The sequence below is a fragment of the Lactuca serriola genome, chromosome 5 (genome assembly GCF_051521515.1).
Source record: "Lactuca serriola cultivar US96UC23 chromosome 5, Lser_US96UC23_V15, whole genome shotgun sequence".
Taxonomy (NCBI): domain Eukaryota; kingdom Viridiplantae; phylum Streptophyta; class Magnoliopsida; order Asterales; family Asteraceae; genus Lactuca; species Lactuca serriola.
The window spans coordinates 136,013,075-136,085,163 of NC_136412.1; the positions used below are offsets into that span (position 1 = coordinate 136,013,075).

General features: G+C 38.1%; 1 non-coding gene and 1 pseudogene across 1 annotated transcript; one reads left to right on the forward strand and one right to left on the reverse strand.

The window, feature by feature from the left end:
• Positions 1-25,635: 25,635 nt before the first annotated feature.
• Positions 25,636-26,760, reverse strand: LOC145049820 (putative aldo-keto reductase 4; annotated as a pseudogene).
• Positions 26,761-34,086: 7,326 nt separating this feature from the next.
• Positions 34,087-34,193, forward strand: LOC145056142 (small nucleolar RNA R71). The gene has a single exon (XR_013685677.1). It is a non-coding gene; the product is annotated as a small nucleolar RNA R71 (small nucleolar RNA).
• The last annotated feature ends 37,896 nt before the right edge of the window (positions 34,194-72,089 follow it).

A 72,089-nucleotide genomic window follows, 5' to 3' on the forward strand; every position in this document is an offset into this window, starting at 1 on the left:
TTGGTACGTGTTCAGACCCCAAGTGGGGGAGAGTTGGTGATGCACGATCAGGGTGCTGAGCATGGGCCGACTCTCTGCTTGGTAGCCAGGGCTAGATGTTATCTTCAGTAGGGTTGTTCTGGGTTTGTAGCTTATATGATGGATACCAGGGAGAATGGTGAGGTGACCATTGATGATGTACCGATTGTTCGAGAATACCCGAATGTGTTCCCGGTGGATTTGGCGGGAATACCTCCGGAGAGGCAGGTGGTGTTTCGGATTGACTTGGTTCCAACTGAGGATCCTATAGCCAAAGCACCTTATCGGTTAGCACCTCTATAAATGCATGAATTGCCTATGCAACTGCAGGAGCTGCTAGACAAGGGATTTATTCGGCCGAGTAGTTCACCATGGGGAGCACCTATCCTATTTGTGTAGAAAAAGGATGGGACGCATCGGATGTGTATTGACTACTGGGAGCTTAATAAGCTAACAGTGAATAACTGTTACCCACTCCCAAGGATTGACGATTTATTTGAGCAGCTTCAGGGCGCATCTTAGTTCTCCAAGATCAACTTGCATTCGGGTTATCACCAGATTAGGGTCAGGGAGGAGGATATGCAAAAGACAACGTTTCAGATTTGTTATGGTCACTACGAGTTTGTGGTGATGCCTTTCGGGCTCACCAATGCTCCATCCGCATTCATGGATCTCATGAATCGCATATGGAAACCTATGTTTGATCGGTAAGTGATTGTCTTTATTGATGACATCATAGTCTATTTTAAAACCCGGGAGCAGCATGAGGAGCACCTGAGGGAGGTATTGTAGACTCTGAGGAGGGAGATATTATACGCGAAGTTCTCCAGGTGTGAGTTCTAGTTACGCGAGGTGCAGTTTATGGGACACCTTGTTAAATAGAATGGTATTTTGGTTGATCCTGCAAAGATTGATGCGGTGATAAGGTGGGAAGTTCTGAGGTTTCCATCTTAGATTCAAATTTTCCTTGGATTGGTAGGTTAATATTGGAGATTCATTAAGTATTTCTCCAAGATAGCGGTTCCTTTGACTAGACTGACAAAGAAGAATGTCACATTTTGTTGGGAACCTAAGCAACAGACAATTTTTGAGACCTTGAGACAGAAATTGTGTGAGGAAGGGATTATGACTCTGTCGGAGGGCGTCGAAGACTTTGTGGTATATTGTGATGCTTCGATTAAGGGTTTAGGTGTAATATTGATGCAGTAGGGTCATGTGATTGCATATGAATCGAGGTAGATGAAGCCTCATGAGGCAAATTATCCTACGTACGACTTGGAGTTGGAGGCAGTGGTGTTTGCCCTCAAGATTTGGCGACATTACCTCTATCGGTTCTGCTGTACTGTCTACACGAATCATACGAGCCTGAGGTATTTGATGGATCATCCAAATTTGAATATGAGGTGCCGCAAATGGTTGGATGTGGTGAAGGATTATGATTATGAGATCCTTTATCACCCGGGAAAGGTCAACATGGTGGCCAATGCTCTCATCCGCAAGGCGGTCGCGGCTCCAATCAGGGATATATGCTTGAGGATGACAATAATTACCGCATTGTTAAATAATATTCGAGAGGCTTAGATTGAGGATATGAAGGAAGAGCACTGGAAGAGTGAGCACATTGTGGGACAGGTGGCTTCCTTTGATTCTGACAGCCGATGATTATTCAACCTTCATCAACGGGTGTGGGTCCCGTACTGGGGAGTTGTGCGGTAGATTTTGATGATAGAGGCACACAAGTTGAGATTTTGTATTCATCATGGATCGATAAAGATGTATAGAGATCTACGACATGATTATTGGTGGCTATGTATGAAAATGGATGTGGCATGGTATGTGGAGAGGTGCTTGTCTTGCAGGAAGTTCAAGGTCGAGCATCAGTGACCCCATGGAAAAATGGAGCTTGTGGATATCCCCGTTCAGAAATGGGAAGAGATTACAATGGATTTTATCACAAAATTGCCTCGGACGACGCACATAGTGGATTCGATATGGTCATCGTGGATCGAGTGACCTAGAGCGCGCATTTTGTCCCGATCTAGGAGAATATCTCTATGTAGAAGTTGGTAGACATCAACATTCAGGAGGTTGTGACACACCATGGAGTGCTGGTTTCTGTGGTCTTGGATAGGGATGTTCGGTTCATTTCTAGGTTATGGAAGAGATTTCATGAGGAGATGGGTACTCGTCTGCACTTCAGCACAACTTTTCACCCGCATACAGATGGCAAGAGTGAGCGGACCATCCCTACATTGAAGGATATGTTGCGGGCATGTGTTTTGGATTTTGGTGGTAGTTGGGATACATATCTTTCGTTAATGGAATATTCGTATAACAACAGTTATCATGGCAACATCGGTTGACCCCCTTTTGAGATGCTATATGGGAGGAAGTGTAGGACCCTGATATGTTGGGTGAGGTCGGTCAGCGGGTCATAGGAATTACCAAGGTGGTACTCAAGACGACCGAGTTGATTCAACAGGTTCATGATAGGCTTCAGGCAGTGCGTAGTCGGCAGAAGAGCTGCGCAGACATAAGCAAGTCATACTTGTAGTTCCAGGTTTGGGATATGGTACTTATGAAGGTGCCACCTTGGAAAGGTGTCATCTAGTTCTGGAAGCGGGGTATACTGGGCACTAGGTATATTGGTCCTTTCAGGGTTATAGCTCGGGTGGGTAGGGTAGCGTATAGTTCAGATCATCTGGACGTGCTTATCCAGATTCACAGTACTTTTCATGTCTCTCAACTGCGAAAGTGTTTGGGTTATGATTTTGCAATGTTTCCAATAGAGGACATTTAGGTGGATGACCACCTGAATTACATTGAGAGGCTGGTGGTGATCCTTGATCGAAAGACAAAAACCTTGCGGAACAAGGTTGTGGGCTTGCTAAAGGTGCAGTGGCAGAACTGGAAGGGTTCTTAGTGGACGTGAGAGCTTGAGGAAGAATTACCTACGTTTATGTGCAACAACAGACTTTGAGGATAAAGTCCGATTCAAGTGGGGGAGAACTGAAACTCCCGAATTTCCAGGTAAAAACTTTTGCACTTATTTTGATTATTTGTGGACCAGACCTAAGTACTTTGGGCATACATAAGGTACATATGACGTACTCCTATGCATGTGCAAAGTGGGGATGAACCATGCGTACACTGGGCGTACCCATGTGTATGCACGACGTATGCAAGCCAAGGACAAACCCTAATCTTTAGGGTTTGCACCCTATGTAAGCTTAATAATCCCCTAAGTCCTTCACCTTATCAACCCACGACTTCCTTTTTGAGCTAATCTCAAAATCCTAGCCATCTTGATAACATTATTGAGCTTACAAAGAGTTTTTGGGTGTTCTTTAGTGATCTTGAAGAAGAAGAAGGCTTGAGGAGAAGTGTTGGACAAAAAGGGGATTGTACATCTAGAGGTTGTTTATCATTTCTAGCTCATCGGAGGTATGAAGTCTGAAACTTGTTCATTCTATGTCTAGATCTAAGTTTAGGGAAGAACTTAGCATATTTTGGTCCCATAACTTTGTCTCATGGAGTATGGACTATTCCAGACCAATTGAGCTGCCCTTTTGGGCTTTTAGAATTGCATGAAGTCATTAAAAATGTATCTTGGATGTCAGAACTGAACCATGCATGAGTTGGTGACCACTTAAGGGAGATAGAAGAATAAATCCATGGTTTGAGTCCCATGAAGTCATGCAAAGGCATAAAGTTTGCAACTTTATGGATTAATGCATTTTAATGAACTTAAATATGAATGTTCAAGCTTAATGGTTTAAGACATTTGGAGTGGTTTGGCTGTCCGACCAGTACCCCAGGCGTACTTTTGAGTAAGCTGCATGACGTGAGCCTCATTTGGAGTGGTTTGGCCAGCGCGTCAATTCTGGATCAAGCAACGTACAACGGGCATACAAGCTAGGTATGTCGCGCGTATGTCCTTCTATGGGCCCTTAGATTCTTGGGCTTGGGATTGGTTGGGATTTTCTCCTTGATTGAGTTTAGGCCTTAAGCCTATTTTCGGTATAACGTCATTTGTTGGCTTTATGCCATAATGGAGCTATTGGGGCCCATTTAGGGCCTTAGGATCCTTTTTAGTTGGACTTGGAATGCCTTTTGGGCTAGTTTGGATTTGGTCCTTAGTGGGGTAGGCCCAATAAGGCAAGGATTAAGCAGCCTTTTTATGCTTAAAGTCAGGATTTTAGGGTTGGGCTCTCGGGTTGAATTATTGACCTAATTTCTAATTAGGATTTTATACTTGTGATTTAGTGAGAGGATTTTGCGAGTCAGCAACTCAAGTGAGATTTGCCACTTTCAGTTTGAATTGAGTTACCTTCACTATATCCGTAGGTTGAAGGCACCAATGCCGACCCACTAGATTATGTTGTAGTATGATTATTAATTGTCTTCGTGACAATTACCTGTAATACCTGTATCTGCTGGATGCCTATGTAACTCTTATTGTTATGATTATATGTGTTAGTGGTGGGGGTGATATAGACCTGATATCAGTTGAAATATACCGAAGGGGTTGAAATAGACCCAGTACCGGTTAAAACATACCGAATGGGTGAAATATACCCAATATCGGTTGAAAGATACCGAGGGGGGTGAAATAGACCTGTATGTTTTTGACTGTTATATATGTATGTTATGGGGTATTTTGGGGGAACTCAAAAATCTTTATGCTTATGGTTTTTAGTTTATGTTTCAGGTACTTCCAACTCGTAAGGGAAGGGCCCGACCTGATCACACTGCATCCAAGAATGTTTTTTTCGCATCATGTGATTTTGGGATTTTGTACTCTGATAATATTTTACTATGATATACTTTCGACTGATTGATGTGACTATCTTATGATTGGAATGAATTAAAAAAAATTTAATATGAATTTTTGGGATGTTACAAGTGGCGTTTTAGATGAGATATATGCAACCAAGTGAATTGTGTTGGTAAGTAATACTATTCCTTCATATGATTCTTTATTTCCTTGTTATTACAAATTCTTAAATCAAATAGTTGCATTTTAGGTGTTTGGTACATGTCTAGCCATTTTTCGTTGTTTTCTCGATACTATTTCAAACATTATATAGATATTTATTTGTTTGATGTAGTATGCTTTTTTGAAAAAAGGATTGTGTTGTTCTTTCTTGATCAAAACGGTAATCATTCTAGAAAATATGTTAAAAAGTTATTAATTATAAAAAAATCCTCCCATTTATAACCTTGTACTTTCAGTATATTTCTATTGACATACATTGCAATATGAAATTTCATCCACTTATAACATTGTTGATATGTGCATATTTAATCATATATTTTGTGCACTTTCTTATTACTTTTAGCTAAAACTATGCTCATTATGGGACAAAAGATCTTTAGTTTGTTTAAATTAGGTTTTGTAATAGTGAAGACATGATCAGGTTGAAAAGGAAGAAATTGTGGAGTTGGAAGCTCGAATTTGAGACCAAGTCAATCAGAGTAAAAGATAACAAGAAATTTGAAGACCACGACGTGGAGATCCCACTTCATGCCATGGCATGTAAGTTTTTTGCGATCTGACATTGTGTCACACCCCGAAACCGAAGGCGAAAACGTTTCCGGTGCGGATTCCACGTTGAGTATCAAATCCAATGTACATAGTACGCAAAGTAAACAAACATTACATTACATATAAAGATTTTACATTTGTTTGAGAGAAAAGTTTTACAATTGTTATACATAAGTATATACATGAAAAAAAGTAAGACGTGTCTTCAAAGTACTCCTCTTCTCCAAAAGGATTGTCGGGTACTGTGACAACCCGAAATTTCCATTTGTACGAACAATATCTATTCAATAGAAGCTAGTCCAATTTCAGGATTGCCGACATTTTGTGCTTCGAAAAAGCAGTTCGTCTTAACCTTCCTAACAACGAAACTTTAATTATCTATGGCGACAAACCTAGTACGAGCCTTCGTATCATATCGTGCATTCAAGCCCAGAAGTGCTTGCGGAAGGAGTACCATGCATTTCTCGCACACGTCGTCGATACCAGTCAAGAACTGAAAGACATTCAGAAAATCCCAGAAGTACGCGACTTTCCCGACATATTCCCAGAAGAACTTCCTGGTTTACCACCACAACGCCAAGTCGAGTTCAGAATCGACTTAGTGCCAGGGGCTACCCCCGTAGCCAAATCCCAGTATCGTCTGGCACCGGCTGAAATGCAGGAACTTTCCATTCAACTTAACGAACTTCTTAAGAAGGGATTCATTCGACCAAGCTTCTCGCCATGGGGAGCACCGGTCTTGTTCGTCAAGAAGAAAGATGGATCGTTTCGCATGTGCATCGACTATAGAGAACTCAACAAACTTACCATTAAAAATCGTTACCCCTTGCCCCGCATTGACGATTTGTTTGATCAACTTCAAGGAGCCAACTACTTCTCGAAGATAGATCTGCGATCCGGATACCACCAACTACGAGTGTTAGAGGAGGATGTTCCCAAGATAGCCTTCCGAACTCGTTATGGGCACTACGCGTTTGTAGTGATGCCATTCGGATTAACTAACGCACCCGCAGTATTCATGGATCTGATGAATAGGGTGTGTCGTCCTTACTTGGATCAGTTCGTCATCGTCTTCATTGATGACATACTCATCTACTCTCGAAGTAAGGAGGAGCATAGTCAACATCTCCGAAAAATCTTAGAAACATTGCGAGCGGAGAAGCTCTACGCGAAGTTCTTAAAGTGCGAATTTTGGATTCGACGAGTCGAATTCTTGGGCCATGTAGTTAGCAAAGAAGGTATACACGTGGACCCTTCCAAAATTAAGGCCATAGAGAACTGGTCAGCACCAAAGACACCTACTGAAATTCGTCAATTTCTAGGTCTAGCTGGCTACTATCGCAGGTTCATCCAGAACTTCTCCAGCATAGCGAAACCTCTTACGACCCTGACCCAGAAAGGCGTGGCCTTCGACTGGGAAGAGAAACAGGAAAGAGCGTTCCAAACGCTCAAACGAGCCTTGTGCACCGCCCCGGTACTATCCCTTCCTGAAGGAATAGAAGACTTCATTGTCTATTGCGATGCATCCAATCAAGGACTCGGATGTGTTCTGATGCAGCGAGGTAAAGTCATAGCCTATGCCTCGAGACAAATGAAGACACATGAGGTTAACTACACAACCCACGATCTTGAGCTAGGAGCAGTTGTGTTTGCTCTGAAGATCTGGCGACATTACCTATACGGTACAAAAAGCACGATCTTTACAGACCATAAGAGTCTACATTACATTTTCGACCAGAAAGAGCTCAACATAAGACAACGACGGTGGGTCGAGCTACTTAGTGATTACGAATGCGAAATTCGTTATTATCCGGGTAAAGCCAATGTAGTAGCCGATGCCCTAAGTCGGAAAGAATATACTGGTCGTAGAGTCAAGTCTTTGACTCTAACTATCCATTCACACTTGTCCACGCAAATAAAGGAGGCTCAGCTCGACGCTTTGAAACCTGAAAACGTGGCTGGTGAATCCCTTAGAGGGATGGATAAGAACTTGGAAGTCAAGGGTGGCGGAGCCTTATACCTCATGGATCGGATCTGGACACCGAAACACGGTGGCTTCAGAGACTTGGTCATGACCGAAGCTCACAACACTCGTTATTCCGTCCACCCGGGTTCAGATAAGATGTATCTAGATCTTAAAAAGCTATACTGGTGGCCTAACATGAAAGCAGATATTGCTACCTTCGTGAGTAAATGCCTTACTTGCGCAAAGGTCAAGGTCGAATACCAGAAACCCTCCGGTCTTCTACAACAACCGGAGATACCAGAATGGAAGTGGGAGCGGATCACTATGGACTTCATAACCAAGTTGCCCAAGACGACGGGTGGGCTTGATTCCATATGGGTCATCGTCGATAGACTGACCAAGTCTGCACACTTCCTACCGATCAAGGAAACAGACAAGATGGAGAAACTTACCAGAACTTACATTAGGGAGATTGTAAGACTGCACGGTGTTCCTTTATCTATCATCTCAGACCGAGATAGTAGATTCACTTCGAGGTTCTGGCAGTCATTACAAAGTTCCCTAGGAACTAGGCTGGACATGAGTACAGCCTACCATCCACAGACCGACGGGCAAAGTGAGAGAACTATCCAAACCTTAGAAGATATGTTGCGCGCCTGTGTGATTGACTTTGGAAAAGCTTGGGATACTCATTTACCCCTTGTTGAATTTTCCTACAACAACAGTTATCACATGAGCATAAAGGCAGCTCCATTCGAGGCCCTCTATGGCCGAAAGTGCAGATCCCCTCTGTGCTGGGCTGAAGTGGGTGATACCCAGTTAGCTAAGGGACGAGTTCCCGAAAGCACTCTCACGGGTCTGGAGATCATTCGGGAAATGACAGAGAAGATCGTTCAAATTCGTGAACGATTAAAAGCCTCTAGAGACCGACAGAAAAGCTATGCCGACAAGCGTAGGAAACCATTGGAGTTCCAGGTGGGCGACCGAGTCCTACTGAAGGTCTCACCCTGGAAGGGCTTGATACGTTTTGGAAAGCATGGGAAGCTAAATCCAAGATACATAGGACGTATAGGGCTTGGATAAAGTGATCACTCTTCAAGAGTAAACTCCTCATGGAGTTTTTAGCCCTAAGACCAACTCCATATGAGTTCACGGCCGTGAACTCATGGATGAGGGGTTTTATGGTGCTAAATGGTCAAATAACACTTGGGAAAGGTTGCTAGGATTTGATCTAAGGCATAGGAATGAGTTAAAGCACCAAAGGACCCATCAAAGGGAGTTTACGATTGTAAACTAGGAGTTTATGGCCGTAAGCTCCTATATGTCCATTCCTTTCATGATTTGGTGTCCCTAGATCAATCATATGTGATTCAAACTAATTTTACAAGCCTTAGAATGAATTTAGGGCTTCATTTGACTTGTTTTTATGAGTTTACGGCCCATGAACCCATCCTTGGGGGGGGGGGTTGACAGTCGTAAGCTCCTAAAGGGAAGGTTTTTGTCATGTTTAAGGCCCCTAAATCGATTGTGGTTGCTTCTAGAATTTAATCCATGGCTATTGGTGTGTTTAAGTGGCTTTTAAACACTTGAATTTGAGTTTACTCCCCATGAACATGAGTCTATGGCCCAAGCATGTTCTTGGGCAGTAAACTCATGTTTACTCCTCAAAAGTGAAGTTCAAGGTGTTCTAAGTCCGTTCCATTAAGCCATTAAGTCATATCTAAGCTCCAAAGGTGATTTGGAAGGGTTTTAAGGCACAAAAATCCCATCTATGTGTGTTTACGGCCCAAGAGTGTTCCAGGGCCGTAAACACATGTTTATGGTCCTAATTCTTAGTTTCAACTCGGATTTGGAAGCTGAAAAGGTTGAGCAACAAGTTAGGATGATTACCTTGACGTTTTGGAGCTTGAAATTAGATGATTTTGGACCTAAATTTTTGATTTGAGGATAGAGGTTAGATAGAGAGAGAGAGAGAGAGTAGTGAGAGAGTGCAAAAGCTTCAAATGGAAGCTTAATCCACTTTAAATATGTTCCAAGTTTCGGACACGGTGGAATTCTACCCGATACCGATGTTAGACGAGGCTTTTGGTCACACCCGATTAAGTTGTCGTAACCCGATATGGTCAAAACTAAAATTTTTCTAAATAATAACTTGGAATGTTTTCTTGGGTTTCTAACGTGTTTGAATACCAATTAAGTCATAACGTAAGTCTCAAAAATAATGACTTAACTTAAAAACTTAAACGGAAACAATTCGAAAAAGATGAATTTTACGGACGGAAACAGGTTACGGCGATGGAGCAAACTTCGGGTTGTCAAATTATCCCCCCGTTAGAGAGAATTTCGTCCCGAAATTCAAACTTTAGATGCGAATCAAGGATTTGTAAAGAGATACGAATACTTCTGTTTCATCGGATCTTCACGCTCCCAAGTGAACTCGGGTTCTCGCATGACATTCTAGCGAACCTTCACTATCGGGATACGGTTTTGTTTCGTACTTTTAATCCCTCGATCTATGTTTTCGATTGGTTTTCTCATGAAGTTCAGGTTTTCATTGATCTCGGTTTCATCAATGGGATCACTAGGGTTTCATCGGGTAGGCAGTTCTTAAGAATAGAGACATGGAATACAAGATGGATGTTGCTAAGTTCTGAAGGTAGTCGGAGTTTAAAAGCTATGGAATCAATCCTAACGAGGATCTCGAAGGGTCTAATGTACCACGAGTTAAGTTTTCCGCGCTTTCCAAGGCATACCATGTCGTACCATGTCTTTCCAGAGTAAGACCTCCAACAAGAGGGTACATCTTTTTGTGTCAGGATGTTTAGGGTTTTGGCGATTTAGGAAAAATTCTGGATGAACCTACAATAGTAGCCAGCGAGACCCAAGAATTGACGGGTTTCTGTGGGTATCTTCGGTGCCGACTAATTCTCTATTGCTTTGATCTTAGGAGGATTCCACACGTATGACTTCATCGTCTACTACATGACCCAGGGAAAAATGGTTTGACCGATGGGCATCACTACGAACTTATAGTGACCATATTGAGTCATGCATACTGTCTAAGAAACATCACTCTCATGGATTTGTAGCTGATGGTACCTTGACCTAAGGTTTATCTTTGAGAAGTAGCTGGCTCCCTGGAGTTGATCGAAGAGGTCATCTATTCGCGGAAGAGGATATCGATTTTTGACGGTCAACTTGTTCAGCTCACAGTAGTTGATACACATCCGGAAGGATCCATCTTTCTTCTTAACATACAATACCGGAGCTCCCCAGGGTGAGGAACTCGGTCTGATGAACCCATTACTGAGCAACTCATTGATTTGGCTGGATAATTCCTGCATTTCTACTGGAACTAAGCGATACGGAGATTTGGCTACTGGGGTAGTTCCAGGAATTAGGTCGATGCGAAATTCCACCTTACGTTCAGAAAGAATTCCCGGAAGCTATACAGGAAAGACATCAGGAAAGTCACATACTTCGGGGATGTTCTCGAGGTCTCTAACTTCCTTTTTCTTGCGGATCACATGGGCTGGGAATGCATGGCACTCCTTTCGGGGAAAACTCTTGAGTTGTGATGCACAAAATGATACAAAGGTTGGAATCGAATTTATCGCTGTAGATCATGAGGGTCTGACCAGAGAGGAGATTGGGACGGATGGATTTTTCAATACAAGGGTATCAGCACGATTGGGACTCAACCAGTCCATGCCACAGATAACATCAAAACTATTTTATAGAAACTGGCATAAGATCAATGGATGAAGAATAGTCGTTCAGAGTAAAGGTACAACCTATGGATGTATCGATAAAGTTCTCTTTCCCACCGTTAGTCGTCTCGATGGTGAATGTTTCATTTACTAGTGGAGGGCTAAGATTAAGAAGTTGTCTAAATGAATAGTTAACAGATTTTTCTTTCAGCACTAGAGTCGAAAAGGATTGCAGGCGTAAGAGTTGTTAAGGAGGAATATACCTGAGACAACGGTGGGATCGGCGCCTGCCTCCTCCCGTCCCATAGCTAGGACTCTTCCAATGTTACCGGTCGTTGCTGCCTTGGGGAAGTTCCTCTTAAAGTGCCCAACTTCAACACAATTATAGCAGGCCTGGCCAACGCCCGCTCCGGAAGATTGATTTGTTGATTGGGCTGGTTTTCTGCAGTTTCGAGCAGGGTGGCCCTTCTTGCCATAGTTGTTGCAGAGTCTTTCACGACATGGCCCGGGAGTACGGTGATGGTAGCTGTACTTACTGCACCAAGGAAGGGTACCAGTGTATCCACTGGTAGGAGTCTGAGTCGTGGATCCGACAGCAGAAACAGCAGCAGGGGAAGTAGCACCGTGGATTGCTACCATTTGTTGTTTCTTAGAGGATCCTGGTGATCCTTGGGCCTTCTGTTTGTTCCAGAATTTCTTTTTACTTCCACCACTACTTTTGACCGGCTCAGGAGTGGTAGCCTCCTCATCGGGGTTGTCTCCGTGATCAATCAGAGTTTGCACCAGACATTTAGCGCTGTCATATGTATCCAGTTTCGCAGCTAAGACGTTCCCTTTTGTCAGTTGGGTCAGCCCCCAGATGAATCTCTCAATCTTCTTACTCTCCGGGGTAACCATTCCCGGGCAAAGTAGTTCCAAGTCATCAAATCTAGAAGTGTATGCAGCAATATCGGAACCCTTCATCTTCAGGTTCCAAAGCTCGTGCTGTAATTTCTGCATTTCGCCTCGAGGGCAGTACTCCGCCAGCAGAAGTTCTTTCATGGCTTACCAACCCATAACATTGGCTACAGGTAGAGTTAGGGATTTGACTTGGCCCTTCCACCAAATCAGGGCTTTATCGATGAAGGTGCAGGCGGCAAACTTGACCTTGTCAGATTCCGAACATGCACAGATTTCAAAGATAGATTCGATTTTCTCGAACCATCGGGTAAGGGAAATGACACCTCTAGTGCCATCGAAGGACGTGGGTTTTGCGTTCATGAAATCTTTATAGGAACCCTCTTTTCGGTGTCCCTGGCTGCTTTCTTGGTTTTGGGTTTGGGTACCACCTCCCGAACCACCGGAACCACCGGAGTTCCTTTGAGACATAGCAGCTGCCACCACGGCAGTAACAGCTGCCTGGAATATCACAGGGTCAAATTCAGGAGGAGGTGGTGGCGGAGGGTTGTTGGTCTTTGAGCTGGGTCTCTTTCTTGGAGGCATCTTGATCTAATAAGATCAGGAAAGAGAGGATGGTAAGTCCTCTGAATTGAATCAAGAGATATGATATATATACATTCTGAATAAGCGATAAAGCAGGAAAGAGTTATCAAAGCAGATAAATTATCGCTAAAGGAATGATCAAGGGACAACGCGTGAATGAGGATTTCTACAAAGGATTGGCTCGAGAAATACTCCCATAGTATTTCATGATTCGTTACGACACTGGCTCGATGTTTGGGGTATTAGGGTAAGTTTTAGGCATGCCGCATACCACAGTCACTCCCAAGGACATGTTGGCCGTGTCTCGAATGAATATAGTTGGCCAGGCTATATTGATCCTAGACATGACCACATAACTGCCCAGGTTTAACCGCAGCGTACAACACCCATTTGTTTATGTTTTGTTCTACTTGTAGTTACGGATCTCGACGGTTAGGTATACTTGTATACTTTTGAAAATACTTATACTTTGAAGTATACTTTTAGTTCAGAGCACTTAGGCCCCTTAATGTTTATAGTCTTATACCATGTAAGGTTTGGTATACTTTATTCACTATAAACAAGGGCTCTGATACCAATCTGTCACACCCCAAAACCGAAGGCAGAAACGTTTCCGGGGCGGATTCCACATTGAGTATCAAATCCAATGTACATAGTACGCAAAGTAAACAACCATTACATTACATATAAAGATTTTACATTTGTTTGAGAGAAAAGTTTTACAAGTGTTATACATAAGTATATACATGAACAAAAGTAAGACGTGTCTTCAAAGTACTCCGTCTTCGCCAAAAGGATTGTCGGGTACCTGTCTAATGCCGACCTGAGAATACAAGCAGTTTGAAAATCAGCATAAAGCTGGTGAGTTCATAAGTGTTTTGTTTTCTGAAAATGAACATGTTTCCTTTAGTTTTCTGAAAAGTTGTTATCCAAGAAAATCCCATATTTTCTTATAAAGACAGTTTAGTTAAAGTTCTGAATTTTCGTTAAATACAATAGTGTATAGTTTAATACAAAAAACTATATATTGAAAACCACTGGGAATACCATCCAGTATAACAGTAGATATTTTTAATACATAAAAATATTGATTGAAAACCATGGGAATACCATCCCTTACTAGATATAAGATAGTTTTAATACACAAAAACTATAGATTGAAAGCCATGGGATTACCGTCCCGTACTAGATATAAAAACCATGGGAATACCATCCCACACTGGCTATAAGATAGTTTTAATACACAAAAACTATAAATTGAAAGCCATGGGACTACGGTCCCGTACTAGATATAAAACCATGGGAATACCATCCCACACTAGATATAAGATAGTTTTAATACAAAAAAACTATAGATTGAAAGCCATGGGATTATCGTCCCGTACTAGATATAAAACCATGGGAATACCATCCCGCACTAGATATAAGATAGTTTTAATACACAAAAACTATAGATTGAAAGCCATGGGATTACCATCCCGTACTAGATATAAATTCTATAGATCAATGATAGATATGAAAATAATCCGTGAATAAACTTATTTTAATACGTATTGTGAGTCGAGTAACCATGCTAATACGACAACGAGACCTCCTTGACGTTCTTCAGGCGTCGGGCGATATCCGAAATTTGTCACCCCAGGCATGCCTGCCTAACTGTAGCTAGCAGTTAAGGTGTGGGATTGTCAGTCCCGAATAGATCTATTCACAAATTCCACGCTCTCCCTCCAGGAGACTCTGGTTACACTTCCAGGGAGGATTTACTGATAACCCAAAGGGTTTGATGAAGATAGTCTCACAAGCTAGTATTAAATTGTTCACGGTATTCTCAGACGTTATCAAACATACTAATCGTTTCGAAATATACTACAGTAAAAACAGTTTAATACAATGAAATTATCTGGCATAATACTTTAAATTAAACAGAGATAAACTGAATCAGACATAGTTTATCTATTAACTTTACATAAATCTGTGCTCGTATAACAAGAACTGAAGATCCCAAATTATTCCCATAATAATTTGATTGTTTTGATTCTTTCCTTTACTGTAATTGAAATCCATGTATTTATATTCAATAAAACATCCCTTATGCTCCGCATAACACATAAGGGGTAAAGATATCTAAAAGTTAGCTAGATATTTATAGAAATACATCAGTTTTAGGTTTTGAAAACATTTATAATTTGCTTGTATTCCCCCCCTGAAAACATTGAGAAACACTGAAAAAGGATAGGGGTATGAACTCACCAGACGAGAGAACGTGACGATTTGGATGCTAAGTGTCGGTTCGGGGCTTGATAACGCGCGAGGTTCCTATGTAATATGAAATGATTTACAAATGTATCTAATTAGACTTTAAATAACTAATTAGATAGGATAATACACTCCAAGACGTGAAAACACTTCAAATCAAGTGTTTGGAGTGACCCGGGTGACATCTAAGGACGTATAGGGCTTGGATAAAGTGATCACTCTTCAAGAGTAAACTCCTCATGGATTTTTCAGCCCTAAGACCAACTCCATATGATTTCACAGCTGTGAACTCATGGATGAGGGGTTTTATGGTGCTAAATGGTCAAATAACACTTGGGAAAGGTTGCTAGGATTTGATCTAAGGCATAGGAATGAGTTAAACGACCAAAGGACCCATAAAAGGGAGTTTACAACTGTAAACTAGGAGTTTATGGCCGTAAGCTCCTATATGTCCATTCCTTTCAGGATTTGGTGTCCCTAGATCAATCATATGTGATTCAAACTAATTTTACAAGCCTTAGAATGAATTTAGGGCTTCATTTGACTTGTTTTTATGAGTTTACAGCCCATGAACCCATCCTTGGGGGGGGGGGGGTTTATGGCCGTAAGCTCCTAAAGGGAGGGTTTTTTTTTCATGTTTAAGGCCCCTAAATCGATTGTGGTTGCTTCTAGAATTTAATCCAAGGTTATTGGTGTGTTTAAGTGGCTTTTAAACACTTGAATTTGAGTTTACTCCCCATGAACATGAGTTTACGGACCAAGCATGTTCTTGGGCAGTAAACTCATGTTTACTCCTCAAAAGTGAAGTTCAAGGTGTTCTAAGTCCGTTCCATTAAGCCATTAAGTCATATCTAAGCTCCAAAGGTGATTTGGAAGGGTTTTAAGGCTCAAAAACCCCATCTATGTGTGTTTACGGCCCCAGAGTGTTCCAGGGCCGTAAAAACATGTTTATGGTCCTAATTCTTAGTTTGAACTCGGATTTGGAAGCTGAAAAGGTTGAACAACAAGTTAGGATGATTACCTTGATGTTTTGGAGCTTGAAATTGGATGATTTTGGACCTAAATCTTTGATTTGAGGAGAGAGGTTAGAGAGAGAGTAGTGAGAGAGTGCAAAAGCTTCAAATGGAAGCTTAATCCACTTTAAATATGTTCTAAGTTTGGGACACGGTGGAACTCTACGCGATACCGACGTTAGACGAGGCTTTTGGTCACACCCGATTAAGTTGTCGTAACCCGATATGGTTGAAACTAAAATTTTTCTAAATAATAACTTGAAATGTTTTCTTGGGTTTCTAATGTGTTTGAATACCAATTAAGTCATAACGGAAGTCTAAAAAATAATGACTTAATTTAAAAACTTAAACGAAAACTATTCGAAAAAGATGAATTTTACGGATGGAAACGGGTTACGGCGATGGAGCAAACTTCGAGTTGTCACACATTGCCTTGGTGACTACACGTTTTAAGCAGTTGCCACGCCATGGAGCCTATTTTCCACGACATGGGAGATGATTTTTGGCAACTATATGTTTATGGATTTGGTTCTCAACCCTAGCTTATGCTGGAAGTTTTTAACGTCTTTTGGAGACCAAAAACATCCTTTGGAGGTTTTAGTGTCCATAAATCGGTTTGAAACTTGACTTTGAAGAGTTCTAAAGACAGCATTACACTTAATTACTCTATTGCTTTGATTTGATCATGTTTGTCAAGATGATTTTCGTTTTTACCTTCTTTTTCTAGTAGTTATGGGCTAAACACCCTAACTTTCATTTAGAATAGATGATCTAGCATACTATGTGTTGATTGAGTGGATTTGGATTATATCTAATTGCTTATTTATTATGGTTGCTTGTTAAAAGTGTTGGGTTTTATGTACTATAACACTCCTATGGTGCACATACAACCATAAATGCTTTGGATATAATTTTTCTCTAGTTATACATGCAACAAAAATTATCCAAATCATGAAACCTATAACTAGCATACAACATAGATATTTGAAACATAAAAACTAGTTAGAAGAATACCTCTTAGTTGTAGCTTGTAGAATTTTGGCCTTTAAAGAGCTTAGCACCCCAAGTGTGATGCCTCAAACAAGTCACAAACACCAATAACAATTAGAGGAGTATGAGAGTGAGGTTATGAAGCATAAATCGGCTGGGGTTTAACCTTGAAGTCTTGTGACCGATTTTGCAAGCTTAGGGGGTTCAATATATAGTTTGGAATTCCTAGAGTTTCAACTTGTAAACCCTAAGTCACTTGGTTGGGCCTTTAATCCAATAATCCATATGATAAGCCCTTTGGACTAAATCTTCATGGATTCTACAAAGATTTAGTCCACATTATCAAAATTATTAGCCCAAACTATAAGTATCACTGATTTACTTAATCAGTCCCCGTTAATTTAATTAGTCTCTTTTGATCACTAAATTAATTTTAAATTAATTCTTGATCAATAGCAATTAAATAATATGATTCCTCAATTAATATATCATTCGTATAATATATTAATAAATCACAAAGAACCTCTTTCTCAAATATTTATCCTATCAGATTGTTCTGGTGAAGGCAACCAGAAATGTACCATGCTACTATTAGGTCAAGTACATACCAATTATAGTTATGGGCTTAGACACCTAATCCAGCAGTCTCCCACTTGGATAAGTCTAATAACTATAACTGCCAATGTAGCTTCATAATCCGATTAGCAATCGTAGCTCTCAAAAGTCGTTGTCGAACTATGATCAATAATGCGTCCATTAGATAAGGGATCATATATTCCTCCATTCTAGATATCGTATGGACATGAGACATTGATTAAAATCATTCTCTCTATCCATGTGTTGTTTCCCGGTTTCCGATTTATGATGACCGACTAATTGAACTAATCAAATTAGTCCTGGCTTGGCCAAGTGCTTAGGGTTGTCATCACTAAATCGTCGAGGGGCCCACATATATCACTTTTATCTCTCTTAGGGTAAAAGGAATGGATAAACTTCGACTCATATGCTTGCTCTATTTACTCATCAAATCACATCCAACAATATGTTTTATAACACCAAGTTACTAGTGTGTTTACATATCATCAATGTTCAACTGACTTGTAGACTGTAACTATATGTCTCTGTTTCAAGAATATAAGATATATCGTCTCACAATCACTCGTGATAAAATCCATGAAGTGATTAAATAAGCATGGGTTTAATCCAATACTCAAATCTTATTTCAAGAGCACTCATGAATTTTGTAGCAAACTTTTGCTATGTCTAACACCTTAGACAATCTTACAAAAACCCAATTAAGACAATCTACTTTCATAACCTACTTGCAAAATATGACCGACTCTGGATATTTTGAATAATCTTATTATGGAATTCAAAACATGCAAAGTGAAACACAAGAATAATTTAATCCAATATGGTCTCAAAACTTTTGAGTATAAATAAAATACTTATTATTTAATCACCATATTGATTATACATTATTCATTATATAATGTTTCGATTAATCAACTTAATACTTGAATTAAAACTATAGTTATCCCATGGTATAAGCATGCACACTATGTTTATCTATGGTCCTTACTTTGTGAAATAGATCAATTGAAAATATTTTTCAATGATGCTCATTTCACAGTTCTGAATCCTTAGTGTAAGAATACCTAATTCTTTTCACTATAAGAGCATGACTCCTAACATTCCCAGCCTATCAATGTGTGACTTCCTCTCCAAGACATGTGCACACACAAACCTTCTATCTTGGTGTTTTCTTGCCAATAGGGTTTGAGTGACCCTGAACTTTTCAAGTCGACAATCACGTGGGTCAGCGAGAACTATTGGTGGAGGTGGAGGAAGTGAAGCATGATTTCCATTTCCATGATCCAATTGTGGGACATCATCTTCACGAGGAAAACTTTTTCCAAAAGATTCGGGAAGACCATGGTTGTCAAAACTAGACATCTATAAGGAGAAAATTCAAGTTTAGTTGATATAAGTCCTTAATATAACAACCAAATGAAATATTAAGGCTAAGACCTAACACAATAATTTACAATTCGGAAGAGAGGTGTCGTAATCCAACTGTAAACTATTTGTCGGAAGGTAAATGATGATTTACCAGTTCCATCATGAAAATGAAAGTGTTAAACGAATTAAGTTTTAAATGAAACTCCTAGATCTTTTGAGATTCGTTGAACTTTTCAATGGCATGTTTAATCTCGATTATACGCTTCAAGTTTGTGACTGGGATACCAAGGATCACAAACAAGATGTGAATAACCATTCAAATTAGCTTGGTACTCTCGAAGTCATTTATCACCTAATCAATGTGCCAGTTAACCACATACGCTCCATTGATCTATGACAAACTACGAGCTACCCATTGCCATCCTTTATCAGTTCCATATTAGTGTGCTGGTGAACCACACACGCTCCATTAACGACCAATAAGGTGCAATGTGAAATTTCATGGATTAGCATCCAATTCACATTTTTCCTAAAGAACTAAGATTGGGAATTTATAAGGGTTTAGTTACTTTATAATTCATTATACTTTTAATGAGGGTTTAGTGTCCTATCCTACCCGTTCGGCTAACGACCCTCCACTAGTCAAGAGTGTGGTGGGTAAGAGTGGATACCCATTCAATCGCCATTTTATAGGCAATTTCCTTAAACACCCCTTATAGACTAGCTTCGTGAATGAGGCCTACTAACGGTAAGACTGACTTTTACTTATACATATATAATATATTAAACTTTTAATTTTATATAGTATAAGGGTATATTTTACACATTTAAAATACTTGGTGGTTTAATCTATTAATAAATTATACTCTTAATTTAATTAAACCTAAACCAAATAATTATGGATTTATTAATACTTCTTTTAATTAATCTTTTAATTAATCATCAAAAAAGCTATAATTTAACCTGTTAATTCTAGGTTGAAGTTATGAAGACAAAAGGTTTGGTATTTAATATTTCATAATTAAAACTTTTTAATAAATTCCAAAACTTGAGGGCAAGTATTGAAACTCTTCAAAGACTTTTGGATTCCAAAACTTGATGACAAGTTTTGTAACTCCTTAAAAAACTTTTGAGTTGCAAAACTTGATGGCAAGTTTTGTAACTCTCTTTAGTCATAAATGAGACTTTCCATGTTCCATAACTTGAAGGAATGTTATGAAACTCTTCAAAGCCATTTAGATCAAATGTTAAACTAATAAAATAATCATATCAATTTATCCTTTACTAATTTGACCTAATTTAACTCACATGACAAGATAATTTCAAATTCTACAAATAATTAGTTTTTCACAAATCAAGTAATTATCTTAAAACTTGACAATCATCATGTTACTGGATGGGGATAATCATTACCATATCAGTAAAATCGAATTTTATGAGCTAAAACAGTTTGTGTTAATGATCCTAATCCAAAACAGGCCAAAAACTCAAAAAATCTGCCATCTGATGATCCAACTCGTCGAGTCAGGCTATGGACTCATCGAGTTCATGGTCATATGAGTCAACTTGTCGAGTTCACTGAGGGGAACCATCGAGTCTAGCAGTCAAACAACAAAAATCATAATTTTTTAAACTTTTTAAAATTAACCAATGCATCAATATAATAGAGAACACCGATGGCTCTGGTACCACTGTTGGGTTTTATGTACTATAACACTCCTATGTTGCACATACAACCGTAAATGCTTTGGATCTAAGTTTTCTCTAGTTATACATGCAACAAAAATGATCCAAAGCATGAAACCTATAACTATCATGCAACATAGATATTTGAAACATAAAAACTAGTTAGAAGAATACCTCTTAGTTGTAGTTTGTATAATTTTGGCCTTTCAAGAGCTTAGCACCCCAAGTGCGATGCCTCAAACAAGTCATAAACAATAATAACAATTAAAGGAATATGAGAGTGAGGTTATGAAGCACAAATCAGCTAGCGTTTAAACCTGGAGTCTTGTGATCGCTTTTGCAAGCTTAGGGGTTCAATATATAGTTTGGAATTCCTAGAGTTTCAACTTGTAAACCCTAATTCAGTTGGTTGGGCCTTTAATCCAGTAATCCATATGATAAGCCATTTGGACTAAATCTTCATGGACTCCACAAAGATTCCACATTATCAACATGGATCATTAGCCCAAACTATAAGTATCACTGATTTACTAAATCAGTCCCCGTTAATTTAATTAGTCTCTTTTGATCACTAAATTAATTCGAAGTTAATTCTTGATCAATACAGATTAAATAATATGATTCCTCAATTAATATATCATTCTTATAATATATTAATAAATCGCAAATAACCTCTTTCTCAAATATTCATCCTATCAGATTGTTCTGGTGAAGGCAACCCGAAATGGGCCATGCTAATATCGGGTCAAGTACATACCAATTATAGTTATGAGTTTAGACACCTAATCAAATAAAAAGAACCTATTATGTTAATGATAACCACTTTTCTATTTATTGTTGAGTTTATTTGAGATTTGATGAACCATCTTTCATTGTTGTCTTGAATCTGATGATTTTGTGAGTAACAATTTTATAGGACAAGTTTTTTGACCAAAAACCTAGGCTTAAGTAGAAAAGTTGGTATATTGATATGAAAGTTAATATATGAAGAACAACTATATATTGTATTGACATTTTTAAACCATTTATATCAACCAAAATTACAAGTCTTCCGTAATTCGAACTTTACACTAGTTTTCTTATTAATTTGTTTACTTGATCACTGAATGAATGAATTTATTAAGATAAAGGATTAGTCTTTTGATCATAATTCTAATTAATCAAGGAATCGGTAAACAACCACATTGTAATCTATTGCACATTCCACAAAGTCGATATGAGCAAGTGAATTGCATCTAAACGAAAGTCTCTTTTATATCTTGAATTAAAAACTGTTTTCTTGTTTCTTTTTTAGTCTAAAGTATTTCATTGCTAATTGATTTTAAGTTTCTAGACTTGCAAAACTGGAAAAACCCTCATTTATTTGGTTACTTTACTTAGATAACTTTAGTAGATAATAGTAGTTGTTATTTCTGTTCCCTGTGTTTGATATGTAACTTACCTAAAGTATCATGTTGATCGGTTAGGTACACTGCCTATTTGTGTTGGTTAGTCTAGATTAGTTGGTTTTAAAATTAGTACTTATATTATACATTAAGTTTTTTGATGTTGTTGTCAAGGAACAACTTAATTCTAGTTATATTTTTCTGCTATTTGTTCTCGTTCCTTTGTATCTTCTATGGTTGTGAGATTTGTGTTGGTTAGTCGGGGAACCTTTCTGAGATATTGAAGGTATTGAGTTGTTTCCTTCCTTTAGATCTTCTATGGTTGTGAGATTTGGGGCTTGTTAAGCCATGATTAGTCACCCATTTGAGTTAGAAGCTGGATCTGGAGTTGCTACTCCAGATCTAAGCATATTATGGTCTTGAGAAGCATAAAGTATATGCCCTTGAGTTGATTATGGAGCCTCTTTGCCTTAAACCCTAGTTTATGGTGTATTTTGCCTAGATCTCCTTCTCTACACGTAAAGTTTGCAACTTTACGTGAGGAATAGGCTTGGGAAGGGTAGATCTACAGTTTGGAGTCCATGCATGACTCAAAAGTCCTTTGCATGTATGTAGATATGAATGGACTCGGCAAGTCCTTCGAGTGGACTCGGCGAGTAGCATGAAGATGAGGAGGAACTCGACGAGTGGGCACTACTAGAAAAACAGCCTTTTACGACGCTCATTGCGCGTCGTAAAAGGCCCAGACGACGCGCAAATGCGTGTCAAGGAAGGCCCTGTCATAAAGAGAGACGACGCGCATTTACGACGCTCATTTACGACGCGCAATTACGACGCGCGTTTACGACACGTAATGCGTATCAAGGAAGGCCCTGTCATAAAGGAAGACGACACGCATTCGCGTGTCGTAACCTTACGACGCGCGTGTTAATGACACGCAATGCGTATCAAGAAAGCCCATGTTAAGAAAGGCCATGTCATAAATGAAGACGACACACATTTTTGCGTATCGTAAATTTAAATGTTAAAAAAAAATAAATTTATATATTTATTAATTTTTAAATTAAATTTGCATTTAATTTCTCATAATAGAAATAAAATACCATATACAAAAAATACTATCCATTGCATAATATAAAATAAAATTTCATACTCAAAAAATAAAATAAATTGCACAAATTATAATGTCATAAAAAGAATCATTCAAATTTTAAAATAAAAATAATACATTGCTAACATGGGTTATACATTCCTATAAAACTAACAAATAATCATACAAATCTGTTTGTTACTGGAAAGGAATGTCAAACATGATTACAAGTCTCCCTTAATCTTGATTACTCACCTGCTTAAGTAGAATGTTGTTGTTGAGAAGGTTACCTAGCAACAGAGAAAAACACAACACCTCTCCCACAATCACAACATCATTTACAGAGAAAGGGTTGTCAATTACTTTCATTAAGACTTTCATTCAATCACAAAAATATTAAATAAAAGGGTGAAAAAGTAACTTACTTTTGATAAGTTGATCTCCCTTAGAGCAAACACAGCTAAAGCATTGAACAAGACCCTATTTCAAAATTTTATAAATACACAAATCATGACACCTGATATTGGAATACACACTTTGAGACATGAATTAATACAATTAGATTAACCTGGATACATAGGAATTAAAGATGGAAGGTGCCAAAATTCCGGGGGCATTGGGTTGGTTCCTTCCCACTCGCACACACCAAGCCAGAACTCCACTTAATCCAGCACCAAAATAAGCCTGCATTCAGAAAGCTGCAGGGGTGAGTCACAATTCAAGAATCTGTTAAAATTTGAGGAATAACATGTTCAACCAAAACAATATTAGAAAACAGGGTTAAATGTGAAACATAGCAATGTAATAATTATCAAGGTGCTGGAATACTTGAAATCTAGATTATTTGCTCGTTTGTACATCCAGACGATTTTATCACGAACATAAGTCATGTTATCAACTTTATGAAGAAGTATACCAAGACATTTGTTGGAGAAGAATACTCTCAATAAGATAAATTAATTAAAAAATTGTAATGATAATGATAATGAGTTCATACCTGTGAAGTAGTGCAGAATGCTCATCATCATATGTATAAAGCTCATACTGCTTTGCAAAAGCATTTCCAAGAGAAATGGCCCAATCAATGTCTTGAACAACATCCAAAGTTTTTGCAAGAAACTGCAAACAAAAAAAGAAATAAATAACAATGACATGAAAAGTAAAATCGCTATCCATATGAATTATAACACATACATTGATTGTCATATCATCCTACGTTTCTTGATAATTAAGGTCTTCTTTAAGGTCTTTAGTGTCACTGACAGCTTTCATTTTTGGAATCTAGAGCTTACCAAAACAATATATAAGTTAGAGTTAGGTCAAAGCATCATAACTAATCCAATTCCAAACACATTAAAAAATAAAAATAAATAAAGATTATTGCAATAGATGCAGGAATCTTGATTCTTGGCCTGCAAACTACATAAAATCAGAAATAAAGACAACATGGAGCTTTAATCTTACCTTAAAAACAAACCAAAAATCAAGAATATACCATTCAAACCCAAGCCCAACAAGAATAAGTGACATGAACTCCCAAAATTTTATTGGTTCCATATTCGTTATAAAGTAAGCCTGGAAATTTAAAAAATAATAAAAACTCCATATATTATATTGTCTCAAGTAAAATTGAAAAGGTTTATTTAAATTACCTCTCCTGCAGCTCTCTTTGAGGCAGATCCATCTGAAGCTAGAGCTCTTTCAGCACATACATGAGCATGTGCAACATTCTCAACATATGTGAAATCATACATGTTTGTTCCATCCCCTATAATAAACTGGTAATCCAAAAATCAACCAAAGAATGTAAAAATTAAAATCAGTTTCAATTAAATAGAGACTCATTAAAAACTTATATAATTGAATTTCAGATTACCTTTGATTTCCCTGCCCTTGCTGCAGCTAAAGATGGAACAAGCAACTTATCACCAGGGCCAAAATATTATTGGATAGTCAGCCTTTGAATATTATTAGTGGTGTTGTAGATGAGATCTTGACACTTTCCCCAATCCACCAGGCCACCACGAAAGAAAAGATTAAGAGAGTGGAAACAAAGTTGAATTAGAAAATACGAAAAAATATCAAAAAGTGGAAAAACAAAGAGAAAAGGGGGGATATTTATATAAGAACAATCCATTTCATGTTACTTGCTTTGCTTGAAGTTAAAGTAGGACTGTGAAGGACAAACTCGTCTGTTTGGGGATCAAATGTTGCTGTTGTTTCAAGACCTTGAACATTGGATCAATGACCAAGTTATGTTTGTGCATAAAAACCAATAATTTGCATCTTTTGGGCCAATGGCAACCATTTCTGTTTTTGTTCCTCAGTGCCTTGTCCTTCTATGGTCGGGATGAACAATCCTTAGGAAATCATAGAGCACAATCTTTTTGTTAATCATTGAAGATAAAAGTAATCACTGTATAGTTTCAGAAGGGACATAAATCCATTCCATTGTATGTGCAAAGTTATCACTTGTGGTTGATAAGAAAATGAAAATCTCCAAACAAACATCCATAAGCATGTTCATAACTAAGACTTGGGAGTTGGGAAGGACAAGAAATTACCCAGTGAAGATTCAAGTTCAGCCATGTCTTGTGGTGTTAGTTTCACAGATAAAGCTCCAATGTTTTGCTGAAGGTTTTCAATTTTAGTGGTTCCTGGTATGGGCACAACATCTTTCCCCTGGTGGTGAACCCACGCCAGTGCTAGTTGTGATGGAGTGCACCCTTTCTTTACTGCAATCGCACTAACTCGTTCTACAACATTTTATTATTCTCAAGATTCTCAGGTAGGAACCTTGGTAGATTCTACAAAAAGAGCAAGTATATATATATATATATATATATATATATATATATATATATATATATATATATATATATATATATATATAAACACAAGCTCAAACTCAGTTTAATGATTTTATATTATAATTGATAAAGAATCTGATTCAATTTATTTTATGCAGACCTGACGAAAATCGCCCTCTGCCAAATTCTCAGCCATCTTCGGACCCAATGAAAGAAATCCACGTCCTAGAGGACTGTACGCCACAATTCCAATGCCAAGTTCTCTGATAAAAAGCAGGGATACAAATTTGAATCCTTTTATTAGTTTATCAATTCATGATCAAAACGATTATATATAGTGTTTGAAATATTATATTATTTAGCCTTTAAACTAAAAAAAAGTCGAATAATGATAACCTGCAAGTAGGAACAATTTCATCTTCCACATCCCTGGACCATAAAGACCACTCTAGTTGAACAGCAGTTATCGGGTGCACAACATGGGCTCTTCTAATGGTTGAAGCCGAAGCTTCTGATAATCCTACGTATTTTATCTTCCCTTCTTCCACCAGTTAATTTCTTCATTTCTCCCATCTTTCAAGCAAAGAAATTAACCAATCTTAGATGCTAAGTAGGAAATAGAAACATGAAATGAATAATCTGAAATCAAACATACCGTGATTTCAATGGGAACACGAGTGTCAATTCGGTGCTGATAATATAGATCAATCGATCTCGTCCGTTTACCTTCAATCACCAAAAAAGATTCATGGAAAGCATTAAATCTAAGAAAGAATACGACCTGTGAGGTTCAAGAAAACCCCACCCGTTTACCTTCAATCACCAAAGACCACCACTTCTTCATTCTTCTTCCTTCGATCTGTCCAAACCCCAAAGGTCCTCCGATTTCTACCGATGACGGAGTCTAAGAAGCCAAGGAAGGCTCACCGGGAACCAATAATTTCCTCCTCCTCCTCATGAATAGATCGATCATCCCGATCTACCAGTCGTTACTTGCCCTACTCCATCGGACTAGTTGAGTCCCCTCCCTACATGTAATCTGCTGGCGACAAGGAAGAACAGCCAAGGAGACCGCCGGAGCACCTCCCCTCCCCCCCCCAAGCTGTGGCAGACAAGAGAAGCATCGCTGCTTCTCCCTTCTCCTTTTGTCAAATCGATCCCGCACCAGAGGTGCTTCCCCTTTCTCGATTGATTTCCATCATCGAGCCACCATGGCTGCTTGCGTTCCCATCTTCCTTTCTCGATAGATGAACCACGACCACCGGACCAAAACTCCCGCTACCTTCGTCATTCTAATTCCCCTTTTTTGATTTATCTGTGGGGAATAAGAAACAAACGAGAATCAATATTTGCATTCTAATATTGAGACTTGAGAGTATAATACTGAATTAGGGCTTTTTCTGAAAATTTCAACATCGAGTGGGGAATAAGAAAACTATTCGCGAGTATTCTCAATAATAGCAGAGAGATGAAGAAGGTGAAATTACAGCAACGATGAAGTAGATGAATGGAAATCAGAAGCCCTTTTTCTTGATTGAGATGATGAAGTCGAGAGATGGAGATGAAATCGTAACCTTCGATCTTTGATTGAGAAGTTGCACAACAGTGTGAGGAGAATGAAAGATGCGTGAAAATGCTTAGGGCAGGGAGGGTAGCGGGCTTTTCTAATTTTTTGGCTTTTCTTTTCCCGCTTGTAACTAAGGAACGCGCATTCATTAAAATTATAAAGTGATACATATAGAGGGCGCGCATTTAAGGTACAGCGCCCTCCGTGTTTTTAATTTTTTTTTCTTTTGACACTAATTTAAAGGCACGCAATAATGCGTGACCTAAATCCTTAAATTTTCTGAAGAGATGACACTTTTTTAATGTCACTCTCGTTTGCGTAACATATATTAATGACTGTCGTAATTTGCGCGTCGTAAAAGGCTATTTTACTAGTAGTGGGGATGAACAACTCGTCGAGTCAGATGAAGTTGGGCATGAACTCGGCGAGTTAGAAGAACAACTCGGCGAGTTGGTTGAAGATTGCCTTGGACTCGGCGAGTCAGGTCGCAAAACCCCAAACCCTTCAAGTTGAGACTCAAATCAGTGAGTCAAGTGGATACCCGGTGAGTTGAGCAGGTCAGGACTCGGAAATCGATAGACTCGGCGAGTCATGGACTGACTCGGCGAGTCAAGTCGTGATTGGAAGGACTTTGAGCACATGAACTCGGCGAGTCAGTAGGTAGACTCGACGAGTAGGGTTGACCTGGAAGGTTGACTTTGACCAGGACTTTGACTTAGACCAGAGTTGACTTGGTTGACTGTCGGGGGTCAGTTAGAGTAAGTGTTGCATTGATTTTGGTAGCTCGGGGAGCTAGTGGAGCAGGAGTTCAGAGAGTTGTCGGGCAGCAGCTGGTGGGATCATCAGTGCGTTCAACCAGTGCAGGTGAGTTTCCTTTTTTTGTGAATGGGTCTACGGCCACAATGTCGGCCCATGTAGTTATGAGTAGAAGACCTGGGGGTTAGCCCTTGGCACAGTATGCTAGTATGATATTCAGGATGAGGTCCAATGATAGCGGGCAGGTGCCTAAGGAATGGTTTATGTGATAGTTTATACTTGTTGTCTGTGTGATACTTGTATGTACCTGGTAGGTAGGTGAGTGTGGGCGAGGTCCTGTATCTCACCAATATCAGAGTGTGGATGGTGTTCCACATCTCATTAGCAGCAGATCAGGGGCAAGGCCCAAGTTAGGGAAAGAGTGAGTGTGGGCTGGGCCCGTATGTCACTATCAGTAGGAGCATGGACGGGGTTCCAGGACTCATCAGTAGAGTTCGGTTGTTAGGACCGGAGGGTAGTCAGACACCCCAGATACGTCTGACAGTATGTGATGTTATGTTTACATGATAGCATGATCTGTTATATGAGTTAGAGGTAGGAGGAGGGGAGCAGTCCCCGAGTTCGGTTGTCAGGGCCGAAGGGTAGTTCAGACACCCCAGATATGTCTGATAATCTATTACGTTATGATGTGTGATAGTCGTAGTAGTATGGGGTGAAATAGTCCCCGAGGTTCGGTCGTTAGGACCGAAGGGTAGTCAGCAACCCAGAATGGCTTGACATGGGTAGTCAGCACCCCAGAATGGCTTGACATGGGTAGTCAGCACCCCAGAACGGCTTGAAACGGCTAGGTCGGCACTCCAGAATGGCCGTACCGGGTAGGTCGGGCACCCCATAATTGTCCGACAGTATGTATGATATGTGATTGTATGGTATGTGGTATATTGGGGGAACTCACTAAGCTTCGTGCTTACGGTTTTCAGTTTTGGTTTCAGGTACTTCCGGTAGCGGATGAAAGAGCTCGGGGTTATTGCATGACACACACCATATATTAGTCATCCTGGGAATGTTTTACTCTGATAACGTATATGTATTTTGGAAATTAGTACTCTGATTATGTTTTGAATCGATGACTTTGCTTTAAGTGATGTTTTATTAAAAGAAATTTTTAATCTTGAATTTTGGGATGTTACAACATAAAAGTAAAAAAGAAGAAATTAAAGCAGACTTCCCTAGGATAGTAGTGAGAAAATCGAATTTAAATGTTTGTGGTAAAGCGTGAACATCTTGATAATTTCTAGAAACTGAATCGTTCGCGACTTGTGAATGTGTCGGAAAAATGAAGCTAATAACCATGCCTTTAAAAATGTGGCGCTACAAATGTTCAAAAAATGTGTGGTAGCCTAGCCAAGACATGGGAAAGAAAACGCCATCTCGTGGTGTCGATTATGAAAAATCGTTCTGATCGTGAAAAATAGGAACACCACATCGTGGTAACTAGAAATTAGATAAAAACAACTTCTGTCTAAATGTACTTTTGGAAATATTACTTCTCTCATACGATTTGCCATTCATAAGCCTCTCAATTTCCAGAATTATCATAAAGTCCTAAAACAAAATTAAAATGTAAATGAAACACAAAGATAAGAATTAAAACTGATTTTAATACGGAAACACATCATTATAACCCCACACTTTAATGGAAACAGGAAAGAAAGACGAGAAGATCAAATATCCTAAAAAATTAAAATGTAAGTAAAAAACAAACATACAAAAAAAAAAAATACAAACCAAAACCATCGGGTAGCCTCCTGATAAGCGCTTCTTTTTGAGGAGTCATGAGCTGGACTCCTTCCATCTCTTTGTTGTTGTAGGTAGGAGTGGGCTCTGTTGCTTCACCTTTTGCTCCTTCCACCATCTATTCTACACTTGAACTCGCCTTATGTACTCCTTTTTCAAGTTTTCTTTCTTCTTCTTTTTTGCTTTCCTTGTGCTTGTGTTTCAATCCTTTACTTCTTCCAGCAAGTTGAGTCTTCCTTTTTCTTCTTCCGCTTGTCTTTCTTCCATTTCCATCTTGTCAGTGATTGGATCATTTATTTCTTGTTCAATCTCCTTCTCTCTCAACTCCTCATCATCACCCAAATCAGACTTTTCTTCTTCACTTGCTTCATCTTCTTGAGCCTTGGGTGTAGTGAACTCAAATACTTTAAAGGTCATGGGAATTAAAGCTTTTGGCTTGGTAAGGTTTACTTCTTCAGCTTGAGGCTTCTCCCAAGCTTTCAATTCATCTTCCATCAACTTCTCTATCTCATCTAACTCATTGCGATTTTCTTCTATTCTCTTACCTTCCAAATTATTCACCCCTAGCACCTCATATATTGGTTTTTCATAACTCACTTATTGGTTCATTTCAATATTTATCTCTTCATCTTCTACACGATGTGTAAGCTTAAAATCATGGATGCCAATAAGGGCTCATGCGGTGCTCAAGAATGGTCTCCCAAGAATATGGGACGGTCTTCATCTTTTTTTATGTCAACCACCACAAAATCCACTAGAAAAATAATTATTCCAACCTTTACCAATAAATCTTCTTCAATGCCATGCTGGTTATTTATTGAGTGTTCTGCCATTTGTAGTGTAATTCTCAGTTTTGTAGCATTGTTAGAGCGAGGTTATTGTAAAAGGAATATGACATGAGATTTACACTAGCCCTCGAATTGGCTAAAGCATTTACTGAAGTGGAATTACCAAATTCACAAGGAAAACTCAATCGACCTGGATCTACCATTTTTATTGTGTGACGCCCCGCTCTTAAAATATCTATTTATGGGTTCTCGAAATCAAGAGTAAGGGCGTTTCGGTCTTTTATGAGCAATGGGTTTTTATTTGAGAAGGTTTCAGATCGGGGTGTGCTGCTAGAAGTGTATGCCTTCTCGTCACCTTTCTGTGGATATAAAGTTCGTCGGAAACGGGTCTAGATTGAAGGAGATATGATACTTTAAAGATATTGACACTTATGGCACTTATTAGAAAAGTTGGCAAGGAAAGGCCATGCATGCATGTGTTTGGACATGCGTGGGTACGCCCAACGTAAGCTAGGTTGCGCCCAACATAGTAGGATGAGTGATCGCGGGTACCAGGATGCGTACGCCCAACGTACTAGAGTTACGCCCAACGTACGCCTAGAGTTATTAAACCCTAATTTTAGGGACATCCACTATATAAGGAACATAATGGTTCCCACTCTAGCCTCCATAAACACTCTCTCCTCCTTAGAAACCCTAGATAGCCGTCCCACCTCCATTGTTGGGTGTGTTTGACCATGGAAAGCTTGTTTTGGCAAAGGAGAGCCAAGAAGAAGAAAGAGGAAGTTGTCAAGGAAGGGGTTGATTGGCTGGAGCTTGTAGATCTGGAGAGGCATCATCTTCTGGAGCCCTTTTGAGGTAGAAAGTCTCTAGCTTGACAATCCTATTGTATAGATCTATGTGTTGTGAAGTTTTGACATCATACTTGTCCCAAAAACCTCATCTTGATGCATGATTCGAGTTGGTTGAGATTAGCTGTCCTTTTAGACCTTAGGAGAGGTCTTGAGTAACAAAAATGAGGTCCCACGGGCTTTGGTTGTCTTATGTGTGTTATAAGTAGGTCTTAATGGATTGAGACCTTGGATTAAGAGCTTTCTGGATGTCCCAAGTGATAAAGTTCGACACTTTATGAATCCTAGGCATATTTGGTCTATGGATCTTAAGTTTAGGCTTAAGAGCTTATGCCATTAAGATCTTATGTGGAATTCTAGTTCAGCGAAGTTACGCCCCATGTAAATGAGGGTACGCCCGACGTACACGTCATGGAGCTGGTACGCTAAGCGTACATTGAGTTACGCCCCACATAACACTGCCAGTTTTGGCCTGGAGTATTTGGGCCTCGGTGTGGGCTGTGCTTTGGGTCTTTGGGCCTTAGTGGGACATCAGGAGTCAGGAAATATGGGCCAAGTATGGGTGTTGGGCTTAGGGTAAGGCCCAATAAGGAGAATGGGCCCAATATAGCAAATTAGGCCATTAATGGGCCATTAGTGGACTTGAGAGATTACCTAGTGATGGGCCTTTCATATTTTGGCTTTGGGCCTTAGTCATGGACCAAATTGAGTTAAGGGTAAATTGGTCAATTTACCCTTGGAAGGATAGTGTGCTTGGACTAATGGTTACTTTGCTGCTTTGGATAGTTCAAGATTTTTGGTGAGTCGGTGGTTTGGGAATCTGCTTCTTCAATTCAGAGTTTCGGCAGTTGCAAGGTGATTTATCCTCACTATATCGACAGGGTCTACGACACCAAGGTTGGCCCTTTATCGGATGGAAGTCCGGGTAGTTGTTTGTTATATTATTGCTTTGCTATGTTGCATCCTGGTAGTTAGGATGGTATGTGTTAGAGACCTGGTTAGGGTCGATATCCTGGATTATAGGATGATGCTATGCTAGTGACTGGTTAGGTCGGTATCCTGGTAGGGATGTGCTATGTATGTGATCTGCTAGATTGATTGATTAATTGTGAATTGCTATATGATTATATGTTTATGTGCACATGGTTGTTTGACTGGGGTTGGGTTGAGGCGGGTCCTACTTTGTGCTGTAGGCCAACAAACCTAGGGCGGACCGGATATTCCAAAGGCCCAACGAGCGGTCTGGATAGGCTGTAGGCCCCACGAGCGCTGACCAGACGTGCCGAAGCTCGAAGAGTGGACCAGGCCGACTGAATGCTCGGTGCGGGCGGACCAGTCATACTGTAGATTCAGAGAGTGAACCAGGTGGGTTGAAGGCCCGGTGCGGGTGGACCAACCACACTGCAGACTCGATGTATATGGCTAGACTTGGAGGGTGGACCAGGTGGACTGTAGGCCCGGTGCGGCGGACTAGTCACACAGTAGACCCGAAGTGCTTGGTTGTTCTGTTCTGTTTATGATATGATATGTGTGGTATTGTGGTTGGTATTTTGGGGGTATCTCACTAAGATTTCGGGCTTACAGTTGTGGTTTTATGTTTCAGGTACTTCAAGAGACCGTGGCAAGGCAAAGGCGTGATCGTACCGCTCCTCATGTTTATGTTTTTGATATGGTTCTGGGAATACTCTGATAATAAATGTATTGAAAACCTTTTTGTAATAAGTTAATGAAATTGGGTTGTTTTTGAAAAGTTTAAATTGGTTGGAATTTTTAGAGTGTTACATATTGGCAATCCATCAATGATTGCAACAGAACACAATTGCTTATGCACCATAGTGGATACTTTTTTGAACTCATTTTGATTTTTATTACTTCCTTAGCAAATTTAGGAAGTTTAGTCATGGATTTGAGGAACGGAGTGTTGATAGAAAAGGATAGCACTTGTTCCATAAATTTCTTCTATTCTGACTCTGAATGGTTCTTGAGGGATCGAGATGGATCAAGCAAAGGAGGTTGGTATGGTTTTAAATATGAAGAATTTTCATTCTTGGGCTTTTCAGGTCCCATTCTCATCCAAATCGCAATCTTTGGTCAAGTGCAGCCCGTTGCAATTGTCACACCTAACTCGTATGGCATGTATAAACTGATCCATTGTATTCATTCTTTGATCCATGTTCTTGATTTTAGTTATTATTGCATCCAAGTTATCGTTACTTCTATCTCCATTTCCTTTTCCTCATGTAGCATCCTCTCATGGGTTATCATACTCTCTTGAGTGCTTCGCGAACTCTTTTATTAACTCTTTGATTGTGGTCAGATTCTTCTTATTCACCCGTCCTTAAGAATCAATAAGTTGCCTCGTTTTCACATTTACCCCATCATAGAAAATAGACACCTCTTCTTGCACGTTCAAGTCGTGTTGAGGATAATTTCTTCGAAGACCTTCGCATCTTTACCACGCTTCGTATAAGGTCTCACCGATTTCTTATTAGAAGTTAGCAATCTTCTTCTTTAGCGTTGTAATCTTTGAAGGAGGACTAAATTTCTCTATGAAAGCTTTGTGAAAGTTGTCCCATGTCCGAATAGCTCTAGGTGCGAGTGACTTTAACCAAACTTTTGCATCTCCAGTAAGTGTTACTGGAAGCATCCTTAGTAAATTGTATATGTAGTAACATTTGGAACATTGAAATAGTTTGAAATGTCCAAGACTTCATTGATGTTATCAAAGGAATCTGCGTGGTCCTTCCCAAAAAATGGTATATCTTTAAGCATAGCTAGGATATGCCCCTTGGGTTCGGAATTTTCAATTGCTGGAATCGCGGATGGTACAGGACCCGTCTCATTGTCGTTATGCATCTGCTTCTTCTAATCTTCAATCGTCATATCTGCAATGTCCGCCATCTCTTCTATTTCACTCTTGATGTTGTCCTCTGAATTGTCTACAATTTATGTCTTGTTTTTTTACTTATTCTTTCTTGGAGTCTTCTCAAAGTGCTCTAATTTGTTGGATTGAAAAGTGTTTCTTGACTCGTCGACCTTCTTATCTATCTTCTTGTAGTAAGCAGATTTTGGATCTTGAAGTGGTGGAACAATAGGGGTTTTGGATCCTTGGGTCATAATTCACTATAATATAAACAAAACAAAACAAGCAAGCATAAAACAAATAAAATTAAACGAACAAAAAACTGAATGTGTAGTGACCAAGACGTGGCCAAAGGTGCCCATGTTGTGGCTGTCGAACACCAATTTTTTTTATTAATGCAGAAAAATAACCTTTTGTGGTTTTTACCCCACAAAAAGGATCGAATAATTAAATGTAATTAAACTAAAAATTGAATAAGTCGTTCCCTGGAAATGGAGCCAATAACTTTATGTTCACAATGTATACCTATCAACTTTTAAATTTATAAACCTAACTAACTTAACAAATTTATGCGCTAATATGCAATGTATCTAGTCGGATTATCGAATAGCTTAGATAAGTCGGGAGTGGACACTACAAGAAAAAGACCCTTTTATGACGTGCAAACAAAGACACTCATTGATTTATGTTATGCAAAAGAGAGTGACATTAAAAAAGTGTCGTCTCTTCAAAAAATTTAAGGATTCAGGTCACGCATTATTGCGTGCCCTTAAATTAGTGTCTAAACAAAAAAAAACACGGAGGGCACCTATAATAAAATGTGCATCGTCTAAAGATTTCGCTTTATAAATTTTAATGGAACGCGCATTCCATACAGGGGAAAATGAAATCCTAAAAAATAAAAAACCCCGCTATCTTTTTCTTCTTTCCCTCTTGCCCTAACTATCGACAATGCTTCCTTTCCCTCTAGTCTCAGTCGCTACCTAGGGTTTTTATTGAAAGCTTGAATCGATCGACTGTGATTGTGTGGCCTCGCGACAACGATGAGATAGTGTGAGATCTATGAGAGATCCAATCCAGAGCATGCCTGTGATTGTGTGGCCATCCTCGGTCAACTCACACACTTTGAAACCCTAATATCATATCATGTCCGCCACCAGCTAGCATCATTTACAAGCTGAAACCCTATTCACATATGGAAACAGAATCATCTTGATACCCTCGTCCTCAAGCTCGTTTAAATCCTTCATTCTTCTTCTAGTGGAGTTATTTGCCAAACTAGCAGCTCTCGCCGCTACACCACCACCAGCCCCAGAATCTTCGTTGCCATCCATATATGTTCCATCTCCAAGTTTGATCTCTACATCAATTGCTTTATCACATGCACCTGTCATTGGAATCCCACCTATGGTACTAGTGATTCCACCTCTGGCTCCCACGATTCCCCCAACTTCATCATCGACTGGTGGTGCTCCACTTGCGGAAGTTTAATCACACTAACTTTCTCCAGGTATATCATTTGAATTTCTATTCTCATTTCTTTGTTTCATAGAATGGTTAATCTATTCAAAGTTTTCGTATACATGTTTCTCTTTTTGTTGTGCATTTCATAAACGAGTTTCTCTCAATTTCTGTTGGTAAATTTGTTTGCAGTCTGCAATTCCAATCGCAATATCTAGGGTTAACCAGGTGCAATTCCAATCACAATATCAGTCGTGTTCATTGGAGATTAATTATGTTCCTCTTCTTTCCTTTTTGTGATTAGCCAGGATTATTATTTCAATACGAAGTAGAACTTGAAGTTTTGCGATTCGAGCCCTAGTCAATGCTATTGACCATCTTGGCACTGTTGCTTACAAAATCACTGACCTTCTTGACCAACAGAGTTCAGAAATTTCCTACACCAGTAACTTCTTCCTCACGGTAATCATCTCTTCATCAGCCGCCTTCAATTTCTGTTCAGTCGGTGATTAGGTCTTTTGGTAGTTGCTCTTAAATTGTAGGTTACCCTTCTCTGTCAAGGTTCAGAAGTTTGTTCTGAAAATACATCAGCAGCAACGGTTGGCATAATCATTTTGGCTCCTAACCGAGTGTTCAGTTTCTGGTTGTTTTGACTTTTGATTAAAGTTTCAATAAATGAGGTACTTGAGTTGAATGTACTTGCTGATTTAGGTATTGGATGTTTCGAACTTCAGCCGGATAACAATGTCTTCTTGAAACTGATCCCTATTTTCACCAAGGTACAACACTTAAATATGCCCGATTAACGACTGAAAGGCTATTACAAGGGTGCATGATTCACAATATGTTTTCTCAAGGGATGAGATCTATAAAAGAATTCCAATCATTGGGCATGTTTTCTTGGTGTTGGAATTTAAAATTCCTTTCCATGGCTGGCGTGTTTGGTTGCCTTGCCAAAATAGATGGAACTTGTGTATGTTGGAACAACTTTGAACGACCTGGCTGCTGTTACTCATGAATGAAGTTAATTCTCAAAAACTCGTTTCGTAAGATATATATATATATATATATATATATATATATATATATATATATATATATATATATATATATATATATATATATGCATGTGCCTGTGCCTGTTTTACTTTGAATGTTATCTATTTTTTCATTCATGCATCTCATTAGCAGTCTAACGCTTCAGAAGGTCAGAATCCTAATTCCCCAAGGTCAGAATAATTTTGCATGCATTATCTAAGCCTTTTTCTGAAAGGCTAATTGTAGACATAGCTCACAATAGCTTCAATGGTATTGTTCCTGCAGATTGTTTCTGGCAATGGGATGCTATGATGACTAGCATTGATGGAGAAGCATCAGGTAAGAAACACCTAAGTTTCACGGTCTTGTATCTTGATCCAATCTACTATCAGGATACTGTCACAGTCACAATCAAAGGACTTGAGTTGGAGCTGGTGAAAATCTTGACAATCTTCACATCCATTGACATCTCAAGTAACCATTTTTCTAGTGAAATACCAGACACAATTAGGAGACTCAATGCTCTGTATATGTTCAATGTATCACATAATGACTTCACATGCTAAATCCCACCATCTATTAGGAATTTGAGTTAGCTAGAATTATTAGACATGTCATGGAACAAATTAACTGGAGACATCCCATCAACGCTCACAAATCTTCCTTTCCTTTCCTCCTTTAATCTCTCATACAATCAATTGGAAGGAAGAATCCCAACAGGCTCCCAGTTTCAGACCATCCAAGACACATCATACAAAGGAAACATAGGATTATGCGGGTCTCCATGGATGATCACCAATAAAGATGTTGACCTGTATGTTTTTTCGAGCCTCATTTTAGCATTATTTTTGTATATGGCATCAGTAATCATGAAGCTCAACATGCTCTTGTTTATAATGTAGTTCAATAGATCTTTCCTATAACAACTTTAGAGAAAATATTGTGCCATCAGGTTGTGACAGATCACTGTAAGTTTTCAGCTCTCAGATGCTCTTTTAATCTGCTCATAAAAAGTTAAAAACTGAAGTTAAATATTTTTTTTCATTCATCAGGAACTTATACAAAAGCTACTCTACTGGGAATAATTCGTAAGTTTAATTATACCCTGCTACTATTCTTCAAAAATAAATGCAACTTTTATGTAATAAGAGAGATTCCAATTAAGTTTTTCATGTTTGATTTTGTGTAGAGAGCTTGCAATGTGCCTTCGTCCGTGCTCCAGAGTAATGAGCAACGTTGTTTCCAGTAACATTGTGTTTCCATAATATTAAAAACAAATTAAACTGATCTAATGTTTCTCCAGACATATCTTCAGTTCATATCAATTGTGGTGGGCCAAGAGTTACCAATGGAAAAAAAAGACTTATGAAGCAGATGAAGATCCAGGTGGACCTCCAATTTTTGTTCCTTCAAACGAAAATTATTGGGGATATAGCAGCATAGGAAGTATATGGAAAGTTAAGGACAACCTTATTAAACATGTCACAACTAATTTATATTTAGTATTTTTGTCTAAAAAATACTAAATAATGTGTTCCCAGGTTTAACCTTGTGGTTGGTGGTGGGCCCAATGGTAGTGTTATTCCTTATTCATGAAACGATCACAATGTCACAATTCACACATAGTTTTACTTATTACTTATATAATATTATATAATTTTTGTAATTAGTTTCATGATGTTTTATGATTTCAGAGAGAAGTGTATGATCTGGTTGTATGTATTCAACTTTGCAAACCTGGTATGAGCATCCAGCGTATACACAACTACTCGGTATAAATTTATTACTACTTAAATCTTTGGTTCTGAATATCATCACCTTTGAGGTGTATAATATAATATATTTGTGACAACCCGAAATTTGCATTCTGAACAAACCATTTCAATCCAATAGAAGTTAGAACGGTTACAGTGAAAACTCAGATTTCGAGTATAAGTTTGGCAGTTTTCAGGATTTTACACTTAAGGAGATATTAGGAGAGTGGATGCACTAGGGTTTTGTGCAACACTGTCATTCCAATACTCTAGGACATTAGAGTTCGTTCCAGGAATAAAAATATTTTCTGCCAAAAATATCTCAAGACTATAAATAGAATTCTGAACCAAATTGGTTCATTTGTTGAATTCCATTTAGGGAAAAGTCAAATTTCTCTCTCACAGATCTTCGGGTTTTTATCCCAAATTGTGAGTACTTAGATCTAGTTATGTTATATAGCTTAGATTATGTTTAGAAACATCGATTACATATCAAAACGACTAGACTCGGGAGTTTACCGCCCAAGAACGTTCTTGGGGAGTAAACTCCATTTTAAGGTCCTAAAGGGTTCCAATGACCCTCAAAGCTTTAGAACTCGAACTAGGAGCCTCCAATTCATGCTTTATACCACAAAACAATTAGGAATCATGGCTAGAAGGGAGTTTACGGCCAAGGAGCTTCTTAGGCCGTGAACTCCATGTTATAGGTGCCAAAATGCTTTAAAACACTTCCTAAGGATTTAGATTAAATTAGGACAAGTACCCTAAAGTGTTTAGAACCTAGAAAACATAAGAAATCACTAGTCTTGAGGAGTTTACGGCCAAGACAAGTTCTTCGGCCGTAAACACCTATTTAGGGGTGAAATGACACCCTAACTCCTTCATTAAGCCAAGAAACCAATTTGGGCATGTACCTAAATGAGTTTTGGACTTGCTAACACACTTAGAACACCAAGAGTAAGGGAGTTTACGGCCCAAAAGGTTCTAGGGCCGTAAACTCCATAAAATGGTGCCAAATGTGCCATAAACTCTTCTAAAGACAAGTACAAAAGCCAAGTTTAGTTCCTAGTTAATTTAGAGACTATAAAACACCATAATCACCCTCCCAAGGGAGTTTACGGCCGTAAACTCCAAGGGAATATGGTCTATGGGCCGCAAACTCCCCAAAGGAGTTAATATGGTACCCAAACACTTGTTATAGCCTTGAAACAATTCACCACTAGAGTTGTAATAATTCTAAGCTCCATTTAGGCACTTGGTTGAGAGTTTACGGCCAGGAGTTTACTCCCCTGGGCCGTAAACTCTAATGAATATGGTCATTAGACCTTAAACTCCCATTAGGGGCATTGCACTCCTTTGTTGCAACCCATTAGCCTCCTAGCACTTGACCAAAAGTGTTTTCCTCGCGTTTAAATGTTTATACTTGTATAATTAGTGTTTTAATCACTAATTATTTATATACATATGTTTTCATATGTAATTAGGATCATTGTGTGTGTCTAAGTCTTCACTTGACACCAAGCACTTGTCCGATCCTTCCGTATGATAACAGTCCGTTCAATTCCAGTCACTTACTGCAGGTGAGTTCATACCCCTTAACTAATGTTTTAAACTATTTTTAAATGTTTTATGGGGGGTACAAGTAGAATCATGCCAATTATTATATCAATCACATGTGATTAATAAGTAGAATTATGCTAGTTATTACATCAATCACATGTGATTAATAGGCAGCATTCAAATGATTTACTACATGTTAGCCGTTTTACTAAACAGTTTTCCTTCAAATGATTTTTATAAACATTTTATATGTTTTAAACTCCTTATTACACTGTACCTTGTACTCAGTATACTACCTTTCAAACTTATTTACAATTGTGTTTCAAACAAATGTTTCTTTATACTAAACTGTTTTATCAAACTTATGCCTTCAAATTGTTTTATAGATTGACATCAAGTCGATCTTTTCTTAAAATAATAATTATGTTTCAAATGTCTTACAAAACTTATTTATGATTTTATATTATAAATTGCATGCCTCTATATGTATAATTATATAAGAAATGTTTAAAAGACTTAGGAAGGCTATCCACCCTATTTCCTTTTCGCGCTTGAGATGTGGTCTGGTGGGATATCGGGTACTCGTCTGAAAGTCGTTTAAATATTAGTTATATATCATGTGTACATATATAGTCATAAAAGGTCCTTCCAGTTCATCGTATGCCCTTGGGTAGCAAGGGTATACATCCATGTCCATACGTACCAGTTAGATTACTAGTAAGCTACCATATGGGTAGTTTAGGAAGATACTAGAACTATTACTAGAACACGATATCATACAATGAGTTAGTTCATTCATGAGTCAATACTTTCTAGAACATTACAGTACATTACTATACTTGCTAGGTAGAGAGCATGTACATTACAGATAGAACAGTTCGTTACATTACACTTACATTAATACGCCAATAGAATTATGATCCGAGCATGCCTTAATTGTCATGACCCGGGTTGTAGCCAGAGTCTCTTGAAGGGAGAGCATGAGTTTGCGTATAGATCTATACTGGATTGACTATCCTACACCTTGCTGCTAGCTACAGCAGGACCGACAGGTCTGCGGGTGCCAAACGTCATATCTTATTTTCGAGTATACGTTGTCGTTGTTACCAGTCTATAGTATGGTGCAATTTATCACATAATGCCTTAATATAAATCCGGTTTAAGGTAGTTAGTACGGCAGTAGTTCTTATAGCACTACACCATAGTACTATTTCATTTTCCCATTTCATTCACTCTGTGAACATTCACACGACGCACGGTAATGTAGAAACTATATTTTTGTTAATGATAGTTATACTTGGGAAAATACATACTCTTACAAGAGACACACATCCAGACACTAGATGCCTTGGTAGAAGGCTGCATTCAGAACAGTTAGGTCTTGGTAGAAGACACCTTCTTATACTAGTAGGAATCATAGGGATTTCTAGGGTTTTTCAAACATTTACAGTTGTTTTACAAACATTTTCATACTTACAGTTCATATACACTTTCAATACTTACAATACATAGACTTACAAATTCTTACATACAAATTAAGACACTAAAATACTTATGATCTCACCAGCTTCAAAGCTGATACTCGCTTTCAAAATTACTTGTATCCTCAGGTCATCATAGACAGGTATCGATGCAAGGAGAAAGGAAGATGGAGCTTGTTCAAGACTTATCTTTCATTTTGATTTATGCTTTAGTGTTTATCAAAATTTGACAAAACACATTTGTATAATAATTATATTATTAATGCAATGGATGATGTTGTTGCTTGTTTACTACTTTACATTGTTGTTGATATTATACATGACGTCCTCTGCCCCAGAACGTTTCCGCCGTTCTTGGTTTTGGGGTGTGACAATATTTGATTATAATATGTTGAGTTTTCTTTTATTTATAATTACTTGATGTTGTGTAGGTTGAGAAACTTTGTAGAGGATTAAAGGCGATGGGAATTTTGAAAGATCTTGAAGAGAATATGGAATAGGACTGGAATGGGACGTGGGAGTCTTGCAAGTTCTGCTATAGTTAATGAAGAAGAAAAATGCAGAGAAGAACCATAAATCAAAAGGATCTCAATTTGAAGCACGTGTCATTGCTCTCAAAATTACATGCCCTATCTGTTTAGGTTTGATAAAGCTGATTGTTTATTTGAATTCTAATCTGGATTTCACATATATGATTAGAAGAAATTATTTATTCTATATGAACAATGGTTATTTTGATGTTGTAGCTGAGAGAGGAAGGAATTCGGAAGATTGTTTGCTTGTTTTAGTTCAACCGGATTTAAATTACACATTTGGTTGAACTTTGATCTTTGTTTTGTTTGCTTGTTTTAGTTCTATTTGGCTTTATTTCTGTTTGAATTTGATCTAGATTTCATTTGGGTGATTAGACAAGATGATATATTCTATGAATTTGTTGCATTTAGATAATTGAAACAAATTAGATGATACACATAGATATAGAATAATTTCTTGCTTATTTAAGTTTCATTTAGTTTTGAATGATAGTAAATGACTATTTTACCCTTTTGTCCGGAATTAGTACCTAATGAAAAAATAACTTTCTTGTTTGACAACTGCTTGTTGTAATTGACTAACAAATCTCTTTGAAAATCTTGTTCTCAGCCCTTTTTTATATTAACAAAGAAGCAATCTTTATGCAGAAAGCTAATGCAAAATACATGAAGGAATATTATATAGAAAGTTAAGCTGGTGTTGAATCGTATAACAAAGAAAATCTGAAAAAGACAAACCCAAATGTGTATGAATCTGCTAACCGGTTATGGTGGTTCCAGGTAGCACCTTCAAATGATAGCATTTGTTCTTCAAATATTGACATAAGGCATGTACATATCAACAAATGACACATTTTAATCATTAATATAAAATCCAAGTTTCATGATTTTTTTTATTTTAATTACAGGTATCATTTGGATCTATGCAAAAATGTATTTGGAGGAGGTGTGTATCTAGTTGTTGATGCAACAAATGTTTACTATGGGGGCAAAAACATTGTTGGTATGAACTATGGAAATTACTATTTATATGTAAATTTCAGGGTTAATTTACTTTTGGTGAATTTTAATGAAATATGTAGGATCAACATTAGGCACACATTAGATTTTCTGAAATATTTGATCAATAAAACTCCCACTTGTTGAATTTCTAAAATATTTAATCAAAAAATGCACAACATCTCATACACATATATTGGTGATGCATGTAGTGATTGAGAAGAAGTAAATGTATATGGTGATATTTGTGTTTAATAATCTGTTAATGAGATGAGAGGGAGAGGGAGAAGTAAGACTAACCATATATTCAAAATCCTATTTACAACATGATCCAAAGAATCATTTTCCTAAGCTTAGTGGCCTAATTGACATTGGCAAAGAAAATAGACAAAAAAATATATTGTCGGATGCCATACCAGCTCTATCATATCATCTTGTATTGTATTGCATGTTAAGTTACCGATTGTATACCGATTTGTCATGTGCAGGTTCTGACAGCTCTAGCAACCTCCTTCCATGCCCTGAAGCCTCTCAAAGTTCCTGCATCAGGTTATTCTTTTTAGAAAGGAAATTTTCAAAGGAGATTGTCAAAGGATAATTTAGTCATCATGGGTTTCTTTTAATGTTGTACATGTTTTGTTTTCTATAGTAAATATTATGAAATATTAGCAATGTGTTACATTTACTTACTATTGGAATGATTATTTGTATTTGATATATTAGTGCAATGAATTATCTTTATTGTTTATGGTATTTTATTTTGTATTATGAGACTTTTAATGTGTTATTTAATTTGAAAATTAGTAAATCTATCAAAAATTTATAATTTTAGAAACATTTAAAATTATGACACGCAAAAATGTGTGTCTTCTTCCTTTATGACATGGGTTTCCTTGATACGCATTGCGTGTCATAAACACACGTGTCGTAAGGTTACGACACGAAAGTGCGTGTCGTCTTCCTTTATGACAGGGCCTTCCTTAATATGCATTGCACGTCGTACATGAGCGTCGTAAATGTGTGTCATAAATGCGCGTCGTAAATGCGTGTCGTCTATAGACGACGCGCAAAAGCGTGTCGTCTCTCGTTACGACAGGGCATTCCTTGACACACATTTGCGCATCGTAAAAGGTTGTTTTCTAGTAGTGGGAACATAGGGAACATAATTTAATTAATAAAGTAACTACTTTTAATAAAACTAAAAACAAACTTTAAGTTGCGTTTTTACTGATTTTGCAAGTTTAGTAAATTAATTCAAACTACTAACAATTATTAAATCTAATCAAACAAAGAAGATGATTTTACTTTAAGATTAAAGATTACTTCTGTTTAGTTTTGATTTCCCCTTCTCCTATGGTTGATTTCTAGTGGATGGATTATATTAATTAGCAATTCATTAAATTACTAGTTATTATGAACAAATAGCTAGATGTACCAATTAATGAATTACTATGCAATAATCAAGCACAAGTTAAACACCAAATTGATATAAACACAAATTGGACTACGAATGATAAATCGACGACATACCTATCTTAGATCAAGACAAAAATGTGTGTCTTCTTCCTTTATGACATGGGTTTCCTTGATACGCATTGCATGTCATAAACACGCGTGTCGTAAGGTTACGACACGCAAATGCGTGTCGTCTTCCTTTATGACCGGGCCTTCTTTGATATGCATTGCATGTCGTAAATGTGTGTCGTAAATGCGTGTCGTCTCTCGTTATGACAGGGCCTTCCTTGACACGCATTTGCGCGTCGTCTGAGTGTTTTACGACGCGCATTGCGCGTCATAAGAGGCTGTTTCTCTAGTAGTGGGAGCATAGGGAACATAATTTAATTAATAAAGTCACTACTTTTAATAAAACTAAAAACAAACTTAAAATTGGGTTTTTACTGATTTTGCAAGTTTAGTAAATTAATTCAAACTACTAACAATTATTAAATCTAATCAAACAAAGAAGATGATTTTACTTCAAGATTAAAGAGTACTTCTGTTTAGTTTCGGTTTACCCTTCTCCTATGGTTGATTTCTAGTGGATGGATTATATTAATTAACAATTCATTAAATTACTAGTTATTATGAACAAATAGATAGATGTACCAATTTATGAATTACTATGCAATAATCAACCACAACTTAAACACCAAATTGATATAAGCACAAATTGGACTATGAATGATAAATCGAAGAGATACCTATCTTAGATCAAGACAAGCAACTCAAGTACACATTATTGATCAGTTATGTCTCTAATACAATTAAAGTTATTAACTTTCATTTACTTAACCCTAAGATATAATCAATCATTAGCTCTAATTATTTAATGATCATAAACAATTAGGTAACACACTCATGCAACGAGAATGATCATATATTACATAGAACTTGTTAAAAAGCAATACAAACTAGAACTTCAACATGACATGATTTTGATTATCAAATGTAAGTAAAATCAGCATAAATCATACATGAATCCAAAATCAACACATAAGATTCGTGTTCATCTTCACCAAAACAAAGTATAGGGGGAATAGCCCATAACTAAAGAAAAAATAAACATAAAATCGAAGTTAACAAGAAACGACATGGTAAATCTAGCAAACTAAAAGATGATCTCCCTTCAATTATCTTCGAAGCTTGAATGCTAAACGAAAATTTCACTTCTGAGGGTTTTCTAAGGGTTTTTAGTCATAATCATTAGTTTAATCCTCAAGCCAACCTCTCGAATTTGACCTAATGTCTAGTTTATATAGATGCCAAAAATATGGTTTCCACAACATGGGGAATATGTGTCATGCCATGGTAAACACTTAAAATGTGTATCCCCCAAGTCACCGAAAGCTTCCATGTCAGGACAGGTGGCCACGTCATGGCCTTTAGATTGCCATGTCGTGGCATGAAATTTTTGCACAAGTTCTTCTCCTCTTCCATGTTACTGGTAGCTTTCACCTCCAAGTTTCGAGCTTTTGTCAAGTTTGGTCCTTTTCTTCAAGAATGTCATTTTTGGCTGCAACATGTAATTTAACTCAATAAGTACCAAATATCTTGCATTTTACCAAAAATATAGCTTAAACGTATTAAAATAATGTAACAATTAGTAAAAATCGGTCAGGGTTCGGTGGTCAAACTATCGCGAACCGTTAGGTATTAATGACCAATTGTGTGTAATTTTATTTTTATAATGTATATTAAATACATTATATTCATAATTTCTTTTAAAACATACAAACTATTCAAACTATCTATCGTTGAAGATCGAATCGATAATTACCAAAAATTTAATTCTATTTGTGGCTTTAAAAATAAATTTTTGCATCAATCATATCAAAGAGTTCTGGATAATAAATTTGAATAGATTACGTTCTACTGATTATGTGGATATAAAGAACATCCAAAACGGAGGTTGTATGAGAAAGTTACGTCTCTTTAAAGTTATAAAAGTAAGTATTTATCTGATTTCCTGAAAGAATTTGTGCACTGCTCGGTTTAAATTAGATACGAGCCTTATAAACTGTTTTTGAGCATGTTTTTGCATTCAGGTTATGGTATATTAGTTTATTAGATTTTTATCACATTTTAATCCCGAACCAGAATCAGATTTGTAAAATCTGTCGAATCTGAGCCAATTAATCGTGAAACTTTAAAAGTTGTTTCCCAGAGTTTTTGGTATATCGAAATTGAATTCCGTCTATGTTTTTGGAATCTCAACGACCGAGACAACAAGCAAGAAATTTTTAGAAAAATTTCATGAAACGTATGATGGGACGCGGATCGAGAACCGAGAGTCGGAATTTATATCATAAATATCCTTAAAAATCTGATTTTTGTACAACCACAATGAATTTCAATCTACTAAATTATTTGCAAAATCAGAATTTTATGCTTTTACGTATATCAATTTTGACAACTCTCAAAGGAAGAAGCGTCTCCAAAACGAATATGGATCGATATCATGCATCGAATGTGAGTTTCTACGACCCCTCTTTTACGATTTTAATATTTGGGGAGAATATATGCGTCTCTATTAAAGTTTAATGACTTTCAAGTTTTATATACAAAGCAGCATCATACTTTAATATTGGTCGAACGCTTATGAAATAGCAAATCTAAAATGTATAAATCTTAAATAAATCACATAACTTATAGTAGAATGCTATAAATGACATAATTATCCTTTGTTGTGATATATTGTTCGAAATATGTCGAATGATTGATTCAAACAATCCTCAGCAGAGCTCGACTAAGAACTTCCGCTGTAGAGGATTTAGGGTTACAAGAACGATAATAAAACTCTTTGAATATTTCTCTAATCTATCGTTTCTATCGTTGCTAACCTTTGTTTTTTTTTAATCGCTTTCCTAAGATGCATGCAAGCACCTATATTTATAATAAACCCTATTAAACTCACGGATGGACAGGCCCATACCGGAGATACAAAAACTGGACTAACTAGCGAGCCCAATCGACGCAATACATAACAAAACACGACCCAACAATCTCCCCCTTTGCGTCAAATTGGAGCGAGACTACTTCTTCTTCTTGCTTGGGCCAGCAGCGGGAAATTTCTTCGTGGTATCAAACAAACGAGAGATTAGTGCAAGGATCGTCTGTCTGAACCGAATGTACCAATGTATCATGTCGTCGAAGTACTTGATATCATCCGCTGAGTTTTGCTTGCATCTGTGGATGATCCCCAAAACATGCTCTAAGCACGTAGTAGTCAACAGATGTTTATCAGCTAAGGCAAAAAGACATTTCTGTCCTTCGTTCCTAGTGAACATGACTGAATTCCGCCTCGAGTCAATTTTGCCCATCTGCATTTGGTTCAGATCACTGGCCGAGCCAACAGGAGAGATTTTTGGTTTGTTCTTAAGTACGCTTGCTATCTCCTGATCCATCAGTGCAACTTCCATGATGTAGCACACCAGCATCCTCTTGAGATGGTCGATGATCGGACCATATTCAGCTTCGTTGGTGAGAAGGATGTTGTGTAGTATTATCCAATCATGGGGATTGAGGTTCGGAAGATCTGCAAGGGAAATGGCATGTTCGATTTTGGCAGACCCCCGAAGCACCTTCAACTGGACATTAATGAAGTTCCCTTCAGTGTACGGCTTCAAGACCCGAACGTTGATAATCTTCTGAGCGCTCCAAGTCTGATATGGAGGTTGAGCAGCCTTCAGATAGAAATTAATCAAGTCCCGATCAACCTGTGGATGAGGATGAGGGAAATCTGAAACGTTGGAGAAGGCGTGAAAGATGAATGCCTTTCGGGTCAGTGGCATGTCGAACTGAGAATCGACAGTGTTGGAACAGTCAAGAGAAATAACAGGTTCCAGCCACAAGATGCTCGGTGTGTCGATGGCTTCCTTTATCATCCTCTCGAGAGTCCAGACAGGAAAAAGAGTTTTCCTACTCTCAAGAAGGTCGTGGGCTTCCTTCTGTTTTCGTTCAGCTTCTTCAGCTTCTCTAGCCACACGAGCACTATCATCAGCCTCATTGTGTCCACTTCTACGCTTCAACAAGTCGGCAATGGTTTCTTTGTCTTCTTCCTCTTCTTCCTCAGCAACATTCTTGCCTTTGTCTTTCACACCCGAACCAGAGGCTTGGCCTACTGGAGGAGGTTCGGTTGTGTAAGTTGCCTTTGAGGATGGAGGTGGCTGAGACATGGACTCCTTTTCTCCCCCTTGTTTCGGAATGGACACGAAATCAAGTAGCCCTTCAATTTTGCTTAGCAGGGCAAGGGCGGTAGCGAGCTTCTCTGCAAGGGTACGCCTCATAGAATAGTTAAGGATCGGATTATGTGCTTCGAGGATGTTGGATATGGCAAAGTAGACATCCGAAACACACGACTTAATCATCTCCCTTTCGGACCGAAGAGAATCAACCTCCTGTTGAGAGTTAGAGAGTTGAACGCTCTTGACCTTCAGAGCGGTGGTCTTTTGGCTAAAACATCCATCAACGAGTTCTCAGTAGCCAAATCTTCTTGGAGCTTTGAGAGACGCTCGTCAATAGTAGCACGAAATGCTGAGTTGTCGTCGGAGAGCGTTTGACGAAATGAACCGAAGGACTTCAACTCAGTGGAGACAGACGTGGCCAACTATTGAACAATCGGTTCCAACGTAGTCGTAGCGGCATTTGCACTCTCCTGCAAAGACATTAACAGGATAGAGGCATCAGAAAATAGTTTATCGACTTTTTCGGTCGCAGCCTGACAGGCTTTTGTTGAGGCATCAATGGCGGAGGTTGCAGAAGCGAGAGAATCTTGCTGAGCCTTTGAGAAAGCATCAACAATCTTCTGAACTGCAGCTTCAGAAAGTGATGATTGAGACGTGGAAGAAGAGGCAATGAGCAAGTCAACCTTGTCATGGAGCTCCTTGAGATGTTTCTTTGTAACCGGAGCGTCGTCATCATCATCGCTCTGCACTTGAAACGGACTATAGTAGACCGAGTCAAACGTCATATTTTCCCCGCCAAGGAATGTTTCGTCTCCCTCCGAGGCGTGACCGGGAGATGGTGGTGGTGGAGAAGCGGGTGGTACAGTAGTATGGGTAGGCTCGAGTTGGGTTGTTTCGGGTGTAGGTGTGGGGGTAGGTTCGGGTTGGGTTGTGGTTTCGGGTGCTGGTGTAGTTTCGGTTGCATCAGTATGAACCCCCGTATCAGATACGTTGGCTCTAACATCTGTAGTGGATGTTGTGGTTGCATCGGTGAATATTGGTGGTGGCGTTGGGATTGAAGTGTTTGGAATATGTGTAAAGGGGTTTATGGTGGGAATGGAAGTAGGAATAGTGTTAAGAGGAGAGGGAATTGGAGAAGGAGGGATTTGAATTTCAGGTGTAGGAGATCTGGGTGGAGTGTTGCCTCGTGGAGAGTCGTCAGAATCCGAACTCTCACCCTCAGACTCACTTGAGGAGGAAGCGATGACCAGCTTTCTCCTGGGTTGGGTTTTTCGCCTCTTTTGCTGCGGAGACTGAGCAGCCTTTGTGGGTTTCCTCTTCTTTGGAGAAGGGCCTTTAGCCCCTTTCGCCACCTGTTTCCCTTTTTCAGCCTTCTTGCCTCTTGGAGCAGGCTTGTCGGCGTCATGAATCGACTTCAACATCTCCGGAGTGAGATCCCTCAGACCAGAACGCTTAAATTATTTGTAAGTTCTGATAATCCGGCTGTCAGCTGGAACGTCTCCATACATAGTTTCCGGAATTGAACCGTTGAATGGAAACTTGGAAGCGTCTGAGATAATGATCTTCGTGGTATGGAATGTACCAATCGAAGACATAGGAGCACCAGCGACAATGGGGATGTGGTACTTGTCAATCACCCATTTCGTTACCAAAGTCCAGAACCTGGCGTAGGAAATTTCAGAGTGTCTGGATGTAGAGGAGAGACTCTGGATGAGTTGTTGCCACAGAAATGTTATGGTTTTTAACAAATTCATAGGAATCACACAAAAGAAAAATTTGAGATTTCATGAAGATACGTCCGTCAATTCATTAGTGAAAACTAGAGCAAATTAATTGTTCACCGTCAATTCGGATTGGGTATTGAATTTTGGGTTTCACTCAGCTCGTAGTGGCACGAAACTAAGATCATGAACGCAGTTATTGGGTAACCATAAACCTCAGTGGTAATTTCTGAGAGTCTCAAGGGTTACGTTTGTGAACTGAGTGGGATGGAGAAATGTAATGTAGATGGTGTAAGAAATCAAAAGTACCTCTGCTGTGAAAGATAGGACTAAGCAGAAAACTCTTGTCTCCTTTGAGAAGAGAGTTAGGTAGCTCACGATTAGAATAAATGTGATAGCCTAATTGGGAAGACAAGGTTTGTGTATACCAAGTCATTAAGGCTATTATTCAGAATCAGATGAGGCTTTGGACACATACAGCAGCATGCTTCTAGGGACGCTTAGCTAATTCAATAATTTCCCCATAAACGAACACACACATAAAATTAAAGCCAAAAAGAAAATAAAGAACAAAATATTTTTGGAGTTTTTGAATTTATAAAAGAAATAATTTTGGAGTTTTTTTGATAATAAAAAAAAATGAAATAAAAAATACAGATAAAAAGAAATATTGGAATTTTTTTTTCTTTTGAGAAAAGAAAAAAATGAAAATAAAAAATGATTTAAAAAAAACTTTGAAATGAAAATAAGAAAGAAAAAATGATTTTAAAAAAAAACTTTGGAACCGAACCCGAGCGTTCAGTCTATTTCGGTTGTGAGAATTTGAGAAACCGAACCCGAGCGTTCGGTCTATTTCGGTTGTGAAAAACTTTGGAACCGAACCTGAGCGTTCGGTCTATTTCGGGTGAGAAAAATTGAGGAACCGAACCCGAACGTTCGGTCTATTTCGGTTACCAAAGAAAATAGATTTTCAAAAAGGGAATACTTTTGAAAATAAGAAAAATGAATATGGAACAAATATACATAAGATGTACAACCAAGAAAACTACCTTTGATTGGTGAGCGAAAAGCAGATTATTCAACCGAACCCGAGCGTTTGGTTCATTTCGGTACATTAGTACAAGACCCGAACCCGAACGTTCGGTCTATTTCGCTTCTCACTTTTGAGTTTGAGAGGTAGTGTGTGGCATTGACTCTGATTCCACCATGCCTAGCCCTTGTAGAATTTTGTTGAACGACGCTTCAGGAAGGGCTTTGGTGAAGATGTCAGCCAGTTGATTAGTGGTTCGAACAAAATGAATTTCGACGTTCCCATCTTCCACATGATCTTTAATGAAGTGATACCTCAGTGCTATATGCTTAGTCTTCGAGTGTTGCACTGGGTTATGACAGATCCTAATTTCACTTTCTGAGTCGCAATATAGTGGGATCTTTTTCATATTGAGTCCATAGTCCCTGAGTTGACTTTGGATCCAAATCACTTGAGAAGTACAGGAGGCAGCTGCAATGTATTACGCTTCAGCTGTAGATAAAGACACACAGGTTTGTTTCTTTGATTTCCAGCTAACCAGCTTCCTGTCTAGGAATTGGCAGCCTCCCGTGGTGCTTTTCCTGTCTAGTCCACAACCTCCAAGGTCTGCATCTGAGTAGGCTTGAACGAAGAAGCCTAAGTTGGATGGATACCATAGGCCTAAAGAGGTAGTTCGATTGAGATAACAGAGTATGTTCTTCACTGCAAGCATATGAGGTTCACGTGGATTCGCCTGAAATCTAGCACAGTAACAAACAGAGAACATAATATCAGGCCTGCTAGCAGTAAGATACATAAGTGAACCGATCATCTGGCGATAAACCGTAATATCAACTGCTGGCTTATCCAATGATGGAGTAAGCTTGGTGCCGAACGCCATTGGAACTTTAACCTTTGAATCTCCCATCATGCCAAATTTTTCAAGGAGAGTCTTTGTGTAAGCTTCCTGATTAATAAAGATGCCTTCGGGTCCCTGTCTAATATTTAAACCAAGGAAAAAGTTAATTGGACCCATTGAGCTCATTTCAAATTTAGTCTCCATCAGCTTTCTGAATTCAGCCGTTAAGCTAGGATTCGTTGAGCCAAAGATGATATCATCGACATAAATTAGAACAATCATAAGGTGGTTACCTTCCTTCTTACGAAAGAAGGTTAGGTCAACCGAACCTTGTTTGAATTTGGACATATTTAAAAACTTTGTTAGCGTTTCATACCAGGCTCTCGGAGCTTGTTTCAGTCCATATACGGCTTTGTCCAAAATATAACAATGATTAGCGTACCTTTCATTTACGAATCCAGGAGGTTGCTCCACGTACACTGTTTCTTCAAGTTCTCCATTTAGAAATGCACGCTTGACATCCATTTGGTAGACCTCAAAGTTTTTGTGTGCAGCATAGGCAAGAAATATTCTAACGGATTCCAGCCTAGCTACAGGAGCGAAAGTTTCTTCATAGTCGATTCCTTCCTCCTAACAGTATCCTTTCACTACCAGATGGGCCTTGTTGCGTATCACGTTGCCTTCCTTGTCCATCTTATTTCTGAAGACCCGTTTGAGACCAACAACTGAGGCATCTTCGGGAGTTGGAATGAGACACCAAACTTTATTCCTTTCGAATTCATTTAGTTCATCTTGCATAGCTTGAACCCAATCAGAGTGATCAAGAGCAGTGTTAACTGTCTTTGGTTCAACTTTTGAGACGAAGGAGTTAAACATGCAAAATTCTACTTTTGAAAATAAGGAAGTTTGTTTTGCCTTTAGTTGTGATCGGGTCAGGACCGTTTCAGAGACATTACCGATAACCTGAGAAACAGGATGATCTTTGGTCCATTTGACAAGAGGAGGGTAATTTGGATCATAAGATGGATCCAATTCAGCATTTACCATCTCTTCTAGTTCAGATTGACTATCATAGTCATAAGATATATTTGCATTCTCCCCTCGACAGATAAGCTTTCAGGTGTGTCTTGAGTTTCTGGAGCTATTGGAGTTTCGTGCGATGTTGAGCTTTCGGGTGTTGATGCACCTTCGGGTGGTGAGGCACTTTCGGTTGGTGTGGCACTTTCGGGAGCAGCTTGAGAGTTGTTCTCCCCCTCAACATGTGAGCTCGGTTGTGATGACGAAGATGAATCCTCCCCCTCAACTGAAGTATCGTACTGTGGAGGGTCGTCAGAACTTGATCCTCCTTCATTCATTCTCTTTGTAGTATCTTCGATGAGTTGCTTCAGATGATCTACCCTGTTATCTGCTGCGCTGGCTTCTGAGAGAATGGCCTTCTCTGGTTCATCAAATAACTCGACGAACTTCTTAAAGAGGTTTGCGATTGAGGCTGTGACTTGGCCAGTTTGAGGAAAGATTTCTCCAGCTGTGTCTTCGTTGGCCTTTAGCTTTTTGACATAGCTATCATCAAAAGTCACGTAATAAGTCTCTTCTATTTTCCTCGAGCGCTTGTTTAATACCATGTATGCTTTAGAAGTGAGAGAATAGCCCAGAAAAATTTCTTCATCGGTTTTGACATCAAACTTGTTACGATGTTCTTTAGAATTGAAGATGAAGCACCGTGAGCCGATCACATGGAAAAATTTGACATTTGGCTTCCTGTTGTTGATGATCTCATAAGGAGTGAGAGTGAATCGCTTATTGAGATATGACCTGTTCTGCGTAAAACAAGCAACAACAATAGCATCAGCCCAAAAATATAAAGGTAAAGAAGCAAAACTTAGCATGCTTCGGGCCGCCTCACACAAAGATCAGTTTCGTCTTTCGACAATCCCGTTTTGTTGAGGAGTGTAGGGAGCTGAGAAGTTATGACTGGTTCCTTTGTCGGCTAAGAATTTTTCGAATTCTTTATTTTTGAACTCTAGACCATTATCGCTCCTGATGTTGCGAACGACTTTCTTCAGCTGTACTTCAATCTGCTTGATAAACGTCTTCAGCTTGAGAGTCGCTTCAGATTTGTGCTTCAGAAAGAACACCCATGTAAAACGCGAGAAATCATCAACGATGACAAGAATATACTTGCTACCGCCGATGCTTTCGATAGATGATGGACCACACAAGTCAATATGAAGTAACTCAAGTGGTTCAACAACTTTAGTGTTTATAATTGATGGATGACTTTGACGACTCTGCTTCCCCATTTCACATGCAGCACATAAGTGTTCTCTATCGTACTTGAGCAATGGAAGACCTCGAACATGACCACCAGTGACAAGTTTGTTGATATCCTTAAAGTTGAAATGTGAGAGCCTTCGGTGCCATAACCAGCTTTCGTCAGATTGTGCTTTGGATAACAAGCAGATAGTTGGATTCCCTTTGATGGGTTTGAGGTTCAGGGGAAACATTTCACATTTGCGCTCCGATTTGAGAATAACTCTTTTCGTCTTTTTCTCAATTATTTCTGAACCCTCATCGTCGAATGAAACCTTGAGACCGGTACCTCCAACAAGCTGAGATACACTGATGAGGTTATGTTGTAGTCCTTCTACGTAAGCAACCTTCCTAATCATGAAATCACCGTTTGTAATCATTCCATAGCCTTTTATGGTGCCGAAGGAGTTGTTCCCGAACTTGACATTTCCACCGTTTGAAAGAGACCTAAACTCCGTCAGTTCTTCCTTCCTTCCTGTCATGTGACGTGAGCAGCCACTGTCAATGTACCATTCTTCGTCAAACTGCTCGTCACTGATAACCTGCAAAAATTAAGCAGATTTAGGAATCCAAAGTTTCTTGGGTCCACGTGAGCCTTTCATAGGAACACGAATAGTAAGAGAGATGTCAACAAGATATGTTCTTTTTATTAACGTTGTTTCATCTTTCTTTTTAATGGTGAAAACCTTAATCTTATTAGGATTTATTACTTTCGGTTTGGATTCTGGTTTAGGCACTGGGACATTGGAATGCTTTTGATCGGTTTTGACTGAGGAAACCTTTGATTTTCCTTTCAAATCTGTTGAAGATTTTGGATTTTGAGCATTAACAAAATTGGATTCAGAATGAGGTTGAGAGGAATTAGAAGAATTAGAAGAAGAAGAACGAGAGAAGTCAGACTGAGATGTGTTCTTGACTTGAGATTCTGAGTGACCCTTTTGTTTTTGATCATTAGTGGGACCGAACCTAGATCTTTGGTCTCTTTTGCTCTTGGAACTGAACCTCTGCTTTCGGTAGATAGTGTTTTCCGAAACGAACCTTTGCTTTCGGTTGTCAAATTTTTCAGAGCCGAACGTATCCTTTCGGTTGTTTTGACCTTCATAACCGAACCTCTCTCTTCGGTTGTTATGACTTTCTTGTGACCTAACAGTGTTTTTCTCTGACTTTAAATTTCTATCATGATAAGAGAAATTGCCATTTTGAGATCGCCAGAACTGTTTTCTTTCAGAGAGATTCTTCTTGTATCTCTGATTCCTTTGTTGTTTCTGATTTCTCACCTGCTTCGGCTGACGATGGATATTCGCTTTTTGTTTTTGCTTTCGGTCAGCAGGTTCACTTTGAACTGACGAAGTTTCGCTTGAAGGAGTGACTTCTTTTGTAGGAGCTCCTTTTTCTTCAGGAACATCTTTTGTACCACTAGTACTTGGCACGTCGAAGCTATCAGGCTTGTTCAAAGGTTCTGGAATATATATGCCTTTGGTTTTCCATGAAGTCCTTTCAGACAGACCAACCGTTTCGTCAGCATTGTCGATAGGAGCTGACCAGAAGAACTCATCACAACCATCAGCATTGTCTTCGTTTACAATGGTTGTGAGTTCGGCTGTCTGATGTTCTGTTACGCCTGTGACTTTATACACCTGATTTGGAGTTGTTCTCACTTTTTGGTATACAACAGCCTTTTCTTCAAGGATCGGGGACTTTTGTTGGGACAGTCGAGCAAACTCCACGGAATTTTCTGAAATAAGATTTTTCTGGTTTTCGGGTTCGCTCTTGACAAACTCTGAACAGTGAACTGTGTCTTCAACAGAAATTTCACTCATATCATCGTCCTCATTGAGCTTAGATGCATTTTCAATATCAATTTTATTTTCTGAGCTCAGATTGGCATTCAATGAGTCAAACTTTTGTATGGTTTCGGTTCTTAGTTTTAGTTTATCATTTTCATCCAAAAGATTTTTCAACATGTCTTTATGGTCCTTGGACTTTATGAAAGATTCGATTTTGTCTAGACCATACATATACGTCGGATTAACATCCTAAGATGAAACAACACTTTCACAGTTATATGCTTCAGCGTCAATTTCATCCTCCTTAAACTCGAGGAAGGGCAAAATCATGCGATGAATTTTCTGCCGTATTTCACAGTTCAAATGAAGTTGAGTGATATTAGTGTAAAGACGCTTAGCAATTAAACAAAAGACATTTCTCTGTTTTAAAAGTTTTAAATTGTCTCTTTGTAAATAAATGTTTTCATCCTTGGATTTGATTAACTCCGACTCCTTTAGCTCGATCCACATCCTTCGTTCCTCACTCTTTGAAGATACCCTACTTATTTGGTCAGTTAGGTTAGAATTGGTGACTCGTGTTTGAGTTAAACTGCTGTCTAGATGAGAGATTTTTGAATTGACATTTTTTAATTCCTTTTCATATGAACTTTGTGGAACTTTGAATGAAACAAAAACTAATTGTACCTTCTTGATTAATTCATCAAGCTCGTTAAACTGCACGCTGAGAGGTTTTGCTGTGAAGCACGAGTCCTCTCGCTCCTTTGTGTCTTCATTCCCACCATCTGTGTTGTATCCCCTCATCTGAGACACGTCTGACACCATTAAACACTTTCCACCGCTCCCTTCACCTTTTGCAACATAGGCCTTTCCATGAGATGGCTTCCTGACTTCATCGTCTTCAGAATCGGTTGACCAGACTTCCATGCCACCGAACTCATCATCCGCTACCGAACCTTGCACAATTAAAGCATTCATAGAAGGGTTAGCAGTGGATTTCTTTCTTTTGACCTCTTCCAACTTTTTCAACAGCACAACTTCTTCGACTTTTTCCTCATCCTTTTCTGCCATTTTCTTGAGAACACAATCTTTGGCGTAGTGGTTCTTTCCTCCACAATAATAGCAGCTCACACCCGAATCTCCTTCAGCTTTCAGTTCCTTCTTTGGTTCTTCTGCTTTCGGTTCTTCCCTAACCTTTTCAGAGCTGTAACTTCCCTGCCAATTTCGGTTATTATTGGTGGGGAACCTTTTCTTGATGAACCTTTTTGGGTTTGACACCATCATTGCATAGTCTTCAGAGGTAAGGTCATAATCCTCTAGGTTGAGGTCTTCATCTTCCATCACAGCTTTGCTTTTGGACAGAAGGGCCAATGAACCCAAGCTTGAAACCACATTTTTCTCCTGTAACACGATCTTTTCTTGAGATTTCAAAATCCCTACCAGTTTCGCCATAGAGTAAGATTTGAATTGCTCATGCGCTTTAACAGTGGACACAAGCGCTCTCCACTCAAATCTGAGACCGTTTAAAAATGTAACCTTTTGTTCAATCAACTTCCTTTCAATGTCATGCTTAATCATCTTACTAAGAAGATGATTGAAGCGATCGAACGTCTGAGTCACAGTTTCTTCAGGACTCTGCTTGAATTCACCAAATTCAGACAACAGCAAGGTTTGAATGGAATGCTCTAGATCTTCGTCCGTAGAGTATAACTCTTGCAGCCTATCCCATATTTCTTTGGCAGTGCTACAAGAACTCACTAGCCTGAAAGTGTCAGATTGAAGAGCGAATCTGATTAGTCTCAATGCTTTAATATTGCACTGAAATTTATCTTTTTCGTCTTGAGCAATATCTTTAACATCTTTCAAAAGATCATTATACTCCTTCTGAGTTTTAATAATTCTTGAAGTTGCTGAATGAGCGAATGGTCCAGACACGATTGCTTCCCAGATGATGTATCCATTGTCCTCAGACCCGATGACATAATCTTCAAAGTGATGTGCCCAGACTTCATAATCTTGGGTGTAAAGGATGGGAATATTTGTCGTTGATCCAATGTTGTTTGAGATGTTGATGGGATTGGATTGTGACTCGTCCATGCTAGATCGAATAACCTGTTTAAAAGATCAGACTTGTAATATATTAAATTAGGGCAACACAAATAAGTGTTGAGTTACGTCAATTATGGGATGACGGCTCAGTAAATGCAGAATAACCCTAATCGCAACTTTTTTCACAGAAAAGAAGTGTATGAATTACACAGCCTCCTGCTCTGATACCAATTGATGAGTTATTTAATAAACTTGAAGATCGATTAGATCTTTGTAACAGGTATTACGATGAACACAAAACAGTAAATAAGACAAGTATGGATCGAAATATGTCGAATGATTGATTCAAACAATCCACTGCAGAGCTCGACTAAGAACTTCCGCTGTAGAGGATTTAGGGTTACAAGAACGATAATAAAACTCTTTGAATATTTCTCTGATCTATCGTTTCTATCGTTGCTAACCTTTGTTTTTTTTAATCTCTTTCCTAAGATGCATGCAAGCACTTATATTTATAATAAACCCTATTAAACTCACGGATGGACAGGCCCATACCGGAGATACAAAAACTGGACTAACTAGCGAGCCCAATCGACGCAATACATAACAAAACACGACCCAACAAATATTAAAACTCATAAGATTTTGGAAAGATTGCTATAATAAGAAAAGTTAAGATTAAAAGTCAGAAAAATGACAATTTTATATGTATAAATTAAAGTATCGAATGAAAGTATGCAAATAAATAAAAATGACCAAAAATATTATTCGAGTATAAAACAAAAGTACATTATCATATTTGATAAAAAGACCAAGATTATGATAATATATTTATAATAGTTAAAATTATTGAAAATTAACTTTTAATATACATAAGTTATGTAAATGAATGTACAATTTATTAATATATTTTGGGATATATACAATAAAGTCCCATTATTTTCATCGATTTTACAAGCAAGTCCTAAAATTTATTTTTTTGACAGTAAAGTCCAAATTACCGACAGTTTTTTATACTTTTACCATTTTCCTCCGTTTAGCAGGTAATTACGACTTTTTTGTCAACAAAATAAAGTTAAGACTTTTTGTCAAATCGTCAATTTGGACTTTACTGTCAACAAAATAAAGTTTAAGACTTTTTTTTCAAATCGTTGAAAATATTGGGACTTTAGTGTATATATAATTTTTTTGTTAGAAATTTAATGGTATGATACTCTTTAAGCATAAGAGTTATTGAAACCTTCTCTAATCAGTTAGATCCTATTGAAATCCTTTACGTCTGCTTCTTGTTAAATCGTTTTTCTTAATCTCAACAAACCGATATTGAAAAAAATTGAGATAATCAAGAAAGAAAGAAAGAACCAGGGTTGTGATGCTTTTTGCAGTCTAAAAAATGGAGAAATAAAAAACCAAAAAAAACGAAATTGACTGTAACATACACATTTTGAAATCGTGTTTTATAGTAAATAATATTATGAAATATTATGTGAATTTGAATATTGAGTTCTAACAGATGGTTTTTATTAGAAACGGAGTAAAACTATGCTTAGAATCATTCAGAAAATATTGGAAGTCTTATGAGATTCCAATCAAATGTCAAATGGTAAAAATTTAGTGAAAATATAAATTTTGGAATAAGTAAAATTTTATTGTTGAAAATTGTAGATAATCTCGTTAGAAACTTATAGGCGAAAACCTCGTCAAAATCCGAGTTATAACGAAGAAGTTATGACCAATCGAAGATTCGCGACAAAACCGACACGACGCCGAATGACATAAAAAGTGAGTTTTTGATAAACTACTTTTTAGCCTTAGTGATCTAAATGAAAGTCGTAGTATTCGTTAAACCGAGAAATTCGTTAAAAAGAACGCCAAAATCTGACTTCGTATGAGGAAGTTATGATTTTTCGAAGTTTCAGCTTAACAGTAGACAGCTAAAAACTCGAATTTTAGATCGAGTGATTTTTAGCCGACACCACCTAAACGAGAATTGAATGTCTCGTCATTAGTAGTACAATGGTAAAAAGTCTGACGAAAACGGACGTCGGATGAAGAAGTTATGAATTTTTAACGGGTTTTCCTGTCCCGGTCTGTTAAAAATAATAATATTAAAAATAAATTCAAAATTAGCCGACGAAGTCTAAAGGAAAGTTGTAGAGTATATTCCCGCCTACCCGTGGATATAAAGAACGTCAAAAACGGAGCCCGTATGCGAAAGTTATGGATTTTAGAATATTTTGGCACAATTTTCGAAAAATTTCGCATGAGTCATTCTTGGCCACGTCACCTCGCACGCGAAGGCGCCCCGTGTCCGAAGCTGCTTAGTCACCCGGTGACTCCTCGCCTGTCTGAAGTTGCTGCGTGGCACGTCCAAGAAGCGACGTGTGTCGCACAGATGTCCGAACCAACGTGATCCGACCCTCGTGCCCTCCTCCCATTGGACCGAAGTTTGGTCCAAACCGAAGCAACCAGCTGTCCGACCGAAGCTTCGCCCTTCTGCCACATGTTTTGAGCCTCGCATGCGTAGCCTCTTCCCCTCGCATCGGATCCGAGGCTCGCACCTATATAAAGGGTGCGAGACCTCCCGGTTTTTGTTGGAATTTTTGCCATCTTTCACCCTTTTTCCATATTTTCTTACATTCCGACTTCCCCCGAAGCCCCGGTACTAATTCCAAAGCCCGGAATACGACACGAAGTGCCCGAAAAGCCTGAAAAATTTATCTTTTCGGTTTTTGAAGCTCTACCTTCGCAGAGCCCGGTTCTCAAGAAAACTCCCGGTTTTCAACGAAGAAAGTGATATTTAGAGCCAAAGTGTTGTCCAAATTAATATTTTAGCCCCCGGTTATTTCACAGTGAGTTTAATATATAGGAGCAATTGTATGTTATGTGTTATATGTGCTATGTGCTTTTCAGTGTTATTATTCCGGGTCATTTTCCTGGGTTATTTTTATTCTCTATTTTTAATAGCAAAGAAATACCTTTGACCATGTGATCAGTGAAAGGACTTAGATTCACGTTGGTACTGGTATGTAGCCTCTGACCATGTAGAACATGTCTCCGTAAGAGAATGATTTCTATTCTATGGTATTGGCAGAAGGTTAGACACGGCTATAAGCCTGAAATCTACCAAAATGTTAATCCGAAGTTGTATGTCTTCTGTGCCATTTGGGCCAAAGCTTTATTGATGTATATCAAGCATGGAAATTGTTATGTCTCATTGATTGTATATCTTTAATTCAAATCAATGATTGATATGGAATGTTTGTCACATGATTCACATATGCCCTTGTTGTTCCTTGTTCCTCTTTGGTTCTGCCATATTGAAGTATATATATGGCATAACGTTATATTGTATCTATTATTGAACTCACTAAGCGTCACCGCTTACCCTCTCAATGTTTAACAAATTGCAGGTGATAAACATCTAGTATAGTTATATACTGGTAGAAGATTTTTGAATAGTTTGAAACTATTGTATCGATAGAAGCTTATGAATAGTTTGAAACTACTGTATTTTGCACTCCCATATGTATAAAACTATAGAATCCTGAGAAGTTATGTAATATATAACACTTTGTAATAGTCGGTTTGTATCCAATAGTGTGTAACCTCTTTATCAATGTAAAATATTGTTTTTATGAATATGCAAGTAGCATGTTTTGGAGTAACTATATTGTAAAGTATGAAAGTTTGGGTTTTTTCATAAATACGAAAGTTAGGGTCTTTCATTGCCCTTCTTTCCCTTCTCCACATTCACACCCTTTTGACTAGGCATGTGTTGTTTGTGTTTGAATAAAGCCAGGGCAATTTCATTTTTTTAGGTTTCTAATTTCTCTATTTTTGAGATTGAAAAAAGCCAACACAACCCTGGTTCTTTCTTTCTTTCTTGATTATCTCAATTTTTTTCAATGCTGGTTTGTTGAGATTAAAAAAACGATTTAACAAGAAGCAAACGTAAAGGATTTCAATAGGATCTAGCTGATTAGAGAAGGTTTCAATAAATCTTATGCTTAAAGAGTATCATACCATTAAATTTCGAACCAAAAAAAAAATTATATATACACTAAAGTCCCAATATTTTCAATGATTTGACAAAAAAGTCCTAAAATTTATTTTTTTGATAGTAAAGTCCTAATTGAAGATTTGACAAGAAAGTCCTAAACTTTATTTTTGACAAAAAAAACCTAATTACCGGCTAACCGGGAAAAAAGGGTAAAAGTGTCAAAAACTGCTGGTAATTTGGACTTCACTGTCAAAAAAAATAAAGTTTAGGACTTTCTTGTCAAATCGATGAAAATATTGGGACTTTACTGTATACATCCCATATATTTTTATATTAAATATAAAAATATAACTAATTCTACTAAGTTATGAATTTATTGCAATAAATAAAACATGATCGATTTTAGAACTTAAGAGTCGTTATTTGCGACATATTATGTCGTACTAATCAAATGAATTATAAATATTATGGAAATTTTTGGTTTCACATTGGTTGAAACCTGGAAAATGTTATAAAAGCAGTCGTTGTGCTGCCCAAATTTTGTTATAACAGACAATAGAAAATTTGGAAATCCATGAAGTCAAGTATCTCAAGTACTAAAAGACTTCAATCAGATATATTCGTAAACAACAAAATTATAAATAATGAACAATCTTATAATGGGGATTTTGTTATCAAAAGAGACTAATTAAATATATGAGGATTGATTATGTAAATCTTTCATTCTTATATAGTGGGCTTAAGGTCCATGATTCAGTTGATTGGGCTAGGACCCATTGTGTGCTCCATGGATGCTCCATGGAGGTTACAAACCCATGGATCATGGGGGAAATGAAAAGCCATGCACATTAGGGTTTACATGGTGTAACCCTACATGTGACACACTATAATGAACCTCATATGGAGCAAAATCGGCACTAAGACTATAAGAGTGAGGGCTAACCGATTTTGTGATAAAAATGTTATTCTCTCAAGTTTTTCCAAGTGTTGTGGTGTGGTGTGAAACATTTGAGGCATTACATTTCGGGTGCTAGGCTCACAAAGTCTTAAGGAATCCAAGCAACACACAAAGGTATGTAATTCTACTAGTTTTTATATTTCAAGTTCCCCATAACATGCTAGTTAGGATGAGAACCTTGGAAAATCAAATTTACATGTATATTAGAGAAAACATAGATACAAGGTTTCTAGGGTTACATGTACACCATAGGAGTGTTAGAATGCTCAAAACCCATCAGTTACTGCACCGCATCCATCATAGTTTTCCGCATTGGCAAATTCCTATTATTTACTTTGATTTTTAAATAATATATTCACTTTGATCAGTTTTGGAACAACTCGTTTGTATGGTTTATTGTTTTAAAAATGAAAACTTTACTATGAATTTTTAGGATGTTACATGTTGGTATCAGAGCCTTGGTTTGAGAGATTCATGCACACTCTCGGTTATGTCTAAACTCAAACTGAGGAATTGGTAATCTTTTGAAAGAAAATAAGTTTCAAAATTTTTTTTATAAAGAAAAGAAGTTTCTGAAAAGATTTTTATAAAGAAAAAGGGGTGTGATGGATGCAATTGGCCGAACTCAAGTAAGTGATTCCCAGAAAACCTACACATGTTGATATGTTATATGATATGAATGTTGCATACTACGATAAGGCTTGGGATACCTTCAAGAACTGCATGATAGATTGGCCTGATATGTGATGCTTTGTATCCTAGGAAGCATTAGATGTTATGCTAGTTTGGTAATATATATTGGTAAAAATAATTGCAAAGTGTATGCTTTAAAAATTGTATACAGTTAGGATCATATAGCCCTAAAATGACTGATTTGGCATCACTTATTCAACAGTCTATTTTGATCCCGTATTGGGTTTAATATGCATGCATAAGGCAACCAGTCATGAGAGTGGAAGTTCCTACCAAAGGTTGTAGTAAGTGAGCTTGAGATGTTCTTTGTCTTTTCTAAGGCTTGGAGTGTTACTACATGAATGTTGCTTGCTTTGTGCTTTGTGGGAATTTTATTAATGTGAGCTAATTATTTCATGAATGTGTTAAGTTGCATGTTGCAAATGTTAAATAATATCAGAGTGATAGACTTGACCCTATTGTATAGCTCTTGTCTGAGTCTAACCATTGTAGGGTTGAGTCTTTTACTCGAAGGATTATCTAATCTTTGTTTCATGTGATTATATCCATGAAGTAGTTAGATAACATCAGTAGGAGTTCTTCAACAGCTGATGGCAAAGTGAGGTCGGAACCTTGGAGATCCTAGGAAGTGCCTTAGATGAATAGGTTCACTATTTAGCAGATATTAGGAGTATTATTATGAGTAGATGACTTAGAGGACTTGAGATGATTCTTGAGGAAAGTATGGATATGTGTGGAAGGTAGTATTGGGCCCGTACTACTGAAAACATAGGATATGTACTTGAATCGGGGAAAATTTTGGGGATTCTAAGGAGCTGGTCATGGGAAGATAGCATGGTTTGATACCATGATTTATGGCAGTGTTTCTATATATGTCGGTCTTTTGGTTATGGTTGTTTAGGCTTAGGATGGGTCTGTTGATTGTTTGGGCCTTAGTAGCCATGTTAGTTTGGGCTTGAATGATGCAGATCTAGGTGAGTTAGTTGATTTTAAGGTCTCGAAGGCCTTGTTCGAGGTAGCAACAATTACGTCGCGGGATTCAAGAAAGAAGCGATTGTTGTGTTCAGCTCGAGGATTGTAGCCGGAGGCTGGGTTATTATTTGTCGGATTAGTGTGCTGCTATCTATGGCAAGGATTATGTTCTTCCATCTTTCTGTGTTCGGAGGAAAGAGAGGGTAGATATTTATCTTTAGAGTTGGGGTGTAGACCCAACACAAGGCTAGATGGTTGTGGTTTTTTCCAGAAGTATGGCAGTGCAGAAATTTACAAGAGGATTCTCTTGGTATGGTTGCTTTAAGATGAGATCAAGGGTCTGCCTTCTTTGGATATGCGCAAGTCAGGTGCTGGTTGATGGAAGTGAATTAGGAGTGACAACTTTTGTTGTCTCTAATATATCCTGACATTGAGAGTAATTCCTCTTGTATATATGGATAATGCTCGCAATGAAGTGTATTCATGGGATTTATAGGCAAAGTATGTAGTATTCCATTTGTTTCTAGATAAGGAATCGGTGCTATGAATAGACTGTTAGAATTATTGTTTGTGTATCCACAAGGGATTCTTGGTGTTAGGGGCGATTATGCTTGGGAAATTTCCAAGGTCTCTATCCAAGATTCAAAATCTTTATGAGGTTGGTTGGTCCTTATTTGGAGGATCATTTTACATTATGAATGGATGGTATGTATCTGGCTGAGCCGATTGAGTATTGGTTTGTTGCAATGTTAGTTGGTGGTGGTTCGAACCCTAACCGGGGGAGAATTTTGTATTCTTCTTGGTGGATCATCGATCTGTTCGAGTTTATGGATTCAAAATAATGGGTCACAGGAACCTGTCGTTCAGGTATGCAAGAATTTGGTTCAAATTTTGGTTAAGTTAGGGGTGGAGAGCAAGTTTACATCAGATATATGTGCTCATAAATGTATGAGTTATCTTCGCGACAGGAAACTGTTGGAGAAGAAGCTCTTTGTAGCCAATGGTTCCTTTTGGGATGACGATGAATAGATCAACATGTATTTGGGTTGCTCTGGTTGAGTATCAGTTGTCGATGGATTTTGTCAGCTAGCTGTATAGATTTCTATCTATAATTCGGGTTGTATGGTTGTTGATCAATAAATCAACTTAAGAGTTAGGTATGCTTAGTTCCACGTTGGTTCTGTTCAATAGTGTATTGGGTCATTGGATTAGTTGTCAATGCTTTCCCGATCGTTGGTCATTTCGTTCGTCGTCGATAGCTGAGGTTCGTCATTCTGTTAGATCTGTTGGTACTTCACCCTTTGGGTAAGGTTGTAATGAAGAAGGAACACAGGTAGATCTATGGTAGTTGCATGTTCTCCATAAGGATGTGTACTATGTGTTCGATTAGTGTCTAATTCCATAACTATATTTGGTATGTACTTTACCCGATTGGCATGGTCCATTTAGGTTGCATGGCATCATGCATTTGGATAGACTAAAATGAGAGAAATAACACTTAAGCTTTATTAATATATTATAAGTTCTAATATATTATTTAATTAGTATTGATCAAGAATTAATCTGGAATTAATTAAGTGATCAAAAGGAGACTAATTAAATATATGGGTTGATTGCGTAAATCATCCATACTTGTATAGTGGCCTAATGCTCCATGGATTATCAAGTTGGGCTAAAACCCATAGGATCCTCCATGGATGCTCCATGGTGTTTTTGTACCCATGGATCATGGAAATGAAAGGCCATGACAATTAGGGTTTACATGGTGTAACCCTAATTGTGACACACTATATAAGCATCTTATTCTTCCCAAAAATCGGGCACTATGTGTGAATGGTGAGGGATAGCCGATTTCATGAAGTGTATCATTTCTCTCAAGTTATTCCAAGTGTATTTGATGTTGTGTGAACCATTTGAGGTGTCACACTTGGGGCACTAGGCTCTTCAGCTCCATGGAATCAAGCTACAACAAAGAGGTATGTATTCTATCTAGTTTTTGTTATCCTAATACAAATGATTGCATGCTAGATAGAAAAATACCTTTGAATATTCATATTTGCATGTATAATAGAGAAAACATAGATCCAAGGTATTTAGGGTTGCATGTACACTTAGGAGTGCTAGAATGCTCAAAACCCAACAGTGGTATCAGAGCCTAGGCTTGTTTTCTTGTTATACTTGCAAAATTGGCTGAAAAATTGAAGTTTGTTGTTGTCTGAATAGCAGACTCGCCAAGTCCATGAAGTGACTCGACGAGTCCAAGGCTAAACTCATCCAACTCGCCGAGTTGGACCCCCAGACAGCATATCTTCGACTGTTTTGGCTGGAATTGGACTAGGAACATTACCCTAAGCTGTTTTTGGACTTGTAAACCTATTTTTGATGTGGTGATGTTCATGCTAATCCAATTTCAAAGATAATTGTCAATATATTCATGTTTTGTATTAGTTTAATGGTTAGGCTAATTTCATGAAAAAGTTTGATTTGAATTATCATGTTCTTATGAGTTGCTTAGATTAATAGAAAAGTTATGTGAAATTGTTGTTTTCAATCCAAATTAATCTAATAGTGGATTCTAAAATGTGTTTTTGTAACTTGTCCTCAAGTTATATGAAAAGTCACATTTAAGATTCATAAAACTCAAAAATATTTCCATTGGTTATGAATAAAGAAAAGTCATATTCTTTTAATAGTTTAAAGTCTTCCATGACTTGTCCTCAAGTTATGGAACTTGAAGAGTTTTTTGAATTAAAACTACTTTAAGCACATAAGTTATGGAATTGAATAGTTTTGAATAGTTTCAAAACTTACCCTCAATTTTTGGAATTTGAAAAGTTGTTTTTCATGAATACTTTAATTCCAAGTTAAGCCCTTAAAATTTTAAAAGTTAAAATTCAACCATTATGCTTTGTAGTATTATAAGTTAATTATATATATATATATATATATATATATATATATATATAAGAGCAAGTCAGTCTTACCGTTAGTAGGCCTCATTCACGAAGCCAGTCTATAAGAGGGGTATAAGGTTACTGCCTATAAAATGGCAGTTTAATGGGTGTCCACTCTCACCCACCGCTTCCTTGACTGGTGGAGGGTCGTTAGCCGAATGGGTAGGACAAGGACTAGAATTCTCCCTTCATTAAAAAGTATTAGTGATAAATACTAAGTAACTAAACACTTATCAATTCCCAATCTTAGTTACTTAGAAAAATGTGAATTTGCTGCTAACCCATGAAATTATACTTTGCACTTTGCTTAAGTCAGTTAGTGTAGCGCGTGTGGGTAACCGACACACTAGCTGGATTTAACAAGGTAGGAAAAGGGTGACTAAATGTTTATCATAGATCGGTGGAGCACGTGTGGGTAACCGACACATCGATTAGGAGGTAAATATTAAGGGTACCAAGTATATTTGCATGGTTATTCACACCTTGTTTTGTGATCCTTGACATCCCACTCATAAAACTTGAGAGGGCACAATCGAGATTGAAACATGCCATTGAGCAGTTCAATGAATCTCAAAATATCTAGGAGATTCAAATCCAAGTAAAACCTAATTAAATTATTTCGTTTTCATGGTGGAAATTGGTGAATCATCATTCGCCTACCTTCAAATATTTTATAGCTTGGATTACGACATCCCTCTTCCAAGTTAGAAAAGTATTGTGTTGGGTCCTAGCCTTAATATTTCATATTGGGTGTTATGTTAAGGACTTTAGATCAACTATCTTGAATATCTCCCAAAAGATGTGTTCAGACATCTATGATCTTCCTAAATCTCTTGGAACTTTACTTCCTCCACCTCCTCCAATTATTTTCCCTAACCCACAAGTTCAAGGTCACTCAAGCCCTATTGGCAAGCAAGGTCTATGTGTGATCGCATCTTGGAGATGAAGTCACATATTGAAAAGCCGGGAGAGTTGGGTGTCAAAGTCTTAAGAAAGCTGGATGTTCAATCAATTTCTAAGTCACATAGTGAGTTCCTTTGGGACCACTATGAAATGGAATATGACATGACCCTTAATGATCTTATCTATTTGCTTGGTGCTGCTGAATCAACAATGGTTTGAGGACTAGTAAAGAAAATTTGATTAGGAGATCAACTTCCCAATGGACATTGACAATGGTAACATTGGATATATAGAAAACGCTTTCTCTTCCCAACAGGAAGGTGTCACACCCCGAACCGTCAAAAAACAACGGCGGAAACGTCCGGGGGTGGGTGACGACATGCGTAGTATCACAACAATCGTATCATAGAAATCAAAGTAAACACAACCATTACATTACAATATGAATATTTACATCTGTTTGAAAACATAGTTTGTATACATCAGTATAAGCAAAAGATAAAGACGAGACTCCAACTATGAAATGGAATATGACATGACCCTTAATGATCTTATCTATTTGCTTGGTGCTGCTGAATCAACAATGGTTTGAGGACTAGTAAAGCAAATTTGATTAGGAGATCAACTTCCCAATGGACATTGACAATGGTAACATTGGATATATAAAAAGGCTTTCTCTTCCCAACGGAAAGGTGTCATACCCCCGAACCGTCAGAAAACAACGGCGGAAACGTCCGGGGGTGGGTGACGACATGCGTAGTATCACAACAATCGTATCATAGCAATCAAAGTAAACACAACCATTTCATTACAATATGAATATGTACATCTGTTTGAAAACATAGTTTGTATACATCAATATAAGCAAAAGATAAAGACGAGACTCCAAAATGCTCCGTCTTCTCCAAAAGCTGGAAAGGTACCTGTCTAACGTTGTCCTGAGAATTCAAGTGGTTTTGAAAACGTATCAGCATAAAGCTGGTGAGTTCATAAGCATGTTTTTGAAGTGGAAACTAGTCACCGAATTTGTATAAATGGTTTCTTTTCATTATAAGTAAAATTTCGTTTGTATCGAAAACCATTGTTATCAAGTTCTGAAATATGTACGCATGCCTTCCAAGAAAATCCAATATTTTCTAACATGTTTGTTGATTTCTGTATGAAAAGTATGTTTCATTTGTAAACACCCTGGCTACCACCAGTATGTAGTGTATGTTCTATTCGAAAACCCTGGATATCACAGTATGTAGTGTATGATCTGTTTGAAAACCCTGGCTACCACCAGCATGTATAGTAGTTTTATTACTTAAAATAAAACCAAAGGTTGTGTCCCTGGAATACCCTCAAGTAAGTAGATAGGTAGTTTTATTAATTTAAAATAAAACTATAGAAGAAATAAATCCCATAAACAAAGGTTAGTTGATACTATTTTGAGTCCGTATGACCATGCTAAATATGAATGATGACCTCCTTGACGTTTCTTCAGGCGTCGTACGGTTACAAAATTTGTCACCCCAGGCGTGCCCGCCTAGCTGTAGCTAACAGTTCAGGTGTGGGATTGTCAGTCCCGAATAGATCTATTCACAAATTTCACGCTCTCCCTCAAGAAGACTGTGGTTATATTAATGGAGAGGATTTATTGGTACCCCGAAGGGCATAACGAAGATAAGTCTCACAATCCTGTATTAACTAGTTTACATGTAGTTCAGTTGTTCTCGAGTTCAAAATCGTTAGTAAATGGTGCAGAGTATAAATAATTATACATAAAATAATTATTTAGTAAGATACTCTTGTTATCTGTATGGATAAACTAAATTTGTCATAGTTTATATGTTTGACTTTGCATGTAGTTTGATTCTATAAAACCAATAATGAAATCCCCAAACTATACCTATTACAGTTTGACTGGTAAGTTGTGCTCATGTATTGTTCTGAAAACTATGCAATTATGTCTAGAAAACGTCCCTTATGCTCCACATTTTACAAAAGGGATCAAGTATCTAAATGTTTAACGTAAAACCATTGTAATTGCATCAGTTTTTAAGTTGTGAAAACCTTTATGTTTGGCTTGTATTCCCCCTGAAAACGTTATAAAAACTTATAAAAGCGTAGGGGTATGAAATCACAGTTTAACGTAGGATCCAAATGTACGATCGGTATGAGTGATGAGTGTCAACGGATTTTTCGTATTAAAGTGGATCCTATTAACATATAGTAACACATATATCCATTACGTTAAGGTGTTCCATGAGTAAACATGACGGGAAACCACCCTAAAGACTTGGAAGTGCTTGAACTAAGTGTCGGAGCCATGAATATTCGAACGAGGGAGGTGTATGGCTACAAAATCAAGGGTTTGGTGTGTGTGCGGGCAGAGTGCGCGGCCAGGGTGTGTGTGCGGTTGCACACAGGAGTGCGCGGCCGTACAGAGTGTCTGTGTGGCCGTACACAGGGGTGTGTGGCCATACACTCTTAATTTAAGGATCAATCCAAATCCAACTAGAAGATAGGGGGTCAAACTCTCACTTTGGAGGGTCTTAGAGGTGTGTACGACCACCTTATGAAGGTGTGCGGCCATACACCTTCAAGTGATGAAGAACACGAAGAACATGATGAGTTTTAGGCTTAGATCAAGGTGTCTTACCAGTATAACAAGCTAAATGATGGAGTACTTCACGTTTTTGAGGCCCTTGGAGTGTTCTTGGATGAGAATTCTAGAGAGAGAAACTAGAGAGAAAGTAGAGTACAGCCAAAAGAAAAGAATGAGTGAAGGCGGTCACCTTATATATATTGGGATGAGTGTACGGCTGGAGGATGGGTGTGCGG